Here is a 54,575-nt window from a genome sequence, read left to right as displayed (position 1 = left end):
GTAGAAGAGGATAGAGGGGTGCAAAGAGAAGGAAAGCCCAAAAGGAAGGTTACCAAGCCCAATTATCTAAAAGATTATGTTTAAGAGGGAAACAGAACAATATACTTCATCATACTCAGCCTTATGCCTAACAAATAGGAAAATTACGAATATATATACTCATTCAAAGGATAATGACAAGCAATTCTGTTATATGCATATTCTAGAATTATTCCAGAAAGACAGCTCAGCATAATTCTGTTACTAGACCATCTATATAATATCATGTAAATAAAGCATAAGGAATGAGAAGATATTTTCCCTTAATTACCTTCTTCTTTCTCATCTCTTCTGTGGAGGGTCTGGACCTCGAAATCCAGAGCTATCAACGACCTTGAAAGAAGAATACACTGTAACATACAATAACGGAAAAACCAAAACCTGAGCCTGTAAAATTGCAAGTTAAACTAAATTATGATCTAACTCACCTTGGGTACAGCTCCAGATTCAAATTTATTAATAACATTACAGAGAATAACCCTACTTCTCAAACCAAGCCAAAACTCTTCCTCTGTGCCCTCAGGGCTACGCCAGCAAATCTTTAGAACCACCCCGCTGCTTCATATCATGCTGCATAGTAAAGATTTTTCCATTTCTGGATTTCTGATCAAATCCAGATACCTATTCCTTGAGAACAAATTGAAACTCATTAAATTTCAGTCAAAGCAACCACTATAGACAAAAAGATATGATAAACAAACACTTCATGTTAAAAGATGAATTTTTACACATTATTATTATTATTATTATTATTATTATTATTATTATTATTATCATCCAAAATTCCAAAACAGAGGCCATTCCCACACACACAAAAAACACAGAAAATTAGGATGGCATGAAGAGTTTACTGTTACACAAATGCCACGAATGGTTAAGATATTAAATTTCTGTTGCAGACAAGTACAATGCAACGTTGGTGGTCTGTACAAAATATTAGAATGTTAAATTCTTTCTGAATACACTATCCAAGAAAAGTATTTTACTATACAGCATTTTAATTTCACTAGAAAAATGAATCATTGCATTCTTCAAATTTCTCATCCAAAACAACTCTAGGTGGTTTAAGAAAATGCAGACAAGAAACATGATTGGGGCGGCAGATTAAACTAACAAAGTTTTAAAAATTAGGAAAAAGCCTAAATACCTTGGAAGACACAAGTTGTGGTTCCAGGCTTCCGCAGGTTTGACGATTTTGTTGTGATGAGAGGTTGAAGATTCCTCTTGTGGCTACACCGACTGATCTGGAGGGATTAAATGTTTGGAGAGGGAGAGAGTGAGAGGTTTCCACACATAAGGTTTTAAAAACATATAGAGAAGGAAAACTATTCTGAGCTTCGTAAAGTGCATCCTTCATTCCTTGATTGAGTAATCGCAGCATTGTTCCTCCTCACTTCCCTGATGGCTTGAGGTTGAAGCTTCTCCTACTTCTTTTGTATTGTTTGTATCCAGGAAACATGAAGCATATTGAAGTATTGATGTTTCACAGACGCCTATCTTACTTAACACGGTTGTTAGTGTTGCCCACATGTCCAAATCAGGAAAGCTCAGCTTTGCTTCACGGAGTCCATTCATAATTCCATTTATGTACATGATCTCCATAACCATGGGTAATGCTGGATTATCATCGGTTATAACTCCAATCAAGTACTTAAGGTTTTTTGAGGCACGTAAGGCTGCACTTTTGGTTGTAAAAATATTCAGAGAAGGACAGTTATTGTGAGCTGCATAAAGTGCATCCATCATTCCTTGATACAATATTGTCTCCATTAGTTTTTGTAGCTTAGCATTGTAGCCTTGTTCTTCATCCTCACTTCCTTGATGGCCAGAGGTTGAAGCTTCTCCTACATCCATTACTCGTATCAATGGGCGAATTCTCTCATGGAGGCCTTCCATGCCTCTCCTACATAACACAATATTTAGTGTTGTCCATATGTCCAAATCAGGAAATCTCAACTTTGCTTCAAGAAGTCCATTCATAATTCCTTCAATGTGTAACTTCATTTCAACCTGAGGTAGTACGAATAACCATGCAACCCTAGTCCCATTGTTGAAGGCAGCAGCTCTGGTTTTAATAACATCTAGAGAAGGAAACATTTTCTTTGCTTCGACAAGTCCATCCTTCATTCCATCACATTCTATTTTCCTCATTATTTCTTGCTTCTCCTCCTGATCACTTTCCTGAAGGCCAGAGGTTGGAGCTTCTCCTACTTCCATTATATTGATTGCATCCAGGATCCTTGAAGCAAATTCAAGTGCCGGTGTTTCATATATGCCTATCCTATTTAACACAACATTTAGTGTTGCCCAAATGTCTAAATCAGGAAAGCTCAGCTTTGCTTCATGGAGTCCATTGATGATTCCATTCGTGTACGTCCTCATTTCCAACGTGTGTACTTGGAGATTCCCTTCAGGTGACCATGCAAACCTCTTGTCGAAGGCAGCATTTGCAGTTTTAAAAACATCTAAATAGGGAAAGCTATTTTGTGCCTGAAAAAGTCCATCCACAATTCCATAATAGAATATTTCCCATATTTTTTTTTGCTGCTGAGGATCGTAGCCTTGTTCCTTCTGACTTCCCTGATGGCCAGAGGTTGAAGCTTCTCCTACATCCACGGGTGCTGCCTCCACTTCATCAATTACTTGTATCGATGGGCGAATTCCCTCACGAAAGCCTTCTATGCCTCTTGCACATAATACGATATGTATTGTTGCCCACATGTCCAGCTCTGGAAAGCTCAACTTTGCTTCAAGGAGTCCATTCACTATTCCTTCAGTGTATGCCTTTCTTTCATGGAATAGTACTTCGAATAACCATTCAACACAAGTACCCTCCGGCCTCTTCTTTAAGGTAGCTCCTCTGATTTTAATAATATCCAGAGAAGGAAACCTTTTCCGTGCTTCAACAAGTCCATCCGTCACTCCATCATAGAATTCATGTTGCATGGAGTGTAGTAGCTCCTCCTTACTGCCCTGATGGACAGAGGTTGAAGCTTCTTCTTCTTCCAATGCTTTGACATTCATTTCATATTCTAGGTAAGCCGTGAGGAAAGAGTGTTTATCTTGTAAATCTGAGCGTCCGGATTCTAATTCAGCCTCAGCCTGCCTCGATACCTCCTTATAAAATCCTAGTATAGTACTCAACTTCTCTTTCAACGGAAGGTGAGAATATTCTGGCAAATCCTTTACATTTTCGTAGACCTCCAACAAAGTAGTCGATATTGCATCAAACGCTTGGCCTGCGCCATACCTCTCTATCATCTTTCTTCGTTCCAGCTTAGTATCTTTTGTAGGAACTACTGCCCGTGACATGTCTGAATACTTGGCATCGGGACACTCGAATTGGACATCTTTCTTGTTTGCTCCTCCTTCGTACACATAAACACCCCAACAACTTAGTGTCATGGTGGATGCAGCAACATAAGCAACCTGTACTTCATTCCAGTCACGGTCGAGAAATGCATCAAGGCCAATCCACTCCTTGTCACTGAATAAAAGTCGTAGATCACAAATTAAGATGTGATCTGGAGGAACTCTGAAGTTGTAATAGCCTTTGCGAGGAACACATTGACAGTTGATAACTAGTTGCAGCTCAATAAGGTCATCATAGCGTTTTATTGGCCCTGTTCTCACATCCTGGAAGAGCAACGCTAGAGATAAGATAGGGAACTTGCCACGAGCCCAGAAATGAGGATTCCCTCCATGTCCAACCAAGTCAAACCATTCTGGAATCACCACTTGTTTTTTTGGCATAGGCATCACCACTTCTAATCCACAAATACCTTTCTTTGCCTGTTAAAATATCATTTTGAGTTCATTCAAAAAGATAAAAGACTAAAACTGAAATTTTAAAAGATAAGTAACCAAAAAAAAATATATATATATATATATAAATATGTAATGAATATAAAATCAGTAAAGAGAATCATTAAATATGATGTGAAACATATAAAATTTTATCATTTTTGATAAATTTCAACCAATAAGAGAATGAGTGGTTGAAAGATCGAGTGTGTTCTTAGCATTTCTCATAATGTAAAGTTGATAATAAACACTTCTTACTTGTCACTAGTTAGTATCATTTCTTTTTTCTTATGACGAAAAAAACAAATGTGGACATTAAATGTAAGCACAATAAGTGATAATATGATGTGATTGAAAGAGAGGAGAATAATAGGCATTGATGGAGTAGAAATTATATGCGTAGTTTGGGATCACCACATGTTGGAGCAGTAATACCTGAAAGCATAACATGTCTGATGTCTCTCTAGTTAAGCTGAAGCAATATCTTGCATCTACTTTTTGAATACCAGATGGCAACTCTGAAATTTGCTCAAGACCCTTACAACCATTAACATTAAGAATTCTCAAGTTAGTGCACTCAGGAATCTTTTGGAGCTTCCAGCAAGCGCTTACATCAAGACTTGTTAAGTGAACACATTCCTTAATGCATGCAGGGAGAGAGACAAAATTGTTCTTTGAAGCAATTAACACCTCTAATTTCGGAAAACAGTTGAGAATTGCGAGAAGATCTTCATCTAACAAACCACCATTCTCGATATGTAATGTTCGTAATGTTGGACGAACATTGGCCGTTGAAGGGCTCTGCAAACTTTTGAAGGATTTTTTAAGTTGAGAACATCCTCCAATTTTAAAGGCAACAACATTTGGCAACATGAATACGCTACTTGGCAGATATTTAAGTTCCTTGCTATTTGATATGTCTAGGCAAACAAGCCCAGTAAGATTGCCTATGGATTCTGGCATCTCCTTAATAGCAGTATTTATCATATAAATCTTCAATGGCTCTTTCATTTCTTTCATTATATCTGGGAAGTGTTCCAGCATTATGCATAGATTAAGGTCAAGAACTTTCAGAGATGGTAGAAACATCTTTAGCAGGAAATTTCTGAGATTGGTGCATCCTGATGCGCTTAAATGGGCAAGCTTTTTGAGAAATCCAACGGATTCATGAACAGTAGTTAGGTTTTTACATTGATCAAGTCTCAGTTGTCTTAGATTTTCAACTCCGGACACATCAGGCACTTCAGTGATAGATTGGTTATACGAGAAATCCATGTTAGTCAGGCATGGAAATTTCTGCCAAAAGGTAATATGGTCAATAAAATGATTAGCAGCATGTTTGAGATATATATGAGATTTTTTAATGTAACAATGGAAGTTTTTGATAATGAAAAAAACTATACGTAAAGAATAGGAAAACATGGTATAGAATTGTACCTTAAATGGCTCTTCCAATGTTAAATGGCTTCTAGGAAAATTAAAGACAACAATTTTCTTTGGATAGAATTTTGATGGGAAAGACTTTGAAGGATACTCAATCCAGTCAAGCACCCTCAAATGATTTGGCAGATGTTCAGGCTCAGATGAAAAAGATGTGTTTCGAACAATAAGAATTCTGAGTCGTTTCATTTTCTCAAAGGCTGTACCACTCCAATCTACTTCTTCTCGTTGGGGTGGATCAAGCATTATTCCTTGAATCTTATTACTTCCCTTTAAAACAAGTACAAACAAGTAACATCAATTGCATATTGTCATTAATATGATAGACTATAATGCATAAATTGGAAAACAAAAGAGTAGATGAGGATTCATACCAAATCATCAGTTAGTATTTCAATAACATCTTCATAGTACCATAGTCTGCTACGTTCGCCAGGATTATCTGGTTCTTCCTGCCTAACAATCACTCTACCCATATCTTGTATTAGATCATGCATCTTCAAGCACCCATCCTCAATAGTTAGGAGAGATTTTTTAACAAGTACATTAATGTTGTAAGTAATTGCACCAATGTCATCAAGTATATTTTCAACATATTCTTTTTTCTCCCCTTTGAAGAAGCAAGCTATGTCCAGGAAAACCTGTTTTGGTTTGCTACCCAATCTATCGTAGCTTTTTTTGAGCACGTCTAGAATTCTTTCAGGAGGAGTCCTCTCGTATTCTTCCAATGCACATTTCCAATCTTCTAAACTTTCTTCATCAAGTGTAGCCAAATCAGAGCCTATTACTTTTAAAGCCAGTGGAAGACCCTTGGCAACATATATAGCACGCAAAGACACGTCTTCAAAGCCTGTTTTAGGATGGCTTTGTTTGAAGGCATTCCAACAAAAGAGCTCAAGAGAATGTTGTTTATCGAGCTCTTCCATTTGATAAATGTTATCAACTTGATGAGCAATTAGCACATCTTTGTCTCTTGTTGTTATAATGATCCTACTACCTGAACCAAACCAATCACGTCCTCCTGCCAACTTTTCTAACTTGTCTTTGTCATCAACATCATCAAGAACCAGAAGAACTTTCTTTCCTTTAAGCTTGCGTTTTATTTCAAACATTCCTTTAATTGCACTGCCCAATTCAATATCTAGCTCCTCTCGCATCTCTGATAGAAGTGTCTTCTGTAGATCTTCCAGGCCATTGATTTTGTTTAACTTCTCTCTAACATCGGCAAGAAAACTTGCGGCATCAAAGCTTTGCACAATGTTGTCATACAAAGCTTTGGCAAGTTCTGTTTTTCCGACTCCACCAAGTCCCCATACACCCAACATGCGTACAGTTTCATCATAAGGCTTCATGTCTAGGAGTGACATTACCTCTTCTACGCGGGGTCCAAGTCCAACAGGGTTTTGACCAGTATATAATGGTTTAGGAGCTATATTTTTCTGGACCTTCTCAACAATCTTCTCAATAAAATCGATCTCATACCTGCAAGGTGCACAACACATTGTTCGATCGATAGCATAATTTATTTCATTATAGTTTTAAGCACTGAAATAACCGTTATTACAAAAAAAAATTGAATAATAATATATCAATCACTTTCAACTATAAATACCTTATTAACAAATTACTATACCCGAGTGATTTAGAAATTACATTATTAAGGAATTATTTGAAAATTTTAGTTTCAAAGATTAATAAGACAATATTATACACCTTGATCATGAAGAACTAAAATGATATTTCATTCAATTTAAGAATATTAGATAAATTGACTATATACATTTATTATTTATAAATATAGATTACAAGTATTAATCCTAAAATAAAAAAAATATAATAAAATATTCATCTAATAAAAATACAGTATATCAATAAATAAAATAAAAAATAAATTATGCATAAATAATATAAAATATTTTTACACTCCCAATCACAAGTTATCTAATCTATGATCATTTCTTTTACTCTTTTTTTTAGATACAAGGGAGGTTTTTTTCTTTTATAATAATTATTTTAATTTAAAAATTATATCAACAATAGTTTTTTATTGTTTAACATTGTAGAGGGTCCATGCATGATCATTAAGTTTTAAAGACTTAAGTATATTTTTAATTTCTCAAGTTTGAGGTCTTAAATTTGTAAAATACTTTTTAAGTTTCTTTTTGACTTTTTTTTATGGTTTAAACTTGACTTTTTTTTATATTTTTTTATTATTGAACCACTAGAAATAACATGTTTAAAATTTGAGGGACTAAAAACATATAAATTTTATCTTGGAGATCAGATTAAGAATAATAAATCTCAAAAACATATTTAAGTCAATTTTAAATAAAAATAAGAAATCATTCTATAGCAATGGATCGAAACGTTTTAGAAACTCAACAAGAAAAAAAAAACAAGTAAAAAATATGAAAGGAATTGTTGGTACATACCCGGAGCGAGTGGTAATATGGTGGCCAGGGAAGTTACTTGCTTCAAACAAAGCTGTCCTCCAAGCTTGCAGTTTCTGGGAGGCTTTGCCAAAGTTTTCTTCGTGTTTGGTCATGTGCTCACCATAACTCTCTGTTTGCTTCCGTACATCTGAGGGATCTACATGGTAAAAAACTGGGAAAACAAGTTGTTTCATCTCACTGATCTTGGACTGCTCCAGGATCTTAACAAGTTCATCAAGGCACCATGTGGAGGATGCGTAGTTCTTAGAAAACACAATGATTAAAATCTTAGATTCTTCAATGGCCTTGGATAGAGAAGGTGAAATAACATTCCCCACCGGCAGGTCCCTATCATCAAAGAAAATTTTCATCCCTTTCCGGGACAACTCTTTACGAAGATGTCCTATAAAATTGTTCCTTGTATCCTCTCCTCTAAAACTGATGAAAACATCGTAGGTGAAACCGAAGGTCTCTTCCTCATGTTGTTTTGCCATGGGTAAAACAACTACACTTAAGGATACGGAGAGCCGGAAAAAGTGTTACGGAACAATAGTGAATGGATGCTAATTAACTGGTACAAGAAGAAACGGGGTATAAGTGCGTTGCGTTGTGTTAAATATAGCGTCTTAGTGCATGAACCTACAAGTAAAATGTCTCTTATGTTGAACGGAACATCAACGCGGATAGACACTATCACTTTCTACGACCAAAGCAGCTTAATTGGCAGCTAGCCTAATAACTCCTTTTAATTATGTGGACCTCCCTGTTGAATAGTGGTGTTAGCTGGGAATTTTCCAAGTGCTGATTTGATTTTTATGTGAGAAGATTCTAAGATATTTCCATGGTTCTAATTAAGAAGGCTTTTTCAAGTTGAGAACTATTCAAAGAAATTTGAAGATTCACAACACAAGATAATCGACGAGTAACCATTGAAGGGGAAGAAAGAATCAACAAAGTGCTAAGTCTTTGCAAACAAGTATAAATAATCAAATATGCCGTACATTGTGTAATCGCTTCAATGAAGCAAACCACCTTGCAGTACGTGTTTAACAAAAAAACATAAATACTACTTGAAAGAAAAGTATAATAGAATTCAACTTGATTAAATGGATCGATGGACGAAACAATTTAAAAATAAAATGTAAAAAATGCGCATTTTTTTATATAAAAAAAACTAAATATGCAGAAATGGAAAATTTAATCAACTTGAAAAGAATGCAATGAGACATTAAATAGTAAATGCAAATAAAGAATGTAACTTCATTAATGTTTTTTTATCAGAACATGCAACTTCATTAACGTAAAAGAAACTTGAAAATTAAGCTAAATACAGAAATTTAAAGAAAAACAACATTTCATTCAAAAGCATTTAAAAGAACTGTAAAATTCGCATCGAAATTAAAGAACTTGAATTAAAAGAAAAGTTCGAGAAAGAAATATATATGCAAATAAATTGTATTTCATTCAATTTAGTTTAAAACTATAAAGAATACAAGCGCATTGACCATAATTAGTATAAAGTCAATTTATACCGGTAGTCTCGAGTATTGTTCATATTATTAAAAAAAAAACTAGTAAATAAATAAAGAAACAACTAGAGTCAAGATTTGGAAGAGTATAGAATTGATGTTTTGACATTTCGTGACACAGATCAAATCAAAAGCAAGGGCACATGACATATGCTCAGTTTTTCTTTAGGATGATATACCATTATGTAATTTTTGCATTTTTTTTAAAATTTCTTATTATATAATATCGATATTTTTTTTTTTTGTAAAAATAGATGTTATATATTTTAACATCAATTTTTTCATAACAGTGTTGATACAGTAATTTTTATATCGATTTAAAATTAAAATTAAATATTTAAAATAATCTATGTTAAAAGTATTTTGTTTTAGTAATGTTAGTCCATAACCAGTAGGAATGCACCAAGACTGGGCTGACTTTCTGATCCTTACCCCCATTAAAGTTTAAGCATCGTGGAAACAAGCACATTCCGCAACTTTCATGACCATGCTATAATTTTCAAAAGCTTTCTATCATAATAGAGGCAGACTCTGAAGTAACATAACAGACTTATATAGTGTGTTTCGTTTACCGTTTAAATGAATGGACACACCTTCCAAAGTTACATGAAGCAACAATTTCTTACACCCATTAATTTAAGCAGCGTGGAAGCAGCTCATACCGACGTTCATTATAATGCTACAATTTTGAAAAGCTTTTTATCATAATAGATACAGAGAGTCTCAAGTAACCTAAAAGACTTAAAATCTATAAGGTGTAACTTGATTTCTAATGGTGTGATGAAATTCAGTTGCGAAACACATAGAACTACATATTCCCATACCGTTGGAACTTCTGGCATCTTATCTGATAGAATTGTACGAACAAGCATACTCAAAGAATGGGAACCGCACTGCAATTATAGAAATAAAATATTTCATCACTTATTCTTTCTGTTCAACTAGACAAGTCCAATGCAGGTATAAAAGTCAAAATAAACCAGGTTTTCCTTTTTTTTTTAGCTAAGCAAATAAACCAAGTTTTCCTGCCATTTTATTAGACTCAACGTCAGAATTAAGAGCAAAAGTGGGACATTTATCATTGATCAATGAATTCCATCACAAGGAATTAGTAAATGGCTCTGAGTTTTTCCTCATTGCAGAGACAGTGGATTTGAGATTTATGCCAAATTTCTACACACCATTTGCACCGGTCATTTTCCATTCACTATAGTATTTCAAGGCTTAGACGCAATTGAAAATCCTAGATGATTTTCCTCCCTAAAAACCAACCAATAATTCAGTAGAAAACCAAAACAACACATTATTAAACTTTCAAGAGTTTCTAATTATGTGATGACTACCTGGTGTTATTAAGAATTGAATTCACTATGATACAAACTGGTTACTTAAATAAAAACAGTTAACAAGAGTTATATTAATTGCAATTATGTGATGACTACCTGGTGTTAATAATGATTAGCCATTTCATTTTCTCAAACTCAGTACCACTCCAGTTCACTTCTTCTCGGTGAGGGGGATCAAACATTATCCCTTGAATCTTATCACTTCACTTTAAAACAAGTGCAAACCATGTGAACACATGGCGCGGATACTTGCAGTAAGCCCATATAATAATAACTTATTTTCACATCAAGGTCTTAATTGAAATATTAAATTCTGACTCATACATATCAGTGAAAACTTAACGCTACTAGCTTACTAGAATCCAAATAGATTTTGGTTCTAAGTTCTCAAATGTGAAATCAAATCAAAACTAAAAAAAATAATGGAAACAATTAAATTCCACAGTAAACATAATGGTTTAAATTGCGGGAAAATGCGATGCAATCGTAATTGTGGTCGTGATGCGATTGTGGAGTGTCAAAATACCTTGATGTTGCAGTCACAATTTTAAACCATGAAACATACACTAACTATTATATAATAACACAAGAAAAGACTAAATGTACAGTGAAGGATTATTACAGTACTAAAAACAAATGGTGGCACGAATCTTATGAAAGTGACACAGATAGTACAATCTAACAGCATCATTTTATATCTGCCACATCTCTTAAATAAATTCCTGCCAATTGAAAAAATCCTTTGAGCTGGAAGGGTTATCAGTGTCACGAATGGGATTGTCAACATCTGGACCTATAGGTATTGGAATATCCGCTACAATGGGGCTTTCATTAACGGCAACATCATGATCAATAACATGTTCCTCCTCTTTCTCCTTAAACACTGGAGTTTTTCTGTCCATGTTGAGAGCAAGTAAGACGGCTTGTGCTTCAAGGAGTCCATCCCTAAGTCCACTCAAGTATATTGCACTTATCAGATCCTGAAACTCCTGTGAGTTCTGGAAGCCTTCAATCCCAGCATTGTATAGCTTCCCTAATTCTTCAGCTCTTCCTTTCAAAACAGCACACACCTTCTCATACTCTGTGTCACATTTGCAGGCAATAATGTCATGCTTCTTTGCAATAAACTCATCATCGGATTGAGTGTTGAATTTCTGAATCAATTCTTCATATTGATTTTTCCAAGGGCTGCTGGCTGTGTCACTTATATCTTTATCCGGAGCAGCATTTTCATTTTCAAGTTGTACATATTTGTTCCGTAGAGCTTGGTGTTCCTCATTGAACTTCCAGAAGAGTTTACTCTTGGCCTCAGACTCTGAGCTTTCAGGCTTCATCATCAGGAATGCTTCCAACAAAGGATCCTGAGAGCGTGACGAAGGAGGTACGATTGTGGTCCAATCCAATTGTGGAACCGTAGGTGGTGCTGCCAAAGATGCTTGAATGCCTCTCCTACTTACCACAGTATTTAGTGTTGCCCATATGTCCAAATCAGGAAAGCATACCTCCTTTGCTTCAACGAGTCCACCGAGAACTCCACTCGTGTATGTCCTCATTTCAACCGTGGGTAGTATCACATTCCCTTCGGCTGACCATGCAACCCTATTGCCCTTGTTCATGGCAGCACTTCTGATTTTAACAATATCTAGAGAAGGAAATATATTCTGTGCTTCAAGAAGTCCATCAGTTATTCCATCATAGAATATTTCTCTCATCATTTCTTGCAACTGATGACCAGAGGTTGAAGCTTCTTCTGCTGCATCCATAGGTGGCTTCACTTTATCCTTTAGTTCAATCAATGCGAGATCCTTATGGTAAAAGCTTTGAGGCTCAGCTTCTCCATTATCTATTTTCTTGATTGTATCTAGCAACCAAGTTAGGGTGGAGTTTTTATTATTATCTTGTAAAGCTGAGCCATTGGATTCCAATTCATCCTTAGCTTGCGTGGATAAGTCCTTTAATCCTCCCATTAGAATATGCATTTGCTCTATTGCAAAATCTTTATCAGCAAAATCGTCTCTTTCTTCGTAGTCCATGGTTTCCATCAACATCCCATCAAACATTTCGTCTAGGCATAAATTGTCTATCATCTTTTTTCGTTCCTGCCTAGGATCTTTCGTCGTTGGAACTAATTTTGTCGGAGACATGTCCGAATACTTGGGATCGGGACACATGAATTGGACATCTTCCATGTTGGCTCCTTCTTCGTACACAAAGACTCCCCAACCACTTAGCGTTAAGGTGGACGGGGCTTCGTATGAAACCCGCACCAGGTTCCACTCGTGCTCGAGAAACGCATCAAGGCCAAGCCATTCCTTATCACTGAATAGAAGTCGTAGGTCACAAATTAAGACGTGATCTGCTGCAATTTTGAAGTTGTAATACCCTTTGCGAGGAACACATCGACCGTTGATAAGTAGGTGTAGCTCAACAAGTTGACGGCGAGATTGTCTCGCCCTTTCACTCACATCCTCGAAGGCCAATGCCAGTGCAATGATAGGAAACTTGCCACGGGCCCAGAAACGAGGATTTCCTCCATTAATATTATCAACCCAGTCAAACCATTCTGGAATCTCGGTTTGGGGCATCACCACTTCTAATCCACGTATCCCTTTTGCCACCTATCATAAATAATAAACGCATCAGTATATATGGTGGTGCAAGTATATCTTGAACATATATTGGCACCAATGTCTAAGCTCTAAGGGTTACCAACAGGGTAAGTAATACTTATGAAAAAAGACTTTCGTTTAGGGAAATGATACATGTGAAAGAAACTCTCGCTTGAGAGTATTATTGAAGTTTAAGTGTGAAAATAAAATCTCACATTAGATAAAGGTGAACAAGTTAAACAATATATAAGTAAATAAAAGTCACAAACTTAATAATGCTTCAAGATCTTGGATTGAGTGTGGTGTGCTTGTAACCTACTTAGTCGTGATCTTTTAGGAGTTTTATCCCATGTTCCCAACAAAATTTATAGAACACAACTGATATTCAAACAAAAATCACTTTGAAAACATAATGGACTAAATTAAATTTTTTAGAAGATGAATAACTAAATTAAATATAATAAAAAACATAAAGAATTAAAAATGTGTTTTTAACCTTTTTAAGTACACCAAATTAAAATTGAATTGGATAATGAGTTCTTGAGATTCAAATAAGATGAGCCCAACCCAACTCAACAGATAAATATATATAAAAAATAATATTGATTGAGTTTGAAACTTATTAAGTTTTACTATTTTAGTTTTTTCATCTTTGTTATGTTATTTTAGACTTTAAGTATTTAATTGTTAGTGTTGTTTATCTGTTTTTTTTTAATAGGAAGTGTTGTTTATCTGTTTGGGAAATGTATTAAGTATTTGGGACTATATTGTTATGACTACTGTTTATGATTAATTACGGTTTTGACTTTTCAGTATTATGAATTGCAAAAGAAGTTTTATGAATACTAATTGTGAGCTGTAAAACACGTTTAATCTTTTATGTTTTTAGCCTAACATACATTTTTAGACTAAAATGTATTAAAAAATCTAATTCAATCCAATGACTCTAACCTACAAAAATATAATTAAATTGGGTTCGCAAATTGAATGCCTCCTTTCTTAACCCCTAATTTCAAAACATTTGCTTTCCTCTCTTTTTTCCTCTCGTACAAGAGAAGTACAAAAAACAATATGTGAAATATTATTTGAGTAGATAATTCTAACTATATCTAAAGTTGTGCAAAATTACATAAACACTCATTTCTTTACATAATATTTTTCAAATAATTAAGAGCATTGACGAATTTTTTATAAACACTAATTCTAACTATATCTAAAGATGTGCAAATGCACCCCTGAATTTGATAAGTTACATCTAAATGGCTTAAATTTTTGTATTTTGCTTCCTCTAATTTATTATATTAGAACTCATTATTTTATTATTTCTCACTCTCGAATAACACTAGCTGCAAGTCAGCTTCTTTGTCCCCACTAACCCAGGATTTTGGATCAGCCACTAACTAAGAGGATCAATATAATGTTGTATAAGAGATATTTGTGTAATGTTTTTTTTTAAAAACAATTAAGGAATATTAGTGTAGAGATAGAATAAATAGGAAAAGTTTATATAAATTCATGAAATCTCAATAGTGGTCAGTATAATTTACTCATACTATTTTTCCTAAAATAAAGCTATAAGATTTAGCTAAAATAAGTAGTGATACCTGAAGCCATAACATGTCGGACGTCTCTCTAGTTAAAGAGAAGCAATATCTTGCATCTACTTTCTGGACAGTAGATGGCAAGTCCGAGATTTGCTCAAGTTTCACACAATGATGAACATTAAGAATTCTCAATTTTGTACATTTAGGAATCTTTTGAAGCTCCCCGCAAAGGCTCACATCGAGACTTGTTAAGTGATCACAATCTTTAATGCATTCAGGGAGAGATACAAAATTGTTCTCTGATGCAATTAACTCTTCTAATTTTGGGAAACAATAGAGAATTGCGAGAAGATCTTCATCTGACAAACCACCATTTCCAAAATACAATGTTCGTAATGTTGGACGAACATTGGCTGCTGAAGGGCTCTGAACGAAACCTCTGAAGGATTCCCGAAGTTGAGAACATCCTCCAATTTTGAAGGCAACAACATTTGGCAACATGAATAAGCTACTTGGTAGATATTTAAGTTTCCTGCTACTTGGTATCTCTATACAAACAAGCCCAGTAAGATTACCAATGGATTCTGGCAGCTCCTTAATAGCAGTATTTATCATATAAATCTTCAATGGGTTATTCATTTCCTTCATTATCTCTGGGAAGTGTTCAAGCCTTACACATAAGTTAAGGTCAAGGACTTCTAGAGATGGTAGAAACATTGTTTGCAGGAAATTTCTGAGTTTGGTGCAATTTGAAGCGCTTAAATGAGCAAGCCTTTTGAGAAATCCAACGGTTTGGTGAATTGCTATTAGATTTCTACAATGATCAAGTCTCAGTTCTCTAAGATTTTGAACTTCTGACACATCAGGCATTTCAGTGATAGATTGGTTATATGAGAAATCCATGTTAGTCAAGCATGCAAATTTCTGCCAAAAAGAAAAGGTCAACAAAATGATTAGCAATGTTTGAGTTATGTTATCTTTTTTAAAAGTTTAGTTTCTATGCATTATCAATATAAAAAGTTTTATTCTGTCAACCAATAAAAAAACGATGGCATATATGACTTTTTAAAGTAATTGCTATAAAAGTCTGTTAACTTTTGTAAAATAGATATCAATTTGTGATTGTTTGGCAAAGTGATCGAATCATCAACCAATCAGAAAAATTAAGGTATGCATGAGTTTGAACAAAACTATTTAAAAATGAATAAACTTATCATGCACATAACAATTTTTTATTGCATCATGACAGTTTAAAAAGAGAATAATCTATTTACTGATCTTTTTAAATGTAACAATTAATTTATGCAAGTGTTTGTTAATAGAAAAAGGAAACATGCTATTGAATTTGTACCTTAAATGGCTCTTCCAATGTTAAATGGCTTCTACGTAAATTGATGACAATGATTTTCTTCGGATGAAATTTTGATGGGAAAGATTTTGAAGGATACTCTTCCCAGTCGAGCACCCTCAAATGATTTGGCAAATGTTGAGGCTCAGACAAAAAAGATGTGTTTCGAACAATGAGAATTCTGAGTCGTTTCATTTTGTCAAAGGCAGTACCATTCCAATCGACTTCTTCTCGTTGGGGGGGATCAAGCATTATCCCTTGAATTTTATCACTTCCCTTTAAAACAAGTACAAACAAGTAACATCAATTGCATATTGTCATTAATATAATAGACTACTAGAATGTATAAATTGAAAAAACAAAACAAAAAAAGTAGATGATTCTTACCAAATCATCAGTTAGTATGTCAATAACATCCTCATGATACCATACTCTGCTGCATTCCCCTGGATTTGGTGCCTCCTGCCTGACAATATCTCTACCCATATCTTGTATTAGATCATGCATCTTCAAGCACCCATCCTCAATTGTTAGGAGAGATTTATTAACAAGTACTTTGATGTTGGATTTTGCACCAAAGTCCTCATCAAGTACATTTTCAACATATTCTTTTTTCTCCCCTTTGAAGAAGCAAGCTATGTCCAGGAAAACCTGTTTTGGTTTGCTACCCAATCTATCGTAGCTTTTTTTGAGCACGTCTAGAATTCTTTCAGGAGGAGTCCTCTCGTATTCTTCCAATGCACATTTCCAATCTTCTAAACTTTCTTCATCAAGTGTAGCCAAATCAGAGCCTATTACTTTTAAAGCCAGTGGAAGACCCTTGGCAACATCTATAGCACGCAAAGACACGTCTTCAAAGCCTGTTTTAGGATGGCTTTGTTTGAAGGCATTCCAACAAAAGAGCTCGAGAGAATGGTGTTCATCGAGCTCTTCCATTTGATAAATGTTATCAACTTGATGAGCAATTAAGACATCTTTGTCCCTTGTTGTTATAATGATCCTACTACCAGAACCAAACCAATCACGTCCTCCTGCCAACTTTTCTAACTTGTCTTTGTCATCAACATCATCAAGAACCAAAAGAACTTTCTTTCCTTTAAGCTTGCGTTTTATTTCAAACATTCCTTTAATTGCACTGCCCAATTCAGTATCTAGCTCCTCTCGCATCTCTGATAAAAGTGTCTTCTGTAGATCTTCCAGGCCATTGATTTTGTTTGATTTTTCTCTAACATTGGAAAGAAAACTTGCGGCATCAAAGTGGTTCACAATGTTGTTATACAAAGCTGTGGCAAGTTCTGTTTTTCCGACTCCAGGGAGTCCCCATACACCCAACATGCGTACAGTTTCATCATAAGGCTTCATGTCTAGGAGTGACATTACCTCTTCCATGCGGGGCCAAAGTCCAATAGGGTTCTGACCAGTATGTAAAGGATTAGGAGCTATGTGTTTATAGACCTTGTCAGCTATCTTTTCAATAAATTCGGTTTCGTACCTGTAGGAGCACAACACATTTGTTTTATCAACAGTACTATATTATATGAAGGATTATTTCTCACACACCAAACAAGTGTTATTTCTCATAAAAAATAATAAATTAAAATGTTAAGAAAAAAAAATAGTAAAACTTTGATTCTATCCCTCTAATCATGCTAACCGTGGAATCTCTCGGTGTTTCCCACCAAAACCTAAAGAAACGATCTCAACAAATTCTAAACTTTTCGTTTTGATGAAACAACCATTGAAAATGTCTCCAATTTTTTTATTTTTATTTTTTGCTTTGGAAATCTTCTTAGAATGCTCTGTAACATTAAAAAGGTAAGAGATGCTTAATTAATCTGCGTTAAATTAGAATTTGAATATAGAGGTTTTTAATGTTTTGTACGTAGTGGTGCACTGCTAAAAACCTAAAACATATTACTACTATTTCATTGGAGAGCAAGTGAGGAAGATCAATGTTCTGGAAACTCAACAGCCGAAGTATGCTTATATATATATACATGAAAGGAATTGTTGGTACTGACCCTGTGGTAATATGGTGGCCAGGGAAGTTACTTGCTTCAGACAAAGCTGACCTCCATGCCTGCACTCTCTGGGAGTCTTTGCCAAACCTTTTTTGGTGTTCCAGCATGTGCTCACCGTAACTTTTTCTCTGATGCCGTATATCTGAGGGGTCTACATGGTAAAATATTGGGAAAACAAGTTGTTTCTTGTCCCTGATGATGATCTTGGTACATTCTAGGATCTTAACGAGTTCATCAAGGCACCATGTGGACTCTGCGTAGTTCTCAGAAAACACAACGATTAAAATCTTAGATTTTTCAATGGCACTGGATAGAGCAGGTGAAATACCTTCTCCTATCCTCAGGTCCTTATCATCAGAGAAAACCTTTATCCCCTTTTGGCACAACTCTTTACGGAGATGTCCTATAAATTTGTGCCTTGTATCTTCGCCTCTAAAACTCAGGAAAACATCATAGGTGAAAGTGAAACCAAGGGACTCATCCTTATGGTTTGCCATGGGGAAAACAACTACAGTGGAGAAATGTTTACTGAACGAAAGTGGAGGGTATGCTAACTATAGTACAAGGAGAGAAGAGGAATAGTGAATTTACCATGTTCAATATCATGCGTTGTACTTAAATACAATATCTTACGCGGATAGACACTATTACTATCAAGTATCAGTGACCAACAGCTAGATACCATGATTGATGTTTCTTGGATGGTCCTTTGATATTTGTTATAAATTATAATTATAATACCTAGGATGAGGCTCTACGATGGTGATCAATTTTTTTTTATTGCCTTCCTCTCGTACTTTTTTTTTAAAAAAAATTCCTGCCTGCCGGAGTGCATCGATCGAGAGAATAAACAATTAAACATGATGAACCAATGCCATAATTCATATAAGTGGGGTTTGGTATATATCTAGTTAATACATATTCATTTTCTACTGATTCATTTCGATTATACCGCTAAATGAAGGTTGCACGATGTTGCCTACCCTTTACTTTTTAATAATATTGCCCTCCCATTTTTTTAGTGTAAGATAAGTAAAAGAAAACTACTTTAGTATGGTAAGCCCCCGTGACATAAAAAAACGAAGGAAAAGTTATAGAAAACCTGACCCAAAGCTGGACATTTGAGCAACATGATCACCCTAAAATCCGGAGGGGTAAGTGCCACGATACGAAGTAAAATTAACATTAGTGTTTGGAGTTGCGTTAAAGAACTGTGTTGACTCACCTTGAAGCATAAGTTACAATATGCATGTAACGTTGAGTTGGATGCATGCAGTTCCCAACATTTATTAAGTATGTGTTTGGATTCACACATATATCGTCAAACATGATTCTAAGTAAATATTCACAATTTAATCTCACGTTAAAAACTTAACTCTAAGTCCAAAATTCATTTTAGTAATAGACTAATAGCATATAGATAGCTAGGGATGTTTTGTCACTAATTAATTAGCTTTTAGAATAAAAACATACAAACATTAATCAAAATCAATTTTATTTCAAATAAATATTACAAAATGGTTCGATTACTTTTTTGTCATTATATTTATTTAATATATTATACTTGTTTACACTTCATATATATTTAATTAAGTTTAAATATAACTTTATTCTTCATACTTTGTTAAATCTATAATTTTAATTTCTCTAATAACAAAATTCACAAATTTGGTCGGATGCTTAATTTTTTTACATTTTTTTTATCATGTTAATTAACTAAAACATTTATTGCATATTACTTGAATTAATGAACATATTAAGATTAAGAATCAATTAGACCAAAATAAAAGAAATAAAACATAGATAAAATTAAAAATTAAATAAAAATTATGATTTTTTTTTAAATAAGAGGATCAAATAGTTTTATTTTAAAATTTAAAAAAAATAAAAATTAATTAAGTAAAATAAAAAAATCAAAATTATGTTCAGGTTAATAATATAATCGGTGGAATAGATGTTAATCATAAAAAAAGTTAATTAATTAATTAGAAACATATAAAAGAAGCTAAATAAAATCTTTTTATTCGATATGATTGACAATATATATACATATATATATATGGAATTGTTTGTACATACCCAGCGGTAATAATATGCTGTCCTGGCAAGTTACATGCTTCAGACAAAGCTGACCTCCAAGCCTGCACTTTCTAGGATCTTAACAAGTTCATCAAGGCACCATGGGGACGATGCGTAGTTCTCAGAAAACACAATGATTAAAATCTTAGATTCTTCAATGGCCTTGGATAGAGAAGGTGCAATACCTTCTCCCATCCTCAGGTCCTCATCATCACAGAAAGTGTTTATATTCTTGCTGCACAACTCTTTACGAAGATGTCCTATAAATAAGTACCTTACATCTTCGATCGCCTCTAAAACTGAGGAAAACATCATAGGTGAAACCAAGGGACTCTTCCTCATGTTTTGCCATCGTACAAATTAAACAACTATACCAAGGAATCAAGATGCAAGTAGGTATATGATGAGTTATACTAGGTCTAGAATGTAAGCAATAAAATTAAAAATTATACTAAATGGTTAAGGTGGCTACAGCCGGCGGTATAGACTAATATTGCAGCATGTCATTTTCCATATTAATCTATAGATGGTATCAGTTTGTTCAAGAGGTGAGAATACTTTGCATTGAAGTAAACCCTAATTAGTGGTACAAAACTGTAGATGAGTTAGTGTGTTGTACTTAAATACATTTATTACCGGGAAGGACACTATCCAGTATCAATGAACCAAGAAACTAAAACCATCAATTAAGCTTATTGGAAGGTCCTCTGTGATTTATTATGCTGCTCAATTAGTCCAACATGATGGCCTGATTGTAGGGGCCAGCCAAAAACAATCACGGTGCATTTAATTTACTGCATGCTTCTTTGAAAAAACTTCACTGGCCTTACTTAGATATGTAGCTAGGGATGCGGATAATTTTTAAAGGCATTGAAAATATTTTTTTTCTAGTTCAAACTTTTGTTGACAAAATTCACTAGTCTTGCTTAGATATGTTTGGATTGTCATAAGTCCCCAACGCCAATCCAGCTTAAGTTTCCAAAACTAACAAAAGACATACTTTTTATGGTAAAGTCAAATAGGACTTCAAGCATATTCATCATTAAAATAGGACTTCAAGCATATTTGACACACTGAGATTTATAAATTTCAGGATTTTTAATTTATAAATAATAACGATTTTTAACCGTCACTTATTATTATTATTTAAAAATCTCCTGCACCATAGTATTTGACAGAACACATCCAATTCAAAAACCCAAAGACACGTAGGCAGCTCCTCATCCCCAGTGGCCATGGCAATCCTCTCCAGTACCATTGGCACACTCCTTCCCTCGCAGATGGAGCTCCAGAGAGTCTCGCAGTGCCACCAGCACCAAAACCACCCTCCTCCTCCTCCGCTCTCGCAGACAAAGAAGGTTGTGGCTGCGCGTGACGTCGTTCCCAAAGCCTAGGCTTCGTAGGAGGGTCAGGTTTGGGGTGTGTAGAAGGAGAGGGTTTGGTGCCATGGGTGAAGTGGAAGAAGAGAGACAGAGACTTGAGGACGAAGAGGAAAAAGAGAGTTGAGAAAGGGGTGGCAGATGACCCTCTGCTTAGGGTTTTTTGTTATAATTTTAATTTTAAAATAATATTGACTGCTTTGAACCGTCAATATTTGTATGAAAAATTACCAAAATTTTGTTTCCAACTAACATACTGTATATCCCACTTATTACTAATCTTCCACATACTCACATGGAGTTTTGTTAGTCTTTGTTAAGATGATGCTAAATACTTAATAACATTGAATTTTTTAGCATCATGTCTATTGTTAAAGGACAAACAAAAGTATAGGATGTCATCTAGGTGTTACCTAATTTTCATTTTCAACTCATTTTGATAAAAAAAAAAAAAAAAGTCCACAAAACAACTGTCCCACCTATAATTCGGACTCTGCCAGTGCTATCTATGATTTGAAGCTTTGATCCCACACATTAGCACGACCAACAAACTATATTAACATCCTCGAATGCAAGCTTCTGGGTAGCTCGACCATAGCACAAAAGGGAAGTTGAAACCTGAATGCTTATTATGAAGCCAAGACCATGACAGGAATTTAATCTCCTCCACCAGTTTAGATGAGTCCACTACACTTGTTGAAGAAGACCTTAATTATCATTCCTGTTTTTCCAAATGCTGAATAACACGACACACCAAATTATTTGCCACAGACCAGCCTTAGACCTGCATCTAGCAAAACCTGAAATCTGTCAGAAATGACCAACTGAATTCCCATGAAGTACCGAAGAGGATGTTGGAGATATGAGATATCCAACTAGTTTATATATAGTTATATACTTTTACTTTATTTTATTTTATTTATAGTAGTTTGGGCGGTTCAACTATTGATTTAATGATTTGAGTGATCCATTTATAGTAGTATATTGACAAAGTCAACAACCTGTCTAATTTTTAAAAATTATGACCGAAACTAACTCATTTTTTTAGTCCTAAAATTCTATGTAAAACTTAATTAAGAACTTTATCAAGTTTCCTCTTTAACAGTGTGATCTTTAAAATTTTGGAATAGGTTCTAGAATTAACTCACAATTCTTAAATTAGTAAAAAGAAGTAATACATGGACAATAAATTATACAACCATTTATATATTATACAATTTATATAATATTATATTTTATATTCATCTCTTTCTTTTATCCTATAATTTGTTACATTTTAAATTTAAACTTATCTCCCTTTTTTCTCTTTTTCTCTCTGGTATATTTTGTTATATAATTTGGACAGTATAATTTCTCTAATAAAAATGATATAAGAAAAGCAGCATGGACAACATTTGTTCTTAAGTATAAAAATGAGTTTATTTATAATTTATAATAAAAAAAATAAGGCTTCCAAAATAGTTCTCTTTGCGTCTTTTTTTTAGGGTCTTTGAATAGCTTTTCAATGGCTTATTAATATTAAGCTCTGCTGATAACTGTTAAATAATTGTATTTTGATAATAGAAAATAAGGCAAAATTGTCTTTAAAAATAATTATTTAACAGTTATTTGCGCTTAAATATTAAATAATTGATGTTTTGTTGAATTTTGACTGCAGATATAAAAATGGGAGATGTAACAAGCAAAAAAGCCAGAAAATTGAAAAAAAGAAAAAAATCTGAAGCAGGCCCAGCCCAATACGCGCATTGAGCGCGTGTCACGCGCTAAGCCCGTGATCCAACAGAAGCGCGCGCTAAGCCTACAACATGCGCGCTAAGCCTGCAATCCAACAGAAGAACGCGCTAAGCCTGCAACACACGCGCTAAGCCCGCAATCTACACGCGCTGAGTGAGAGTGTGTCGCGCTGAGCGCGCCTACGAAGGCCTAAAGCCCACTTCAACAATTATAAATAGAGAGTCAATCCAAAGAAAAGAACACACCACGACAGAACCCCTCTCCTAGGGTTTCATTTACTCTCTTTCTTTCACCCCTTCTCATTGTAAAGCCCTCAATGGTCATGAGTGGCTAAACCCCTAGTTAGGGTCTGACAAGGCTAGAAGCCAATATGATGTATGATGTACTCTTCACTATTTATCAATGCAATACCAGGTTTTTCTTTCCTATTTTCTTTTCTGTTTTTAACTTGCATAATCATCTTTATATTCTGTTAGGGGTTAGATGCTCGGGAGAGGGTAACTTCTAAATAAGATTTAAAGAAGATATGCATGCATTAGTTTTAGGGTTAGACGTTCGGAAGAGGATAACTTGTAATAGAACAAGAAGAAAAGATATCATAATAAAATCATTGCTAGGCATAGAGTGATTGCATTATGCCCATGCGTCAAAGCAAACATCTAGAATTAGAATTTATGCATTTTATCTATTGAGTCTTTGCAAAGATATTTGGCAGATAGATAGGTAAAATAGGCTTGTCATCGTGAGGCAGGGACAAGTAAATGAATAGATGTGGGTGGGATAGAATCACCTGGATTGGTAAAGAAAAAAAATCATAAACTCATACATAGGCAAGTCAGTTTTCAACATTATCTTATCTTGAATTTATCTTTTATCTACTAAACCTTTTATCTTTCTTATTTTCCATCTTTTTCTTTATCTTTTAATTTTATCTTTAATTCTTTTATCTTCTAATTTTATCTTTAAATCTTTTATCTTTTCTTTACCTTATCTTCTATCTTTCTTGATCTGTTATTTTAAATTTATTATCTTTTGCTTTTAAATTGGATTTGCATTAATATAAGTACAAATAAAGTCTCTTTTTTCTCTTTTTCTCTCTGGTATATTTTGTTATATAATTTGGACAGTATAATTTCTCTAATAAAAATGATATAAGAAAAGCAGCATGGACAACATTTGTTCTTAAGTAAAAAAATGAGTTTATTTATAATTTATAATAAAAAAAATAAGGCTTCCAAAATAGTTCTCTTTGCGTCTTTTTTTTAGGGTCTTTGAATAGCTTTTCAATGGCTTATTAATATTAAGCTCTGCCCTTAAATCTCACATGCTAGCTTTTTTTTTTTTTTTACAAACGCGAATTTTTTTGTAATGATAATCTATTATCTCGTTGATGCATTCTCGGGTACGGGACCGATGAAAATCGCATGCAGTGTGTTGTGTTTTTTGGGACCATAACATTAATATATAATATTTATCACCTTCCTGATAATATTAGAGAATTTGACAAACTATTTTTTTAAATTAGCAAAAGAAATATATTACTAAGAGAACACAAATGGGTGTCCAAAACCATTACCAGAGAATTTGACAAACTAGTTTTTTAAAATTAGCAAAAGAAATATATTACTAAGAAAAGGAGAACACAAAAGGGTGTCCAAAACCATTACAAAGTCAAAAGAGAAGAGTGCTAAATTATAGCACTACGATTATCCGGTATTAACAAGAGGTGCAGTAAAAAAAAAAGTATTAACGAGAGGTTTGTAAATATTGGCTAATCAAAGGCACCAACCAACAATAATCAAGAAATTAATGCAGAAATAAAGAGGCAATCAGTACCCTTGAGTCAACAATAAAAATAAATACTCCCTTCAAAAGATACCAAAAAGGAAAGGAGCAATTTCTTTGTTCCCTAGATACCAAAAATAAATGCTCCCTGAATTTTTCACTAACAAAAAACATTGAAGTAAACATATAACTTTTATTCAGTAGAAAAAGAAAATTAGAGGATAAACAACAGGAAAGCTAAGAGCATGACCACAAGGAATATCCAAATTAAAAACAAGCAAACAACTGAAAATGAAAGAAAGCACAAATTCAACACATTCCATTAGGTTGAACACTACCCACTTTCTTCCTCAATCCCTCCCTTTAATTGGAATTTGGTGAAAGTAATTTTATTCTTGACTAACATATTCAAAGATGATACTAATAGCAGTTTCCCTGAAATTCATTCAGCAATTAGCTAGATTGGGGCTCGGTAAAGCTGGAGAACCTTGTTCCATGATGGTCTACTGCTTATGTCATCCCACCAGGCACCCACATGCTTCCTCTCCTTTAACAAATACTTTTTCTCCATATTGTTCACAACATAATCAAGAAATGGAAGGTGGCTAATATCAGCAATGCTGAAGAAATCCCCAGCCAAATACTTAGTCTTTGACAGCCTCTCCTCATAAATGTTCAACACCTGCACCAGCTTTGCTTCACTCTCCTCAATCACCTTGGGATCTGGAGTCACACCAAATAGTGAACCAAACAAACCATGAAGACACAAGTTGTAGGCTGGTGGGTGAAAGTTGTGTGCTTCAACTTCTAGCCATTGCTCCACAAGACCCCTTTCTTCTATTGTCTTCCCCAGCAACTCAGCCCCTTGAGATCTGTATTTTTCTGCATAATACCTTATTATAGCACGAGATTCTGCAGAAACAGAAGAAAGCACTCAAATTAGCAGCAGGTACCAGTAAGAAAAGTAACAAAAACTGGATAAACAAGCTTAATAGAAACAGCAATAACATATGAATCTGAGTTGTTGGTGTGATGGTTGAAAGGATCGAGAAGAGTTCGTGAGTTCAAATCTCTTTCACTAACAAATTAATAATAACTAACATTTGGTGGCCATAAAAGAACTAACATATGAGTAGAAAAAGCAAAAGAAGGAGTTCAAAGTGTAACCATATAAGGTATAGTCTCCATCTTTGATGACAGGAACAACTCCAAAGGGCTGCAGATATTAAGAATAAAGAACATGAATGAGAAGATAAAGAAAAAAATAATGTTGAAGACTAATCTTAATCAACAATAATGAAAGGAAAATAGAAGAGGAGAACCTGTAATTTGAGGTACTCAGGATCCTTCTGCTCCCCCTTAGTGACATCAACAGGGACAACATCAAATTCGACTTCCTTCTCAACCAGACAAACCAGCACCCGCTTTGTGGAAGCACAGTGGGGACCGTAAACCTTCACTACCATGGTTTGTTTCTCTGGAACAATCTCTAAACAAGAGTGAAAATGGAAGAGCCACTTATATTATTCAGGTTTGATCAGCACACTTATAGTGCTTGCCTCTACATGTGAAGTAGTCAAAGCAGAAACCAAACATATACAAAAGTACATGTACCAGAAATGCAGCGTGGGAGAAAGAAAGTCCCTCATAAATGTAACTTGAAATCTTAGATCATGGATTTTATGGTTTCACGTATCACTAAAGATTTTTTTTCTTTAAAGATAAATCTCATTATCTTATATAACTTTATGTAGGTCTCAGATGAACTTATTATTTTATTTAATTATTTATTTAATTAAATATATTTAATTAAATAATTAAATTTAATGAATCATGAAAGAAAAAAATTTATAAATACTAAAAAATATAAAAATAAACATAAATTTAATTTTTATTTATGACTAAATGTTAAATAAATTAAAAATACATAAATTAGGTAATAAAAACATTAATACAAAAAAAAAATCAAGATCGTAACGTTTTCAATTTTTTGAATGTTACTGAATCGTGTATCGTGTACATGTGTACATGGTTCCTGCCTTTCTCCCTCCAACTTTCATTCTTCCTTTTTCTTCTTTTTTTCTTTCTTTTCCCATCGTCACACTTTCTTCTTTTTCTTTTTCTTTCTTTTTCTTCTCCTCCCTCTCTCCTGACCTTGGGTCAATAATTCTTGGCGGTCCTAAGTCGTAATCTTATTTCCTCCCTTGGGTCAATAATTCAGGTCGCTTATTTTGGCAAAATATTTGGTTGTTTCATCATAAATATGCTATTGTCCTTTTCTCATTGGGAAGTTTTCTTACGTGTTAATGAGTATTTGCTACCTTACATGTTGTCTTAAATAAGAATGGAAGTAACTCATGGTTTCCACCGGGTCACTGCTAAGGAAGGAGTTAAGTTTTTTTTTTTTTTTTCGAGACTACGGATGTTCATCAAGTTATTGAATCAGATTAATTTCGTTCATCATAATTAATGGTCGCTAATGCAAAAGAATTTTACATCTAAAAGAAATCGATCATAAATTATGAATTCTTTAAATATTGTTTCTCAAGTATAAATGTAATGAGATATTAAATTTATTCTTTTGACAAAGAATACAATTTTTTTTTTAGTTTCGAGTACTATTTTGAATTGTTTTTTATTAATTTAATATATGATTGAATTCACTTCCATAATGATTATGTAACAGACATTCAAATAAAAAAGACTTAAATATAATAAAAATTGTACAAAATAAGTCTTGAAAAAAAAATATCAGATTTTTTAACTTATTGGATACAACATCTATAAGTTTTTCATTTTGTGACATCTAAAATACATTAGAAAATTATACTAATAATAGATTTTTCTAGCTCGTTTGAATAAGACATCCATAAACTTTTCAATTTGTGAGAATCTAAAATACATTTGTTAACCGTTTAAAACTCAATAACATGCATTCGAAGTTTGTTTAAAATTATATTTTATTGATGGGTTTTTACTTAGAGAAAAAATCCATGGTCAAACCGAACAGCTCCACCCTATGTTCAGCTCCACTCTCTTCTTTCTCCCTTTTTTTCTCTTTCTCTTGCAACATAACAGAGAATGATGCAATTGCAAAAATTGAAGTTTCGCATTAAATTTTACCGGCCCGTACAATCTCTATTTGGTTCCAAGCAATTAGATGTTCATTTTTTCTTCTTCTTTTGCCTTTTCAGCAGCCAATTAATACACGGTCGTAAAGGATATGCGACATGGATTTTTCCTATGTATGACACAGCAAGACCTTATTCCTTGTGGTGACATTTGGTTTACTTTGTTGACTATGATCTTGTAATGAAACAGATCCCAATGCACACGAAACTAACTTAGTGGAAATCTTTTTTATATGCAAAACTTCAACCAAACCTTTTATGATTAAAGAAAATCAAAATGTATCAATTGAATCAATAAATGTTAGTGTATAAATAAAGATATAAAGTAGTAAAATGTTTAATTATATTTTTTATAGTTGAAATTTTAGGTGAAAAATTTAAAAATTCAAACAAACTAACATGCAACACCAACCGAAATTAGAAGGACTCTTGCACCACCACAATTTGTGTATGAAATGTTGTCATTGTAAATGTACGTACTAAGAAAGAATGATGATCTTCTCTTTATTAAAATGAGACAAACAATAAAATAGCCGCCCAAAGACTTGCCAAAATTTTCTTTTATAGTCTCTCAACTGAAAATTTCTAAATATAGACACCTTTTCGTCAAAAACTCAATGCCACCTTTTAATATCCACGAGTAAATAAATAGGTAAAGAAACTAACCAATTCTCTGTATTAACTTCAAGTATCCCAATCATGTGATTTGGATTTATTTTTTTCATGGTGTTGTTGCTCTAATTAAGTCTCTCAACTATTCTCAATTATCCAATCAAGTCTCTCTATCATTTATCATATATAATATATTTTATTTATATTGTTGTTGACATATATATTGACTTGATATTGACATTTACATGTTACAACGTGATGCTTACGTTGGATGCTGAAGTGAGGAACAAATTTAATGTTGGAAATGAGATTTAAACAATCACATCATCACGTCATGTTAATCACCATGTAAGCTATACATTATTTTATCAATAGCATGTCAGTATGTGTCCACGATCATCAATATTATCACATCATATTAACATTAAAATATCATATGTCATGTTAATAAAACCTATTAAATATATAACAGTATTTAATATTTAATGAAGAAATTTGACTGTAAAATTAAAGATAATTTAGATACTCAATTAACATAATTAAATTAAAATGAGATATTAAACTTGCACAGCCGTAATATCTAAAAGTGTAATTAAATTTTATTTTAAAAGTAATACCTAAATTATGTGTTATACTTTTTAAAATTATTGTCTTAAATATTTATATTATTATTATCAAAATAATTTTATGTAAATTTTATCATTTTTTAAAAAAATATTTTGTTTTATAAATATTCTTTTATTAAACAGGATAAAATGTTTTAAATGAAGAACTTAATTCTACTTTTTTTTAAAGCTTTTTATTTTAATTAACGTGACATAACTTGTTAACCTCTTATATATATATATATATATATATATATATATATATATATATATAAAATTCAGTTTCCATGCATGAAGTCCGGAAGATGGTCTATTGCTAATGTCATTTCACCATGCACTCACATGCTTCCTCTCCTTTATCAAATACGCTTTCTCAAGTTTGTTCACATTATACTCAAGAAAAGGAAGGTGGCTCATGTCAGCAAGGCTGAAGAAATCTCCAGCCAAATACTTAGTCTTTGATAGCCTCTCCTCATAAATGTTCAACACCCGCACCAGCTTTGCTTCACTCTCCTCTATCACCTTTGGATCTGAACAAAACATGAAGAGTTGTAGGCTGGTGGGTGAAAGTTGTGAGCTCAACTTCTAGCCATTGCTCCACAACACCCCTCTCTTCTATTGTCTTTCCCAGCAACTCAACCCCTTGAGATCTGTATTTTTCTGCATAATACCTCATTATAGCACGAGATTCTGCAGAAAAACATGAAAACACTCGAATTAGCTGGTACCAGTAAGAGAAGAAACAAAATTAAACTGGGGAAACATTAATCATGAAGCAACAAAATATGAGTTCAAAGTGTAGCCATATAAGGTGTAATCTCCATCTTTAATGACAGGAACACATCCAAATTAAGGGCCGCAGATATTACGAATAAAGAAACATTATAATCAGAAAATACAGAATCAAATAATCTTGAAGACTCCGATCATATTCAACAAGAATGAAAAGGAAAAAAGAAGAGCAGGAGCTGAACCTGTAATTTGAGGAACTCAGGATTTTTCTGTTCCACCTTGAAGATATCAACAGGGATATCCTCAAATTCGATTTCCTTCTCAACCAGACAAACTAGCACCCGTTTTGTGGAAGCACAGCTGGGACCGTACACCTTCACTACCATGGTTTGTTTCTCTTGAAAAATCCTTCAACAAGAGTGAATTGAAAGAACCACTTTTTATTTGGGTTAGATGGGTGCATTGTTGCTTAGTAACACTTCTTATGGTGCCTCCACATGCATGCATGCGAAATAGTCAAACAAAGTCTACATCAACACAAACAAAACTGAGGTTGATGGGTGAGATCAGGGGACACCACGTGAGATGGAGGAGGGGGATTAATATTTAATTTTACTTGCATAATTTCTAAATCAATTACCGTTGAACGTCGACAACATTAGTTAGTGGATTAATAATTTGTGTAAGAAATGCAGCCTGTGGTAGTATAGCGAGGTTTCAGGTTTGTGTGAAACGAGAACATGTCATTGCCAAGTTTCCCTTCGTGTACGTTACTAATTGATAGGATATGCATGCACTCAAAATACGTACATAGCTATATTTTTCATTGGGAAGTTTTCCTGCGTGTTAGTGTTTCTAACACACATGTGGTCTTAAATAAAAGTGGTAGTAATCGACTATTACTGCCATTAATGACTAAATGACACAGATGACAAAATAGGGAATGAAGAGAAATTCAGTTTGATAATAACAGTGCTTTCATTTCAGCAATTCTTGTTATTCGATCTTATTTTAGGACATTAATTGAATTGAAGTTATCGTCTCAAACTCAAGCACTATCTCTTTTAGTTATATAAATTTACATGTCAAATTATAATTCATATTATTTGAGTCACTGTCGTTTAGTATGCTGAATTAACTCATTCACTGGAAACATTTTATATATGTATACAGAACTTCAACCAAGCCTTTGATTAAAGAAAATCAGATGTGTCTATTGAATCAAATTTTAACACACACACACACACATGTATATACATACAAAAAATTTAAAAATGATTATGTTTTTACAAAATTTAAAAAAAATGCAACTCAATCTGAAATTAGGTAAGATCTCTTGCAGCACCACTATTTGTGAAAGAAATCTTGTCATTGTAAATGCACTAGGAAAGAATAATGATCTTCTCTTTATTAAAATGAGAAACAATATAGAATGACCGCTCAAAAGACTGGCCAATTGTTCTTTAAGTCTTTCAACTTAATTTTAAAAAAAAATATAGACACTTTTTCACCCAAAAAAACAATGTCACCTTTTTATATCCATGACTAACAAATATCAATTTATTCACCGAATTATCAGCAGCTACGCAAGAGAAGAAATCTGACTGGACAGATCTAAGCTTCCAACGTTCTTAACCAAACCATTCAGTTCTATCACTTTCCTCCGGTGAATGAAAATTTTCCTCACTGCTTACGCAGGGATGAAACTCTATATTATCACGGACAGCTAGATAGTTCTATGGTACTGCAAAATTTGTATAATCAACTGCTGATACAAAGCAACCGGCATGCTGAATGATGTTTATTCGTACTTAGTTTCCAGAATATTGAATTACTTCCCATATAAGTGACTACAACGGGATGGGATGGACATTATACGGATATCAAAATGACACCACAGACAGCAAATGAGTCTCTGACTATAGCTGAGATGATGCTGTATCACTTTCTTCAATCTCATCAAATTCCACTGGTTTCCCACAAACAAGCTTCCTGTAAATCAAATATCAAATTATAAGGACATTTATACATTCATATATTAAGAATCAATCAGTTAGAAATAAAACAACAAAACACAGCTATTTCAAAATAAAAACAGCAAATTCCCCAACAAAATGAAACAAATAATTTTAAAAAACAGTAGATTAGATGCAACTAGACATGCCGAACAAATGGGTGTTCTTCTACCATTTGGAATATTTTTTATCCTTCAAATGTGCTAAACTCGAGTGAAATTTCTATGGTCAACAAAAATGAACCATTACTAACATTCAGCACATTATATATATGTAAAGCATAACGTGCACTAACTGAAATTGTCACTTTTGTCAAGGTAAACAGAAATTTTGCAAGTTTAAAGATTTCTTCTTCTTTTGCTCATTTAATCCTTCTTATCAGGTAAACAAATTACAATCAATTGTTAACTAGAGATACCTTTGAGATATAAAATTCTCCTCAGACAGTGCCTTATCCAGCCTCTCTTCAAATGGGGTTGCATGCCATTTTACTTTCTGGTCCTGGGACAATGAACACTAATCAGATGCTGTATATACGTTTAAAAACCTTATTATAACAAATAATGATAATGATTACAGGTCATACCTCTTTGTACTTAGTTGTTGAATTCGGGATGCCATTGTCATACCACCACTTAAATGACATAGGCGAATGCTCCTCGATGGTTGATACAGGACTTATTCTAGAAGACAAATTTGATTTGATCTCATCATTTTCATTTGAAAATCTCTTGGACCCTTTTTCTGGGGTAGGAGTTCCATTTTGAGCTTTCTCAACCAAATCACTCAGCTCACTTGAATCTTCTTCAGGGTTAAAATCTCTCTCCTCGAGTATTTTGCACCTGAGGGCATTATCACCTGGTTTGTTAGTTGGATAGACAAACTGGGACCGAACTTGAGCCCTACCTGTATGTAACTCTTCTAATGATGCAGGATACACAGTTCCTGGTGTTTGCATCTCATCAAATAACTTCAACGGGGTAGGATAAGGAGACGGTTTATATGCACTTTGGTTATTTGGTGACTTGTTTTCCTTCATATGCCGATTATCTGATGAGCTTCCATAGGTTGCCAAGTCAGTTTCACTTTCAAAACGAACAGACTTGTTCTTTCTCTGAGTATTTGTGGCTAGCAAAGCTGAAACCAAAGCTACATTCCTTTCAGACCTATCTGCCGTATGAAGGTTCCCTGACCAACTTTTTTCCATATAGTCAACAGAGTCTTCTTCAGTATCTTGCGCTTTGGAGATAAAGCTGCAAAAGAAATGAAATTAACATCTGATCAGGTTCCGGTCCTCCCTCCTATATAATTATCAATGGACAATTCTAAGTTCCAACCAACAATCCTACAATTAAGTAATTATCTAAAATACAAAATATGAAAGAAAGGATGCAGGAACCATTTGAAAGGCACTTTTTTAAAAGCCAAGCAAATTGTCTGATTCTATATTAGTTAAAATGCAGTTGCTCTACCAGGAGCTCTAACTATTGAGGATGTATCTAAAGCTTACTATAAAGATTGAGAGTAAAAATCGAAGATTCACCTACCATGCAAATTGACTAAAATATCACTTGTTTAAATTCATTATCATTCAATATGAACATTAACCAAAAAAAAAAAATCCAAGTCATGAATAACCTGATTGGCGTGTGCTCAAATGAATCCATACTATTTCCCAATTTTTGGCAAAGATTTATGGGAGTTGGTGGATCAAATGGTTGGACATCCAGCTGCAGTTTCTCCACAGACGTGTTAGGAAGCCAACAATGAAATCTTGAATGTTCTGAATCTTTATCAGGAGCGGGTGATGCTTTCAATTTCTCAGATGCTTTACGAATTTCAACGGGTGTTCCTGTTAAGGTCCCACAAGCTTTAAGAAACTTAGCCTGTAGAAAGAGTTTATATATTGAGATCATCAAAATTCAATTGATAATAACAAAATGAATACAACCCATAAAAAGTGCGAGAAGAAAAAATAATAAACAAATTCTAAGAGTAACTTGAAAGTATTTGAAATTTGATATGTACCATGGTGCATGTATAATCCTCTAGGCATTGGATACAAAACAGGAAAAACGTGAGGACACAGCAGATCATAGAAAGAGTGATAGATGACTGATTTTTCACAAGCCAAAATTGAAAAAAGCTAACTAATGGTCCTAATTGTGGTCATTATTCAATTGATTCCAATTCCAGTATGTTTTACAGAAAAGGTTTATGAAATCACTCCGATGCGTTCCACATTTTTTCTTTATACTACATTCATGAAGGTTCGTAAAATTTACAGTTCACAACTGTCCAAGATTAACTAAGAAACCTAAACTAAGTCAGTTTGCAGATTCCATTTTGCCCAGCTTAACGCGAATTTAGAAGATAAAAATTAAACCTTATTCTACTCAATGCCCTAACTAGTTCAAACAAAAAATACAAAAATTAAAACAACCAAACACCTGAGAAAAATCATTTCAGCTGCAGTAATAGTGTAATACCAATATTAATAGCACTATGAAAATACCTCATCCTTAAGCCCCTGGAAATCTCCCTGAAACCCAACACCATCAATCCTCGCAGAATCATCTCTCTCTTCTAAAAGGCTAGAACACAAAATTAGCGGGAAAAATAAAAAGAAAATGTAAAAGCGAAAAGAAAGAAAATGAAGAAACAAAGAAAAATACCTTCAAATAATAAAGAAGACAAGCGATTTCGAGACACCACAACACCCTGGGTTTACACACAGCGAAAATTATATTTACTATAAACAAAAAGAAAAAGTAATTTGTGAAAACAGCAAAGACAAATGCGAAATGTTACGGTGGATCGAGTGGAGGAGGTAATCAAATGCGATGTGTTTGTGCGGCGATTCTCTCTGATCCTGAAGCACGCGAAGAAGCAGCCCATGGCTTTGGTGAAGGTTCGGAAGAAGAAACGGATCATGAACCCTAACACGCTCCTCAGCATATCAGGAAAATTTATAAAACCCATTTCAGAAACCCCAACTTGGAATTCAATTGAGAACAAAGAGAGACAGAGAAAGGTCGTGAACTGTGTGTGCGCGGTGAGGTGCCTCCGTCCCTGAAGAGTCAAATTCGAATTTTGAATTGGCTCCCGGCGAGGGAAATTAAATTAGAATTATTAATTGGATAAATATCCACGGTGTCTTTCTTCTAACCCGTTGGGTAAGATTATGTGGGTAAATTCGTTTAAGATTAAAACAAGTACTTATAAAAAAAAGTGATTTATTTTTAATATATGAGCAAAAATTGTTTCATGTTTGGTTACAATTATAAATAACAATTTTTTAATTAAAAGTGATTTTTAACTTGTTTGTGTGTGACAATTTTATAAGTGATTTTTTTATCACAAATTTGCATACAATACATTGTACATCCAATAGAATAGAAGATTCAATTTGATGGGATAATCTTTCACCCAAAGCATGCTTTGCTAATACGCTACTATGTTCCCAGCACTTTTAATAAAAGTTACTTGACTATCTACAAAAAAAATTGACATTGAGCTTTGCAATCTTCCAGCAAGCATTTGAAGTATATAAGTGCAGCACTCCCAACTCCTTGTTTCCATTCATTGAACACTTGCAAATTATCAATTCCAAAAATGACATATTGAAAGCACATCTAGACCGTCACTCTCTTTTGCTTCTGCAACATTCACACAAAATGTTAGAGCCATGAATTCATATTTACAATTCAATTTAGCTAACAAATGGGAAGCTTACAAAGAAGTCATCCTCATCTTTGAGTCTTTAACGGTACTTCATTAAGAGCAAAAACATTATTAGATCAAATTAGCACAACAAAAGATACATATGATTGTCTCAACGTAGGCGATTGGATGGGGTGTTCTACAATTCATATCAGTCACCCATCCTTTTTTGTTTTCAATTCTAATTTCAGTCACAGAATCTTGATTTTTTATTTTTACTTGAGAAGTCAAAATGAAATTTATTAAAAACCAGTAGTTAAGAATGAAGCACATGTGCCTTACTCCAAACCACCTAAGAGCACAAAAGAAAGCACAAACTCACAGTAATTTGATTAAAATCCACACAACAACGTCTCGCAGAGCAAGTCAATTATGCAAGAAACAACAACATCTCACAATTTCAAATACTTTTCTTCTAACTAAACCCAAACAATCTCCAATTAATGCCTTACACATAAACCCAAAGACCCATAATCATACAATTGAAATTGAAAGGAGAGGAGAAATTGCCATCACTTGATACAACATAAACCTCACCTGAACAACAACACTTTCGTGGAGCAAAGCCTGGAGCTAGGTCATGATGAGAAATGAGATAGGTCATGAAATGAGGGCTTTCAATGTTCAGCGATAACGAGGACGATAATCTCTGAAATTTAGAGGGAAATGCGAATGAATTTGAAATCAAATTTTCTCTGGTTCCCAGCACCGTCGCCGCAGCCAGAGACATTGGCTGGCATGTCCACCAGTGTTGGAAGCTTTGCAGGAGCACCTCCACTTGAAGCCAAGGCTGAGGACGAGGATGACCATTATACCCATATGTAAACTAAGCTTCCTCTCTTAAAAGGAGGGCTAATCTCGTTCAAAATTTTCATTAACCCATTTCTGTGTTTTTTCAATTCTTGCTTTCAAAATAAGCAGTTTTCAGCTTCTGATTTTTATAAAAAAAAAATTAAACAAACAAACTAAATTTTACAATATATACTTATTTTTAAAAATAAATTTATCCATACTCACCCTATATAACGTAATGAATTATATAGGAGGAATCATTAACTTACATAAAAAATAATTCTAAGTTGTTCTAAGAAAAATTACTCTTCATCTTTATTATTTATTTTTTTGAAATTTAATGACTAATGATGATAACCAAAAATTAATCTTAAAAATCGAAAAAACAAAAAAATAAATGATAAAAACAAACAATAACTTTTCAGACTATTCTAGTTTATTTAAAATAAATGAAGAATTCATTTATTTTTATCATTTTTAGAATTTGTAACTTAATATATATGTATATATATAATCACCAAACATATAAATTAACTTCCCAGACTATTCTAGTTTATTCAAAATTTTGAATTTGAGTTGAAAATATGGTAAGATCCCATGTACTACTATCTTTTATTTCTAATAAAAAAATTGACGGTTTTATATATTGCTTTTTAATTTATTAGTCCAATGATTTTTTAGAGTTAGAAAATAAAGAAGTAATATATGTGACATAATTAATCGCCAACACTACTAAACAGGGGTGGATAAACGGGTTCAGGTCCATGGACTGAATCGTAAGACCCGCGGTCCGCACGGATTACGGATCAATTTTTTTAAACGATTCATGGTTATGTCATATTTTTGGATCGTCCCACTTAACCCGCAGACTTTACGGGTTTGGCCCGCAGGGTCCCCGCAGACTTTACGGGTTTGGCCCGCAGGGTCCGCGGGTTGCCAGCAGCCCGCATTAGATTTGATTTGTGTGACCCTGACCTAGTTATATTAAGTTTGATTTTCTCTTTTTCACTTAATTTTTTTTTAAATAACAGATAAAAAAATATATTAGATAAGATAAAGATTTAAAGATAAAAATAAAAAATTTAAATTAAAAGATGATAAAGATAAAAAGGATAAGATAAGAAAAATAAAAGATTAAGATAAAAAAAAGATAAGTGATAACATGTTAAAAATATTTCTTTTTGATATTTTCTCGATCTTTTCTTCTTTTAATCTATCATTTTCGTATCGGTAAGTCATAAATAATAAAAATATCAATTCTTATCATTTAAGCTAAAAATAATTGTTAAATAAATATTTTTAAAGATATTTCAATATATTTTTATTATAAAAAATAACTCACATCATATTTAGCGGTTATCATTATAGTAGACTAAGAACACTTTTTCTTCTCACGATTTTTCTCCACCATGGAGTCACGCACATCGCACAAGTCATACGACTTTTTCCCTTACAAGAAAAACAAAACGTGACTCACATGGAGAAGACTCAAGCTACTTCAAATATGTAATTTGTTGGAGATGTTTAAATTTCATGTTTTAGATTTATTACTTAGATTTTTTTTGTTAAGATATTATTTATTTTATTGATGTAATTGACTAATTATTGATATTTTATTTATATTTGTATTGAACTAAATTTGATTATGTTATATTTTTATTAAAATTAAAATTCTTTTAAAATTAGGCTCGCGAACCGGCCCGTTTGACTCACGGGATCAGCTGGGTGGGGACAGACCAATTTATTTAGTCCGTATAAAAAACAAAATAAATTGGTGTGATTCACTATTAATATGGACTTATGCAGATGAAGCTTACACGGATCAAACATGCTTATCCACCCCTATTATTGAGTGCAAATTTATTGATGTCATATTCGTGATGTGATATATCATCACGTACAGGTCCTTTTCGGCCATCGTGAAATACCTCTCGAGGATATAAAACCACTCAATTGAGAAAGTCCCAAAACATATCTGCACGTGGGCTGTTATCAACAACCGCCACACTTAATTAATTGGCCAGTTTACAATGTTATATTCTTATGAGAAATACAGTAATATTTGCACACAAGAAACGTGTTTATATTGTTCGGGATGTACCAGATGCTTTGAATTAATGATGCAAATTTTGTGGTATATGAGATTCAGCTAAAACTAGACATTGACAATGTAATTGTGGAATCTCGGGGCTAAATATAAAAAATTATATCATCATGAACTCTAACTTCATATTACACTTTTAACTTAAAATTTAAAAATTTTAATTTATGAATTTTATTTTTATTTATATAATATTTAATTTTTTTATTTTTATGGGATGAGACTTTATGGTACACTGGTACTCGAAGAGGACCCCACTATTATCAAACATTATATTGCACATTCAATTCGCATGTCTATCTAGGCCAGTACGGCCACTGCCTTTAAATTCATGCAACCCTTGCAGCTTGTGCATCAATAAGCTAATCAAGCACTTGTGAAGAAGCTTAGATACACAGTTTTAATATTTCTGAAATTAAAATGAGTGTTAAGGTTGGAGAAGGAGAATTCATTGTGAGTGTGAGCAAGGAGGAGGTGGTGGTACCAGAGATTCCAATGCAAGAGCACTGGCTGCCACTATCTAACCTTGATCTACTCATTCCCCCAGTGGATGTTATTGTATTCTTCTGTTACAAAAAAGGTTGATAGTGATTGGTACGGATAAAAATGTCTTTCGCCATTTCTTATAAAAGTCAACATTTTTGTTGAGTACCTAATATTTTTGTCAAAACATTGACACCCAACATTTTTTACTGGAGTACCCAACAATCCAGGTGAAAGGGCGGAAATGCTCTTCACCCTTTCCTATAAAAGCCAAATAACGACTCGTACGAACGAGTTATTATTCATTTTTTTTCTGCACTCTCCTTCCTTCGTTCTCCTTCCTCCTTCCTTCGTGACTGTGTCGTCCGTGCCATTCGTGGTTCTGCTGTTGTCGTCGTGACCGTGACAGTGTTGTGTTGTAGCTGCTTCTTCCTTCTTCCCCTTCGAGGTTAGTTATCCTTCTTCTTTTGTTGTTGTTGTTTGTTTGTGGTTGTTATTGCTTGTTTTCCTTATTGATGGTAAATTTATTGGTGTTCATTGTGTTTGTCTTCTCCTTCAGTGCATTTTTTCTTGGTGTTCTGCGAAAATGAACCGCCAATCCGTATGGGTTTTTTCAAAAAATATTTTTCTTTTACTGAAATAGTCATATGGATTGGCAATCCGTATGGTTTTTTTTTAAAAAACTGTTTTAAGCCATACGGATTGCCAATTCGAATGGTTTTTTTTTTTAAAAAAACATTTTTAAGTCTTACAAATTGTTAATCCGTATGATTTAAAAAAAAATATTTGAAGGAAAACAGCCATACAGATTAGCAATTCGTATGACTTTTGAAAAAAAAAATGTTGTTTACGTCATACGAATTACCAATCCATATGGCCTTTTTTTAAAAAAAATTTACACCATACGGGTTGACAATCCTTATGACTTTAAAAAAAATGTTTTTTACGACATACGGATTGGCTTTTTTTAAAAAAAAAACTATTTTTATGTCATATAGATTGTCAATCTGTATGACTTTTTTTTAAAATTTCTTTTTTAATTTTTAAAATTTTTTTTATTAGAAAAAAATAGGAAAAAATGAAGGATATTTATATTGATTTTAGTTTGTTTATTATTGATTTTATGAATGATTTATTTATTAGTCAGGTTATCTAAGAAATGTTTGTAGGATTACATTACAATTTAGATTAGATTAGTTTTTTAACACAAACAACATTAAATTAGAAATAGGAAAATGTTAGTAGGATTAAATTACAATTTACATTAGATTATATTAGTTTTTTAACACAAACATTAGATTAGAAACAGGAAAAGTAGAATAAAAAAATTAAAATATTCTTTTGTCAAATATATTTCATAATGTCGTGCTCTCGTGCGTCGTCATCACGTTGGACCAACGTGAATGAGGAACTCGAACACCTTGTTGTCAATATGCCCAGTAAGAATTAACATATAATTACTTGAATGTTAATTTTGTTTTGTGCTTAAATGCCTGTTAATTGCTTGAATGTTAATCATGTAAGAATTAACAATTGAAGAGCATGGGGAATGGAAGGAATTGGCAAAGATGATGCAGGATGTCATGGCTCCACCAGAGGCTTTATTCCATACTGCTAACGCTAGGGACCAGGTCATGTTCATTTTGATTTAATTAACATTTGATTTTTCTGTTATTTCGTGTAACTAACCAACCTTATTTTGTAATATGACATGTAGATTTTTCGGTGAAGTTGGTAAGGTATATGCTGTCAAGTGGAAGGACGTACTTGACAGTGTATGACATTTGGTTGATAAAGACGGAAATTATCATAACGTTGTATACAATCAAGATTTGGACCAACCAGTCATTGTAGTAGGGTGGACAGCACTGCGCGATTTTTACCAGCTCACCGGAGATCATCTAGTATCCTTGCATCATTGTGGTAAGAGTGTATTTTTTTCTTACTATATTCAAGACCTCTTGTCTGTCTAGATCATTCCCAAGATGATACTCTTTATATCACCAAATGTCATGTTCTGTGACCTTCAAGGTTTATCTCACTGAGCAGAAAGTTTCCTATAGCAGTCTAGTAAGCAACTTCCTAATTTCATTTCTTTATTTTTCAAGTTTTAAATTTCATAACATAAATTATTGACATAATATTTCTTTATATGTCAGGACGTTTCAAGTATCATGTATTATTTTTTAAAAGACAAAGGTTGTACTCATTTGTACTTGGAGGACGTTGCAGAATGTCGGCTCGTGTTCAATCATTGGAGAAAGACACTAAAAATTGAAGTCAGATGGAAACATTTATGCGAGACCTTGTCGCTCACCCGTGACATGGAAATAGTTTTCGAATTTATTAATCCCGATGTTAACCGCGTTCTTTATTGGCCGTGTTTGTGAATGCCTTAGGATTGTGAACATTTTTATTACTTTGAACAATTTTGTTATTATGCACATTTCAATTGACTGTGAACAATTTATTTATATATTAGTTGTTTTATAATTATTTATTTATAACGTGTTGATTTTAAATTTGTTGTAACAATGTTCTTATACATAATAGTTGTTTTGTCATGTATAATATTATCCCATTATTTTTTAAAAAATTTGGTCATGTTTTTGAAAATAAGTATTTTTAATTAATCTTATGCACATTTTAATTAACTGTGAACAATTTATTTATATATTAGTTGTTTTATAATAATTGTTTTATAATGTGTTGATTTTGAATTTGTTGCAATAATATTCTTATCATTACTAGTTTTTTTGTCATGTATAATATTATCCCATTATTTTTGAAAAAATATGGTCATGTTTTTGAAAATAAGTATTTTTAATTAATGAATAAATGAATTTTTTATCATTGTTAAATTTATCCAATTATTATAGTAAATTTAATAACTAAATTTAAGTAACAACTGAATTAAAATTAATCATTAAAATATTTTTTAAATTGTTTTCTTTTATCATTGCAAAATTTAATTGATTTGTTTTATCATTGCATAATTTAAAAGAAAAAAAATGGCCGGATTAAGCAAAAAAAAAATTATGTACATACGGATTGTCAATCCGTACTTACGTTGATATTTTTTGGACACTCCTCTCATTTTCCAATGACGGAAATCGATCAAAATTCACCGTATACTCCTCACATACACACATATCACTGAAGACCAAATACACTTCCAAACCGCACTTAAAGAAAGCAACTGACATTAAGTTAGGAAAAATTTACGGGGAAAAAATAGCATTACAGAAATGAAAAAATAAAACTACTATTTGTAAACAAAAATATCTTTAAAGATATTTTCACCTTTAAAGATATTTTCAGTATTTTGGAAAGTTGCTGAGTGCACGACAAAAGAAAGATGGTGCCTCAAACAACTCCCTATTATCAAACATTGCACATTCAATTCGCATCTGTCTAGGCCATTACTGCCTATAAATTCATGCGACCCTTGCAGCTTGTGCATCAATAAGCTAATCAAGCACTTGTGAAGAAGCTTAGATACACAGTTTTAATATTTCTGAAATTAAAATGAGTGTTAAGGTTGGAGAAGGAGAATTCATTGTGAGTGTGAGCAAGGAGGAGGTGGTGGTACCAGAGATTCCAATGCATGAGCACTGGCTGCCACTATCTAACCTTGATCTACTCATTCCCCCAATGGATGTTAGTGTATTCTTCTGCTACAAAAAACCTTTGCCTGAAAAATATTATTGCTTCGGAACCATGGTGGGGTCACTGAAAAATGCCCTAGCACAGGCACTGGTTTACTATTACCCTTTTGCAGGTGAAATGGTGGCCAACACCATGGGTGAGCCTGAGCTCTTTTGCAGTAATCGTGGGGCGGATTTTGTTGAAGCTGTGGCAGAGGTTGAACTCCAGTGCCTCAACTTGTACAACCCTGATGACACTGTTCAAGGGAAGTTTGTACCAAGGAAGAAGCATGGTTTGCTTGCTGTTCAGGTGCTACTAACAACCATGGGTCCACTGTTGTTTTTTTTACTTCCTTTGCCATGCCTGTAGGCCGTGCAGAGCAGAAGAATTCTTATATTTTGTTTGAGCAACTTTATGGTAGGATTTTCATCTCAAATTTTAGTGAAGATCTACGGAAAAATGAAAGATCTTTGTATTGAAAGATCAATTTTTCCATAAGAATCATAAAGATCTCAAAAATAACATTAAAAAATATCATTTTTCTTGGATTAACAAATTTTAGAGGTAAAATATACACCTCGTTTTGCACAATGAAGGATATGAAAAAGAATGATGCATGTCAAGCAAAAATTACATATTAAAAACAAAAATATAGTGATAAAAAAAAAAATTCCTTCATTGATGAATGCCGGTTCGGCATGTACACTCCGGTAGCTACAAGGTCGGCTCAACATATTTAGAGGCCTAAAGGGAATTTTAAAAAAATATCTTTTTTAGTCTAATAACTTTTTTGAACAAAAATTAATATTTTTTTTGAAAATTTATTTTTGAATTTTTTAAGGATGCAAAGTTATTTATTAATTTATTATAATCGATTTTCTTTAACAATTTTTTTTCAATTGATATTAAAGATAATTCATTTAATTTTTCTTGAGACATTATTGATCTTAAATAAAATTTAATTAATTTTAATTTTGAAATTTTTTTTTCTGTGAAAGTAACACTTACCATAATTATTAACATTATTTTATAAGTAATAAAAGCATTCAAAAAAGAATCATTTTTTTATATAATTATGTCAATCAATATATCATTTTTCTATTGTATAATCTCTCTTACAATTTCTAGTTCTCTAAATGAATCTAATCCATCAATATCTCAATGATTATTGTGTTTTAATGAACGTTCATGGTTAAAATAATATTCTTTTAAATTATTACTATTCAAAGACTTCAATTTCTTAATGTTAAATAGAAAACCAAAAATATTTTCATATATTTTAAATTTTTCAAATATATTTCTCAATGCATTAATTGTTTGATCTATTATGTACAAGAAATAATCAATTTTAAATGATTATTTAGGTGATTTTACAACTTCATTATCAATATTCTCATCAAATTATTTTTTTACACATAACACATTTTTCACGAACTTAGGTTCTACATCCATTACACTAACAATTTCTTCGACATAAATTATATTATTTTCAAATCCATCTCTACTTTTCAAAAAAAAAAAAATAAGACCTTTCAATTGTTCTATAGCAACATCCATACCCATATCTTTTTATTGTAACTTTTTACTAATAGAGTTTACAACAATTAATATGTTATACCAAATAGTCATACTTAACAAAAACTCAAAATTTTCAAGCTAATAAGTTGCTAAAAAATCAACTTCACTTTTTATTTTAAGATCATCTTTAATTTCACCTAATTTTAACAAAACGTCTCTTATTTGTGGAGTTTAAAATCTTAAAACTTTTATATTTTCAATACAATTTTCCCATCGTGTTGTGACAATGGTTTGAGAGTTAAGTTAAGAATATGATCTTGTAAAATTTTTCATGTGTTTGTTGAAGAAGAAAATATTGTAAATATGTGTTGTAGTACTCCAAAAAAAAGATGTAACTTTATGATAAGAGTTAATCATATCACGAAGTACCAAATTTAGACTATGACAATCACATGGAGTATAAAATGATCGAGAGTTAATGTTTAAAATTCTTTTTTTGCATCCCTTGATGTTTTCCTTTCATATTTAATCCCTTATTATAATCTTGTACTCTTAAGTTACTAATATCAAGTCCAATATTAATTGTTTCATTCATAATAACACATCAAAATAGACTTTTTCAATTGTATCATCTATTTTTAAAAATTCTAAAAAATATTCAAAAACTTGTATTTGGGTTGAAGAAATATGTACACACAATAACAAAAGACATTTGTTCTTGATAACTTATATCATGAGTACAATCGAGTATGATTGAAAACTATTTTTGCATTCTTAATATTTTTTATAATATTTGTTTTAATTTCACTTGCTAACAAATTTATCAATTCATCTATCTTGTATCCTATGTCCAAGGTAATGGTTATGAATTTTATTATCTTTAATTTGATAAATATGTTCTTGCATTATAGGATCAAATTATGCAATCATTTTAATTATACTTAAAAAGTTTTCATTACTTTCTTTGCCAATTCTTTCATCTATTCCACGAAATGCTAAGTTATTTTTTTCAAGAGTTTTAACAACCGCAATAATTTTAAATAAAATATGTCTCCAATGTTCTCTATCTCTATTTATTTATTCTTGAACATGTTTGTCAATTATTTTATTTTTTAGTCATCTTGTTTCTAAGTCAATCCACAAACTCATATTGGCAATGTGCTAATTACTTATCTCATGATTCATCAACTTATGACTAATATTTCTCCCATCCCTACTACCTTCACTAGCTAATTTAGTTGTACTAGAAAAAATATTAAACAATTTGCAACAGAAACAAAAGACTTTATCTAAAACTTGAGAATAAATTAGTCATCTTTTTTCACGATATTCACCATAAGACAACTTTTGAATGTAAAATGATGAAGAAAAATGTCTTAAGAATTCATCCTTAGGAAAATCTATATTAATAATTTTAAAAGGATTTTTTTCTACTAATAAATCTCTCAAACTTGTACTAATATTTGTCCATTGACTTGGATCATATATATTTTTAATAGTTATTTTTTTAATTTATTAATTTCTACTTCTTTTTCATTTTAAGTATGAGAATCAATACAATATTGTTCATTAACAAATAATACTTATTCACTATCTTCATTTTCATTAACTACTACATTATTAAGTTGTTTATTAACTAATACTTCTTCTTTATTTTCATTTTCATCAATTTCTACATTGTTAACTTGTTCATTTAATGAGCAATCACCTATATTTTTATATTTATATTTTATCTGTTTTGATAAATCTATTTAGAGCACCTTTTTGTGGTTCAATTAAAGCATAAACTCTTTTTTTTTAAGTTTTGAATAAGCAGATTTAAATTTTCGAGTTGACATTTTGAAATAAAACAACTAATGTATAAAAAATAAATAAAACTATAAAGCAAGATTATGAAAAAAAAAATATTAGAATAATAAAACTCGATTATCAACTTGGATTATTTTATATACTTATTTGAGTTGAGGTACTTCACTGCAATGCTCTTTGAACTTAGTAACTAATAAATGTAAAACAAAAATATTTTAGAATTTCAAACAATTATACAAAAATAATACCAAAACTGGATTATAAGAAAATTATAAAAATTACAATCGTATTTCAAAAAACAAAAAAAACATAAAGAATTCAAATGATTTAGTCAAATGGATAAAAGAATTATTAAAATAACATGTATAATATCTTACATGTGAATCAGAATAGTAAAATCAAATCACAGATCAAAAGTAAAATAAGAAATATTGAAAAAAAAAATAATCATACCTAATCAAATAAAAAAAAGAAAAGAATAATATGCATGAACAGAGAATCACAAAGAGTATAAATAAGAATCAGAGTAATATTTTACCTAATTTAAAAGAGAATAGAGAGTGACTTTTGGATTAATTTTAAGTGCGGGAAAACATATTATTACATGTAAGACGATTTTGAGAATTGAATTGGTCTTATTTGTGTCATAAGACAAGTGAGTTTTGCAGGCAACTGAGCTTAAGTGTGGGAGTTTAGTAGTGGCATGCACTTTCGACCATCGCATAGCAGATGCCTACTCTGCAAACATGTTCCTGGTGTCATGGGCCGAGATAGCCCAGTCCAACAAGCCCATAATATCAATCCAGCCCTCTTTTGCTCGGTCCCTTTTCATCCCACGAAATCCACCTTCCTTCCATTCTTCACTTCACGACTTGTACGTCTCCATCTCGGCGTCACCTCGACCGTCAGATCCAAAACCCGAGTTCCAATCTGAGCCACTCATTAACCGCATATACTACGTCACAGGTGAAAACCTCAACCTTATGCAGAAACTGGCAAGCTCAAACGGTGTGAAGCGCACAAAGCTCGAGTCTTTCTCTGCTTTCTTGTGGAAGATGGTTGCTGAAGCTGCAGCGGCTAAGGTTAAGGGTAAGAAAAACCTCGTTGCGAAGATGGGTGTTGTGGTTGATGGAAGGAAGAGGTTAAGTAACGGTGACAAGAACAAAGAAGCAATCATGGGTTCGTATTTTGGTAACGTAGTTTCTATTCCCTATGGTGGGAAACCGGTGGAGGAGCTTATGGAAAAGCCATTGAGTTGGGTGGCGGAGAAAGTTCATGAGTTTTTGGAGATTGGTCTGACAGAAGAGCATTTTTTGGGACTTGTTGATTGGGTTGAGGTACATCGACCAGCTCCTGGTTTGTCTAGGATTTATTGTGGGCATGGCAAGGAAGAAGGACCAAGTTTTGTGGTTTCTTCTGGTCAAAGGTTTCCGGAGTCAAAGGTTGATTTTGGGTGGGGGAAGCCCGTGTTTGCATCGTACCATTTTCCTTGGGGTGGAGATTCTGGCTATGTCATGCCAATGCCTTCTTCTACTGGGAATGGTGATTGGTTGGTCTACATGCACCTTCTCGAGGCTCATTTGAATTTCATGGAGGTTAGGGCTCCTCAAATTTTTTGGCCATTCTCTCGGGATTATCATTTCAATCGTCATTGACTTTGCTTGTTTATTTGTGTTGTTCTTCATCGGTCATGCAACTTGTTGATTTGTATTACGGGAAATCATTTCTAGTGTGAATTTTATGCATACAAATAGTATGAAGTGGTGTGACGCTAGCTAGTATTTATTTTTGCATGTATTTGTGGAATTGTGGCCATTGCAGTATATGTATCTATTCTATCATCCAATAATTAATTCCAAATTCATTTTTGTCATTTTTGTATGAATGCTCTTGTTATTACAAGTAATTATCAACGTATTCATTGGAAGCATATGTGATTAATTATATGGGTAAATATATAATTAATTTTACTTCACAAATAGTTAAGAATTAATAAATGAATATATAATTATTGCTATGTGACTATATTTACTTTTGAGGCACAATTAATATTTATTAAACATTTTCAATAAACTTGTCACACTATTATAACTTTTTGTAAGATAAAGCTAATTAATCATCATTAGGCATTTCAATAATCTCATGACAATATTATCCACAAATCTATAGCATTATATTGGGTTCTCTATGTAAAATGTTTTTTTTTTTCTGACCAAGTTCCTTATTGTTTATTGCTTGACAATATTAACAGCTCACCATTAACTGGTTCTGATTGGTTTGCGTGGCCCTTTCTTGATCACCTAGCTAGCTAGTTGTCCACATACATTCACCAAAAAAATGGTGAGAAAAAGACAAAGTCCTTTTGGGATTTGAAAAGTTCATGATAGCATATCCCTTTGAAGCTTTAACATGGAGGAAGAGAACAGCTTAATTTGTTGACAATGTGACGCCAACGTTCAAAATATTAAACTACGCTAAATTCCATCCCTCATAAATACTTAAAAAGAGTTATTTAATTAACGCTCAATTTTTTTTAAGGAAGCGTATGAAACCATCTCCAATAATCTAGACGCTCCTGAGAACACCTAAAAACTTGAAAGTGCCGACTTACGATTTGATTTCTTATCTACTGCAATTACCTAGCCAGCAGTATGCATGATTGAGTTATGGATCTTATTCTGTTGATTATTTATTATTATTATTATTATTATTATTATTATTATTATTATTATTATTATTATTATAGCAGTTACATTGCTTTGCTTGTTAAAGGGACATTTCAAGTCTTGGCATATATATTTAATTTTTGACTGCAATCCTTACGTGAATTAGTTATTTATCATTAACAAAGGAAAATTACAAGTTCCATTTAATTAAGGTGCAACATAGTCAGCATTTTTTTTATGTTTGGTTTTACTTGATGAGTTGATGGTATTAAAAGAAGAAACCAACCGTGTGAACTTCCAAACTTGTCGTATTCGATGTAGAATATTTGATGCATCTGAATTGGCATTAAGGTTAATTGTGGTAGGAAAGAGAAGCATCACAGCCACATGCACCCTCTTAGGAAAGAGCAGCATCACAGCCACATGCACCTCTTATTAGTATATTACTAGTATTTTATAAAGCAAATATTAAATAAAAAATTAATATATTTGATGTCTTTAAAATACAAAATATATTTGGTTTTTTCTTTATTTAATAAATAAGAAAAATTATATAAATAAAAAATGTGGTATGAGAATTAAGAAATATTTTACATTTGATAGACTGTTAGGAAGTTTAAGGTTTGGTTCAATTTCTGCCACGATAGAGAACAGAAGCGTTCGTACGTTATGGAGATAAACTCCATGATGTTATCGCATACACATGCGGCCCCAACTCATATTGCATGCCAAGGTAGAAACTTAATTGAGGCTGGAAAGTCGAATATTCCTGTGACGTCTTCGTGTCTCGCGTTTCAGGACAAAAACGAATTTGAAGCTTTTGTTTATTTTAATTTATCATTATTTTCAGCAATTAATGAGGCAGATATTATCATCTGTTTGGTTAAGTTTGTCCATAAAATAAATTTCTAGTTATAATTAACTTTTACAAATAATTCAAATCAATAATCCCCAATTGTATGCCTTCGGCTGTCGTTTTACGGTTTTAGAGTTTAATTAATGTGTTATGTGATGGATGCATGTGATGAGGTGGTGTTAAGCCTGTTATCTTGGCTTTGGTTAAATGTTAAGATATATAGTGTCTTTAGTCAAAATAGTTAACCGGGGTGGACTATAAACGTAAAAGATTGAATAAAATAATCTACAAGTAGCATTGCTTCGATCTATTTAAATAAGCTAGGTTTCAATTCTTGGAGGAATTGATAATGAACCATAACATTAATTATTACATGCATATGTTGCTGTCCCTTTACCCTCATAATGATATATTTAGATCGATCTAACTTGATATTTTATCATTGAATATAAAAGTTAATTGAATATTCTTTTTTATATGAGTTAAAGTACTTAGTTTGGAAATAAAGTTAGTTTGATTTTGTATATAACCATCATAAATTATATTTTGTAATTCAATTCCATCAATTTTATTTTGCATTTTCTTTGATACCATGATAAGCTGATAGAGTGAATATATAATTGATGAAATTGAATTATAAAGAATTATAAAGTATCATTTGTGATGCTTATATGCAAGGCCAAACTAACTAACTAACTTCATGCCCAAGTTAACTACTTTAACTTACACAATAAAATACTCAACTAACTTTTACATTCTCTAATATTTCCCTCAAGTTGAAGAATAAATATTTATGATTCCCAACTTGTGAATGAAATTGGAGAAACACAAAGCAAGAAGAGGTTGGATGAATATGTCAACTATTTGATGTTGAGTCTTGACATGAATCAACTTAAAGATGTTTGACTAAACAAATTCTTGAATAAAGTGACAATCTATGTTAATGGGTTTTGATCTTTCATGATGGGAAAGGTTGGAAGGCGAATGGATTGATGACTTGTTATCACAAAACAACATAATTGATCTAATATCAACTTCAAAATGTTCTAGCAAACACTTGACCCATACAACTTCACTAGCAAATACAATAACTTCCTAGAAGGTCATCCAGAGAGCATAAAAAAAGACCTGTTTACTTGTCTGATTTAATATGCTTCAGATATTCTCAACAATATCCAATACAACATTATTGTTCCATGGCTCGACTTAGCTTATCTTATCACAACTTCATCAATCAAATCTCCACTACTTATGAACCAAAGTATTATCATCAAGCAGTTCCATACTCTAAGTGGAGACAAACTATGATTGAAGAAATTCAAACATTAGAAGCAAATAACACTTGGTCTCTAGTCCCTTTACCTGCTAACAAGTAGTGTATTGGCTGTAGATGGGTCTACAAGCTCAAAAGCTCAAATATAAACTTGATGGAACAATGGACATATACAACACTCAGTTAGTAGCTAAAGGCTACACACAACAAGTTGGAATAGATTTTTCAGACATTTTTTCACTTGTTGCCAAGCTTACCTCAGTGAGAGTACTTCTAGCCATAGTAGTAGTAGCTAGGAATTGGTGTTTACAACATCTGGATGTTAACAATGTTTTCCTCAATGGAGATCTTTTTGAGGAAGTTTATATGGACTTGCCTCAAGGATACAAAACCACTACTTCTGGTCTTGTATGCAAACTCAATAAGTCCTTATATGGCCTTAGGCAAGCCTTAAGGCAATGGTTTTGCAAGTTTTCTTCTACCCTATTACAATAGGGTTTCATTAATCCAAAAATGATTATTCTCTTTTCACTTATGGCTCTGGATCCTCATTAGTAGTGCTTCTTGTAGATGTTGATGACATTATACTCGTTTGCCCAAGTTCTTCATGTATTGTTGAGATCCAAATCAAGTTACAATCCATGTTCAAGTTGAAGATTTTAGGCTCTTTGAAATATTTCTTAGGCATTGAAATTGCCAAATCTAGTAAAGGAATTTCAGATTCTCAGAGAAAGTACACACTATCATTGCTAGATGATATAAGATACCTTGGTAGTAAGCCAACACAACTACCTATGGATCCAAATCTGAAATCGACCTTGACTGATGGTGATCTAATCCTTGATCCTTCTCTGTGTAGGAGATTCATTGGTAGGCTCATGTACTTGACCATTTCGTGGCCTAAAACATTAATTTTGTAGTACACAAGCTAAGTCAATACATGAAGACCCCTTTAACAACTCACTTGGCTGTTGTTTACCACTTGCTTCAATACCTCAAATATGCTCTAGGACAAGGCCTTTTCTTTCCTGCTCAGAATTCCATACACTTGCTAGCATATGCTGATGCAGACTATGGTAGCTGTCTAAATACTCGCAAGTCTACAACTAGATTCTATGTATTTCTTGGTGATGCACTGATTTCATGGAAGTCTGTGAAGCAAGGTACTATCTTAAATGTCTAGTGAGCATTATCATCAATGGCTAGTGAAGTTGTATTTCTCAAGTGTTTGCTAGGACATTTTGAAGTTGATATTAGATCAACCATGCTATTTTGTGATAACAAGTCAACAATCCATTTGGCTTCCAACCCTTCCCATCATGAGAGATCGAAACACATTGACATACATTGCTACTTTATTCGAGAACTTGTTTAGTCAAACATCTTCAAGTTGATTCATGTCAAGACTCAGCATCAAATAGCTAACATATTCACCAAGCCTCTTCCTACTTCCCCTTTCACCAATTTCATTCCCAAGTTTGGAATCATAGACATTTATTCTCCAACATGAGAGAGTATTAGATAATGTAAAAGTTAATTGAGTATTATGTTATGTTAGTTATAGTAGTTAGCTTGGGCATGAAGTTAGTTAGTTTGACCTTGTATGTAAGCACTACAAACCATACTTTGTAATTCAATTCCATCAATTATACTCACTTTATTAGTCTATCATATCTCGTATGAGGATCAATTCTTTTTAGTGTTGGATGCATTGATTCCATTCCCGACCCTTTCTACTTTCTCATTCGTACGGAAGTGAGTGTACTAAGTAATTAAAATATAATAAGTAAAATTTCTCTATTATTGTAAAATAAAATGTTTCATTTTTTTTCTTTCATGAAAATAATATATATCAATTAAAATAAAGTCTACTTGATAAGACATTTAGATGTGTGATGAAGACTTAACAGAACCAACAATAGTTGACAATTAATATCATGACTTGTGTTTCTTAATTAAGTGGTTTGAATTTTGATTAATTTTTGAATATGGAATAAACCATATTGAAACCAATACCATAATAAAAAAATGGAAGACTATGACTATGAATCTGGACAAACGTAAAGTATACAAAAACAATTTCAAAGACATTTAAGCCATCCATTCAACAACTACGCAAGCAAAACCAAAAGATAGGACCAAATACGTAAAATATAATGTAAGGTTGCCCTTTTTCTGGGGCCACTATAAAAAAAAAAAAAAAACACACAAAATTCTGCCTAAAAATAAAATAGTGGCTGAGAGTGAAGAGGGTCGTGCACTAAAGACAAACATGTTGATCCCAAGTTGATCACGTTAAGGATTACAAGGCCACTGTCCATACATTTCGACATGTGTTGGCTATAGGATTACATTCACAATTTCCTCTATATCTTTGGACAGGTTCTAAAGTTTTTGATAGCCTCAGAAACAAAATCAGACCTCATCATAGTTTTGCTAACACAAGTACATTCATTCTCAAAAGGTTTAATTTTCATCCTTTCTTTCCCTCTCTTTTCATTGGTGTGCACTTTCACTTGTGGAGCTAGCTGCACCAACAGCAGTGGAAATTGCCTTGTTCTTGAGATGTCTGGTGTTCTTCTTTGGGTGAGTTCTGGACCCAAAGAGAACATCAACTCCTTGGTGAGTTTTTCATGCAGGAGTGGTGGTGGTGGTGAAAGAACACAAAAGAGGTTTTCTGGAATCAGTTTTGCAAGTGGTGCCTCTGCTTTTTCAAGTGCAGTGGCAGCTGAGACTTTAAGATCCTCAGAGGAGAGGGTCTATGAAGTGGTGCTGAAGCAAGCAGCTCTGGTAAAAGAAAACAAAAGGGGTACAAAGATAGCTCTAGATTTGGACAAAGACGTTGAAGGTGATTTCACCAATGTGGATCTGTTGAATGCAGCTTATGATCGGTGTGGTGAAGTCTGTGCTGAGTATGCCAAGACATTTTACTTAGGTACTTGTTTATCTTTTGATTTGAGCCTTATCTCATTCATTATTTCTGTTTCAAATTGAATTTTTGTCCTCTTCTTTTACCACATCATAACTAAATAATGTCTCTACGTGTCAAAAAAAAAATTACTAGTTCAAGTTACGTGTTCATGATCTTAGTTAATCTTTCCATGACATGTAATCAAGTTTTTCAATTTACGAAAAAAAGTTAATAAAATTCAATTTTGAGTTATGCAGAGATGGTTGGAAATAATGACATCTCAGACCACGCAATAATTTCTCCTGACCCACTACAATGTTATTTTAATTGAAATGTTTCTTTGTTCCTAAACCTTATGGAGTCAAATTACAAAGTTCAATTCATCTTATATATGCCTTATGTTTTGTTGTGCTACAGGCAAGCTACTTAGCAGCTAGATTAAAATATTTTTACTATTTTTAATGGATTTTAAAATTCTAATTGTTAATAGTATATTTTGCTGTTGAATTTACTCATCTTGAAAACTGTAAATTTTAGGCACACAATTGATGACTGCAGAGCGCCGAAAAGCTATTTGGGCAATTTATGGTATGTGTGATTAGATTAGATTA

General features: G+C 32.8%; 5 protein-coding genes and 1 pseudogene across 7 annotated transcripts in view; 2 read left to right on the top strand and 4 right to left on the bottom strand.

Annotated features, from left to right (window-relative positions):
* Positions 1 to 468: 468 nt before the first annotated feature.
* LOC114376984 lies at positions 469 to 18,715 on the bottom strand. The gene is made up of 12 exons (XM_028335339.1): positions 18,113 to 18,715; positions 16,479 to 17,583; positions 16,095 to 16,367; positions 14,804 to 15,667; positions 11,304 to 13,208; positions 10,069 to 10,137; positions 7,716 to 8,248; positions 5,658 to 6,765; positions 5,281 to 5,553; positions 4,279 to 5,139; positions 1,187 to 3,831; positions 469 to 660 (listed from the first exon to the last, which is right to left on the bottom strand). Exons 1-11 carry the CDS (start codon positions 18,607 to 18,609, stop codon positions 1,393 to 1,395), a joined length of 9,927 nt encoding a protein of 3,308 aa, XP_028191140.1. The 5' UTR covers positions 18,610 to 18,715; the 3' UTR covers positions 469 to 660; positions 1,187 to 1,392.
* A 6,547-nt stretch (positions 18,716 to 25,262) lies between these two features.
* LOC114401654 (glutathione S-transferase F9-like) lies at positions 25,263 to 26,751 on the bottom strand. The gene is made up of 3 exons (XM_028364233.1): positions 26,412 to 26,751; positions 26,257 to 26,305; positions 25,263 to 26,001 (listed from the first exon to the last, which is right to left on the bottom strand). The coding sequence occupies exons 1-3, from the start codon at positions 26,553 to 26,555 to the stop codon at positions 25,547 to 25,549; spliced, it is 648 nt and encodes a 215-aa protein (XP_028220034.1). The 5' UTR covers positions 26,556 to 26,751; the 3' UTR covers positions 25,263 to 25,546.
* Positions 26,752 to 28,330: 1,579 nt separating this feature from the next.
* LOC114376977 lies at positions 28,331 to 30,555 on the bottom strand (annotated as a pseudogene).
* Positions 30,556 to 31,556: 1,001 nt separating this feature from the next.
* Positions 31,557 to 36,793, bottom strand: LOC114401637 (protein JASON-like). Of its 3 annotated transcripts, XM_028364214.1 has the most exons (9): positions 36,445 to 36,792; positions 35,921 to 35,956; positions 34,996 to 35,843; positions 34,860 to 34,905; positions 34,700 to 34,770; positions 33,823 to 34,070; positions 32,771 to 33,437; positions 32,603 to 32,685; positions 31,557 to 32,161 (listed from the first exon to the last, which is right to left on the bottom strand). In XM_028364214.1, exons 3-9 carry the CDS (start codon positions 35,164 to 35,166, stop codon positions 32,089 to 32,091), a joined length of 1,359 nt encoding a protein of 452 aa, XP_028220015.1. In that variant the 5' UTR covers positions 35,167 to 35,843; positions 35,921 to 35,956; positions 36,445 to 36,792; the 3' UTR covers positions 31,557 to 32,088. The 3 variants fall into 3 exon arrangements, with proteins under 3 accessions (XP_028220015.1, XP_028220024.1, XP_028220007.1); XM_028364223.1 differs by lacking the exon at positions 35,921 to 35,956 and having other exon boundaries at positions 34,700 to 34,767; positions 36,445 to 36,793; XM_028364206.1 differs by lacking the exon at positions 35,921 to 35,956.
* Positions 36,794 to 42,717: 5,924 nt separating this feature from the next.
* On the top strand, positions 42,718 to 48,139 carry LOC114401628 (shikimate O-hydroxycinnamoyltransferase-like). Its single transcript, XM_028364194.1, has 2 exons — positions 42,718 to 43,240; positions 46,927 to 48,139. Exons 1-2 carry the CDS (start codon positions 42,812 to 42,814, stop codon positions 47,911 to 47,913), a joined length of 1,416 nt encoding a protein of 471 aa, XP_028219995.1. The 5' UTR covers positions 42,718 to 42,811; the 3' UTR covers positions 47,914 to 48,139.
* A 5,287-nt stretch (positions 48,140 to 53,426) lies between these two features.
* Positions 53,427 to 54,575, top strand: part of LOC114401622 (phytoene synthase 2, chloroplastic-like) — a 2,794-nt gene continuing 1,645 nt past the window's right edge. Inside the window, exons 1-2 of the mRNA XM_028364181.1 lie at positions 53,427 to 53,988; positions 54,502 to 54,552. Of these exons, the coding sequence (XP_028219982.1) occupies positions 53,619 to 53,988; positions 54,502 to 54,552 (421 nt within the window). The 5' untranslated portion in view covers positions 53,427 to 53,618. The remainder of the gene's footprint in view (positions 53,989 to 54,501; positions 54,553 to 54,575) is intronic.

This window comes from Glycine soja, chromosome 2, assembly GCF_004193775.1.
Source record: "Glycine soja cultivar W05 chromosome 2, ASM419377v2, whole genome shotgun sequence".
Classification (NCBI taxonomy): Eukaryota; Viridiplantae; Streptophyta; class Magnoliopsida; order Fabales; family Fabaceae; genus Glycine; species Glycine soja.
The sequence above is the reverse complement of the archived record's forward strand: the minus strand, read 5'-3'. Positions and strand labels throughout refer to the sequence as shown.

Excerpts from the sequence above, each read along its gene's own strand:
- LOC114376984 (XM_028335339.1), bottom strand. The coding sequence starts at position 18,609 with ATGGCAAACCATAAGGATGAGTCCCTTGGTTTCACTTTCACCTATGAT. Across the intron at positions 17,584-18,112 it reads GGCCACCATATTACCACAGG|GTACGAAACCGAATTTATTG; the intron begins GTCAGTACCAAC and ends GTGCTCCTACAG. Across the intron at positions 8,249-10,068 it reads AGATGCCAGAAGTTCCAACG|TTCCGGCTCTCCGTATCCTT; the intron begins GTATGGGAATAT and ends CCGTAACACTTT.
- LOC114401628 (XM_028364194.1), top strand. The coding sequence starts at position 42,812 with ATGAGTGTTAAGGTTGGAGAAGGAGAATTCATTGTGAGTGTGAGCAAG. Across the intron at positions 43,241-46,926 it reads ATGGTTTGCTTGCTGTTCAG|GCAACTGAGCTTAAGTGTGG; the intron begins GTGCTACTAACA and ends TGAGTTTTGCAG.
- LOC114401654 (XM_028364233.1), bottom strand. The coding sequence starts at position 26,555 with ATGGTAGTGAAGGTTTACGGTCCCCACTGTGCTTCCACAAAGCGGGTG. Across the intron at positions 26,306-26,411 it reads CTGAGTACCTCAAATTACAG|CCCTTTGGAGTTGTTCCTGT; the intron begins GTTCTCCTCTTC and ends TAATATCTGCAG. Across the intron at positions 26,002-26,256 it reads TGGAGACTATACCTTATATG|AATCTCGTGCTATAATAAGG; the intron begins GTTACACTTTGA and ends CTGTTTCTGCAG.
- LOC114401637 (XM_028364214.1), bottom strand. The coding sequence starts at position 35,166 with ATGGGTTTTATAAATTTTCCTGATATGCTGAGGAGCGTGTTAGGGTTC. Across the intron at positions 33,438-33,822 it reads TTTGAGCACACGCCAATCAG|CTTTATCTCCAAAGCGCAAG; the intron begins GTTATTCATGAC and ends TTTCTTTTGCAG. Across the intron at positions 32,162-32,602 it reads GAGAATTTTATATCTCAAAG|GAAGCTTGTTTGTGGGAAAC; the intron begins GTATCTCTAGTT and ends TTTGATTTACAG.